Below are 52,316 nucleotides of genomic sequence, written 5' to 3' on the forward strand. Positions count from 1 at the left end.
TGTTCTTAAGGTTTCTAGGGGAAGCGTCATCCAGAAAACCTGATGTGATGCTTGCACAAAAATGTTATTGTTTTAGGTGGATGTAAAAGGAGTGTTGAATAAAGATGGTTAAGTTGATTTCAGCTCCTAAGTGATTGTTAGTATTTGCTTGCTCTTAGAAAATTCACACACAATTCACCTCTGCAATGCCTTTTGATTATTTTATCAAGACATTTCTCATGGTAGGCTACACTGATATACACAAACACATACAGGCCTATATATTATTATTATTTTTTCTGTGGGTGTTTTTAATGGAACGTGGACCTTTCAGATCAATTTGAGGAGTGTCTATGGTTTGCATGTTCCACATTTTATCGTAAGTGTGTCATGCCGTGTGGGACTCTCACTGGTTTGGTCTTGGTCTCAACCCCTCAATGTATTTATTGGTCTTTTCTCGGTATCGATACACTCCGGTCTTGACTTGGTCTCGGTTTAGGTGGTCTTGACTTCAACACTTCCATGCGCTTATCAACACGGGTACGTTTTCTATTTAGACATTTTGATTCAATAGTGAGTGACTGCACTTGAAGTGACAACAGCAAGGGGAAATGCCAGAATACTGTCCTCAGAATTTACGCAGTTGTCTTGCTTATGAAATATCTGATACTGCTGTATGGTCATGGTTGAACGGAAGGATACACTATGGTAACGTTGCCTAACTTCCTCCGCCAACAAACAATTGGATATTATTTGGTAAAGAGCTGCGTTTTGGATACGTGCATAACTGTTGGTGCATAAAAGTCCCTCTCTCCCTGTGCCTCAGTTTCAAACGAGATCAAACTGGACCAGGACTGGATGATCGATTATATTAGTGATGCACGCTGCTTTAATGAATTGCAAGACGCTGGACGTCACAGCGCATCTCTCCGTGCCACAGGTGCGCAGTAAACTTTTTTATTCATGATTGATTAACGTCGGAAAGAAAAGAAGGACGCGCAGGGGGCGGGGGGGGACAACTATTACTCGCACTATGGAGATCATGTCAAATCAAACTACAGCAGAAGCTGGAGGAGATCACACCGCTGCGGTCTCCATGTCTGCAGTCGTGGATATAGCCGATGTCGCCAGTCCGAGTCCTGTGACCAAACAGCGTTCCCTGAGGGCGGTTTATGTGCTAAATGATGGACTGAAGGCAGTGGCTGCCAACAGCCCAGAGTCCGGGGCGCTGCAATGTCTCCAGCGCGCCTGCGACGCAGAGAGTGCCATATTAACCACAGTGACTTTTGGACGCTTAGACTTTGGAGAGACATCGGTGCTTGATAGTTTTTATGACGCAGGTGAGTGGTCCCCAGGGCATGGGTGCGCAATCCTACATCATGTCTAACTGTTTTGGATGCATGGCACAGGTCAGGTTAGATTTACGGCATCAGTGCGCAATCCTGGATCATATTAAACTCTGCATGTTGATAGGTACCCTAACACCCATATTTTAGAGTAATATGACACCCAATTTAGGTCATGTAGCACTGTACTTATACTTATCCAAAGTACATGTGTTTTGAGCATTTTCGGGTTAATGTTAGGGGTTGGGTGTCACTGGGTATTCCCATGGGAAGATTGTTACTTTCCGTCTTGGAATTTAAGAGTGCAATTGGGAACCTTTGCCTCCAGCGCATTCCTTTCCTGTAAATTACTCGCCAAGTCACCTCCCTCTTGCAGGTGTGGCCGCACACTCTTTGTTGTCAAAACCCATAAGGTTTAACTTTGGCCTATGTTAGGGTGTAAAAGGGCTGTGGTTTTATATGGCATTTTTTCACTTTTTGCAGTAAGTGTGGAAAGGGTTATTAAGAAAAACTTTATTTTGTGTTTCATCCTGAATTTAACTTTATATTCTATAGTTTATTCCATTTAGGCAGAAGTAAAAAAAAAAAATAAATAAATATATATATATACAATATGAAATAGCCTATATATATATATATATATATATATATATATATATATATATATATATATATATATATATATATATAGGCTATTTCATATTGTATTGTGTAGCAAACTCCCCACTTCTGAGTCTTTAAGTTATACATGATGATCCTGGTTATATCAAGTCTGGTCTTGTATTTGGTGACTTCCACTATTGCAAAGCTTTCAACCACATTTTCAGTAGCTTGCATTGCAGTCCATTGGATGAATGTCAGTTTGTTTGACTAGAAAATAGCAAATATAACCACATTACATAGACTAAAGTTTATTTAAAGATTTTATTTTGTGTACAAAGGAAGCTCATGTGAATATGTACATATTTGACAAAAGAACAAACACAGGGTCTGTTATGGTCCTAATTTCCTGAAATGCATTAATTGTGCAAAACTTCATTTGTCTAAAAAGAAGTGGGTCAAGAAATCTTTCTAGATCATGTCATGAATCAATGTTAAAGAGAATTTTTTTTATAAAAAAAAAACTTTTGCAAATAAAGCATTCTGTATTGTATTTGGGGGATTTAACAGTATATGTTCCTCCAACTTGATCATTGTGTGCCTGACTGATTGCAGACATTGCTGTGGTGGACATGAGCGATGTGTTCAGACAGCCCTCACTGTTTTATCACCTTGGTGTGCGTGAGAGCTTTGACATGGCCAACAATGTCATCCTCTACCATGACACAGACCCTGACACAGCACAGTCCTTGAAGGTGAGAGTTCTGGTCTTAAAAACACACACCTTCACTCCCACAAACACATGCAGCCATACTGTATGTTTACATGGCTATCTAAAGTGCAACATGCCATAGACTTCCATTGCTTTTTAAATAAGTTACTTCTGGATTACAAATTACTATTCATATTCCCCTCAAAGACCCTCATTGAATAATCTGCACTCTTCCTTATTCTGAATAGCGTGGGGGGTGTGGGGGGTTACATTTGACCTCTATGTCGTCTGTACAAAGAGGCCGGACACTATCAGGGCCTGCTATTCTCAGCATATGAGGGTATTATGTTTTCTGGACACTGGACAGAAAACTGCTAGGACAACACGCTCTGTATTATGGCTCAGGCATGCAACCCCTTAGCAGTACCAGGACAGCTGCACACATTGCTAGGGAGACATTGGAAAAGCATGTGCTCTAGCATAGTGTGTATGATGACAATCATGGATGGGGAGTGGGGTCACGAGATCTGTTTGTGCAACTGTATTTGATCATGACCATGTGCTTCGCTTATGGCACTGATATATCCAACTCCTTCAGTCTAGTTTAATTCACTGTACCACACTGTCATTGGTCAGGAAATACATTTAAGAAGTGGCTTAATAGAAAAACTTTTTCCATGTGTTACTGAATGTACAACATACTAAGCAAGTGGTAAAATATTTTGAAATACAGTATGTGTGCCAAACATAATGTGCTAATCAAGGGAACTATGAAATCTGTGTTATTTTTACTTTTTCATTTTTCCCCAAATTCTGTTTTCCCATTTTTTTCTGAATTCCATTTTAAAGTTTAATAAAATGTTATTATCAAAAGGCTGTCTAATCAAATTAATTCATAAATCTTTTCAACATACCATTTATTTATTTATTTATTTTATTGTGTTAAATGCAGTGCTGCACAACAGAGCAACACAGTATTAATGCATTGATGAAAACTTAGTACAACAACTAAGTTGTGAGATATTGCTTAAATATAATGTAATTATTATTGATTTATAATTATTATGCAATTGCATGTATCTAATTAATTCTAGCTTTCATTTTGGTGGAAAACAGAGTTAAGCCCTTTGAGTTTGCATATTTTTGACAACAACTTTGCACCTCTGATAAAGCAGATCGCTATAATGCATAATGTGCTTAATAAACTGAAAAAGACTGTGATTTAATTATATAAATAAAGAATCTGCATGTGCTGCATGCTTCATGATGAATGATTGCTCTGCTCTCTGTCATCAATACACATGATGCTCATAATGTGGTGTTTTCAGTGTATGAGCAGCTGGTTTCACTCATTCTGAAGCATACAGCACATGCAGATTGTAGCATAGCAACCACCCAGAACACCCTAGCAACCACCCAGAACACCCTAACAACCAACTAGCAATGCCACCGTAGCAACTACTCAGAGCAGATTAGCAACCATATAGCACAGCCATGGTTACAACCCAAAACATCCTAAACTGTGGTGGTGATTTTTACCTAAGAAACACCTATTGCATTTTCATCAGACAATTGAAAAATCTACTTATTAAAAATCTGTCTTATAATACACTTAAGTATCATTTTGGTGATGAACAACATGCTTTAGTGGTGCAAAATAAAGTAATTTATTTCTGTAAGTGGCATAACATTTTATTTTTAAGTAATTCTTTCTTTTCTTTTTTATGTAGGACATGGTGGCACAGAAAAACACAGTAAGTATCAAATCACTACAGACTCAAAAGGACTAGTAATTTTATGACATTTGAGAACATTGCCGCTATTCTCATGTGTCAAGAGTTTTGTGTATGATATTTAAGCTTTTATGACATACTATGCTATGTTTTGCATGCTCTTCTGTGTCATGGTCCTAAAATACATCCTCCACATATTACATGTTGGCCCGATCCACATACACTAATCTTTTGTGAGTGGAAACATGGTTCTGATGGGTTGCCATGTCTTGGCTAAAAGACCATTTCTGATTCTGATAAACCCACAAGGGCTCTCAAGGTGTAATGATACTTTGGTCAGTCAGTGGGTGTTAGTGGTTTGTTTGTGAAAGGAGAGGGTCATGAGCCCTGTACACTTAGTGCTGGTCTTTAAATAGACCTCTTAAATGGAACGGGTGCAGAGAGGGAGCTGACCATGACATTGGCAGCAGTTTAGAACTAAATGATTCACTGAAATGACTCTGAAACACACAAAAGAGGCATCTATGTGTTCATAGATTTCCTCTGTGTCAGAACAATGATTCAGGATTGGTTTTTGATCGATTCAATAGCAGTCTTGCAAACAGTAAGGAAGCTATTCCTATGTTTGCTTTCATACACTGATATTCTTTAGGAATTTTGGCCTTGATGTTCAAGGGATAATTTACTCACAAATTACAATTCTGACACCAATTCAGTTCTAAGCCTCATGTCATTCCAGACCCAAATGACTTTCTCTTCCATGGAACAATTAAGAAGTTGTTAAGCAGAATGTCCAAGCTCCATTCAATGATATACGTGGAGGGTTTAATTTAAGTGCATGGGCTATCAGGGCTATCAAGCACCAAAAAGGACACACACACACACACACCTTTCAATTTCTTAATCACCTTATCATAGATCATCCTCTATATGTCTTTATCTTATAATTCCTCTGTAGTTTCTTCTATATTATAGTTTCTCTCTTCTGTATAGCTTCCTCATTCACCTTTATTGTGTAGTGCATATATTCTGTCACTCTATTTGCCTCCTTTTCTTTCCATTCCCTTTATTCTTTTGCTGTCCTTTTCTATCTTCTTATCTCACTTTGTATGTGTTACTTGGAGAAGACTGCAAGGCCAGTTAAAATAGGCTTCCCATGGGTCCAGTTGCCTCCTGAGTATAGGGGCTCCGGCCTAAGGAACAAAGTAGGTACTGCAAACATGCTGGTGCATGCTGTAAACATCCAAGAAATGGCTTCTCGTCCATATGTGTTGGAATGAGTGACCATTAATGTCACTGTCTATCTCAGATCCTCTCAGTCTGGCAGACACGTTGATTCTGGAATTTATTGCTTTGATTCACTCATCTCAGGCAAAGCCATTGGTTATTTTATAATGTTATTTTTCTGTGATGTTTTACATTGAACTTTTCAGTTATGATCAGAAGTCTCCTGTAATATTTTTTAAGGAGTTCTAAGAAATAACTGTAATCTATAATTAGAAAATAAGTCAGTCTCCTGTAATATTTTTTAAGGAGTTCTAAGAAATAAATGTAATCTATAATTAGAAAATAATTTAAATAACGTGAATGCATAATGGGCATTTGACTTGAAATAAGGTTTAGGTGACCTCTTACATTTGAAGTGTTGATGTGGCAGAGCACTATGATGTGCTGTGGCCACCTTCTACATTTCACTCTGTAATCCCAGGATAGTACATTATCACAGAGGTGTTAACAGGATTTTCTTGATTCTCAAGAGTTGTTGCCAGCTTGATGAGTACAGCATTATTAACACTGAGATTGTTATTTTACCCAGTGGTACAGTTCTAACTGTCATGAATTAATTGATTATATCACATCTTATTCAAGACAAACACATTCCTGTGGTCTCCTACAAGTCTGATCTGTTATTATACTGTAGGATCTTATACTGTTGTGCAGCAGTGCTTAATCTTGAGCTTGGAAATCTACTTTCCTGCATTTTAGTTCCAACCCGGTCTGGAATTTAAAGTAACATTTTCAAATAAACCAAAGACGTCAGTGTAAGGATTTGTCAGAGATGAGAGGCAAGGATCTATACGCAAGCTTCTTTATACCTACAACGAGGAGTGAAACCAGGAACAAAACAATGGCAAGAACACTATGATACGTACAAGGTTACAGACCAGCAAATCTACCAAAAAAAAAATAAAAAAATAAAAAAATAAAAAATAAAAAAATAAAAAATAAAAAATAAAAAATAAAAAAATAAAAAAATAAAAAAATAAAAAATAAAAAATAAAAAATAAAAAAATAAAAAAATAAAAACCCCACTCATTCACTGAAATACAAATAAGAACTGACAAACATGAATGAAACTACAAGGTATATATACAGACTGGGATAATAACCAAACACAGAACACCTGGGAGCAATGATGGGAAACAGATGGTAGCAATGAGTGCAGGGAATCATGGGAAATGTAGTACAAGGGAGACTAGAGACAGATGACAAGACCATATCAAAATACGAGTCCTGGTAACTTAAAGGTGACAAGGATGTGAAAAAACCATGACAGTAAAAAATAAATTCTGTAATTTGGTAGATCTCTTCAACAAACCATTTACCCAACAGCTATTCCAAAAATGAAAAGTATTTAATCATTTTCTCATCCTCATGCCATTCCAAACCTGTATGACGTGCTTTATTCTGTGAACACTAAAGGAGATGCTAGGCAGTATGCTAGCCACCTCAGTCACCATTTACTTTCATTGCACCTTTTTTAAACAATGCTGAGATTTTATTTCTGCCTAACATTTCATTTTGTGTTCTACGGAAGATAGAAAGTCAAATGGGTTTAAATCAACATGAGAGTGTGTAATTGATTACACAATATTAAAAAATAAAAAAATTAATTTTAAAAACCCCTACTGTAAATCACAGAAAAACTATATTTGTTCATAGATTTAGAGTTTGTTCCTGCCTCTCTTCCTCAGGCCTCCAGTGGGAACTACTATTTCATTCCATACGTGATGACACCCAACAATGAGTACATGTGCTGTGAGAATGTAGCCCAGCGTAGAGCGTCGGAATACATGCAACCCAATTGGGACAACCTCCTGGGGCCCCTCTGCGTCCCGTTGGTGGATCGCTTTGTCAGCTTGCTCAAAGACATTCACGTCACGGCTTGGTATGGCTGCTCACGTTATGATCAATTTTGACCACTCTGTGCTCTTGTCTTCTTTAGCTGATACTTTGCAGAGTTACATAATGACATCACACTATGTTTTGCTGAACACAATGCATGGACACTTCTTCCAAATGCTGTAAACAAATGTACATTGATAAAGAATAGCGGTTTTGTTTAGTTTAGTGTAATGATATAAGTTTGTAGTGGAATTCCCCTGTTGAAATGACCAGTATTGCTGGTCACCAACTTATAGTACAGTATGTTGTGATATGGATGCTGGTATGCTGGTGTCTCTTTAGGTTTGATGAATTATTTTAACCAGCAAGCCCCCATTGGCCTCCAAAACCATTTTTTTATTGTTTTAGCTGGTGAACAACATGGCTATGGTAGTCCTCCAGCTATACCAGCAATAAAGCAACATAAAACAGCTTGGACATGCATTGACTTTTTCAGCAAGGTCTGTAGCTTGTATTTTACATAGCATTAGAGACCTTAAATTAATTCAGACAGATTATAGCATCATGACAGACAAACACACAAGTGCACGCAAGATTTATTTCGAACTCCAGTATCTTCTAGCAAGTGTCATAGTGTCCTTTCACCTGGAGCTCAGATGTCATGACTGAAAAGTTTAGAACTCCTGCAGATTTGTTTTCCAAGATTCCTGCACCCATTCTTGCATAACCAGACTTTTGATTATCAGCATAAATTCTTGTCAACTATTTTATAAATCTTTATAGAAAACACTGAAGAAATTAGTGGAAATGTGTGTAGACCATGTGTGATCGGATTTTAGTCCATCCAACAGTAATAAATCCAGATTATGTCACAAGTAACTCAAGTAAAAAAGTTTGTAATTATCTAGGTCGCTTGCTACTCAAGTACCTCAAGCAACACTGTGAGTATCTTTTAAAGATTTCATGCCACTAATCTGGCAAACTTTGGCAAATCCAGTGATTCGTTCTTCCAAGAAAATGCTCATTGCATCAGACCAGTACCTTGTAAACACAACTTTGTTTACAGGTAGACTGGTCCACCCGACTCCCAAAAGTTGCGTAAAGCCTGCCAATCACACTGGAACTGACGAATTTTCACCAGCTCTTGCTATTTTCGTGTGCAATGTGCATCAGACGGTCAGTGATCCCCATTCTGTCACCGATTCTTCCTCCCTGCAGTGCTTCATACAAAGACACACTCCTGAATGACATTCGAAAAGCTCGAGATAAATACCAGGGAGAAGAGTTGGCCAAGGAGCTTACCCGTATCAAACTACGCATCGACAACACAGAGGTTTTGACTCAGGACATTGTGATGAACTTGCTCTTCTCCTACAGAGATATACAGGTATACATATCTAAAGCATGACAAAAATGTCAGCATCTTTTTGTTTGTTTTTAAAAAAAGACAGTACAACGTATTCTGTGTGGTACTGAAAAGCAAGCTTAAAGGGATATCTGAGTGGGATAGTACCCTCAAAAATGATTTACTCAACCTTATGTTGTTCCAAACTCATATGACTTTCAATCTTCTTTGGAACAAAAATGAGATGTAAATTAGGCAGAATGTTAGCCTCAGTCACCATTCACTTTTGTTATATGGAGAAAAGATTCACTGAAAGTGAATGGTGACTGAGGTTAACATTTTGCTTAACTTCTCCTTTTGTATTCCATGGAAGAAGAAAAAAATAAAGGCTTAAGGGTTTGGATAACACTATGGTGAGTATATGATGACAAAACTTTCATTTTGAGTGAATTATTATAATAATTATTCCTTAGTAACATGCTTAGTATTTAACCTGGAATATTCCTTGTCCAAATGTATTTGGTGTCTATTTCAGGACTACGATGCCATGGTGAAGCTGGTACAGACCATTGAGATGTTGCCCACCTGTGACTTGGCCAACCAGCCTATGATCCAGTTCCACTATGCTTTTGCTCTCAATAGGTAACCACAAATCTGCATTGTGTGGATTATTCTCCCATTCATATGCTTGGCAAACAAACATTGAACTTGGTGCTATTTCTAAAAAAGCAAATGGATTTATGTTTGTTTATGTGTTTATGTGCTCACAGACGGAACAGCCCTGGAGACAGAGAGCAGGCTTTACGTGTGATGCTGCAGGTTCTGCAGTCATGTGAGCATCCTGCACCTGACATGTTCTGTCTGTGTGGCCGCATCTATAAAGACATTTTCCTTGACTCTGACTGCAAGGACACCAAAAACAGAGACAATGCCATCCAGTGGTGAGCTAAATATGTTGCATGAAGCTATTTCCAGTTTTAGTTTACAGGTGAACATTTTAATGTGCATAGAGAACTGTGTATTTTAACTATACTAAGTATACTAACTATAAGTAACTATAATCCCAAAGACTTGCATTGAAGAAAGGACCAGAGCCATACTGTTTCTAGGGATTGTTGCCAATTTTTGTATGGGCAAACAACACTCACATTTTCTTCTGAAAATCTAGTTGTTTAATATTTATTGTGTGTTGCAGGTATAGAAAAGGCTTTGAGCTGCAACCCACTCTATATTCAGGCATTAATCTGGCAGTGTTGCTTATTGTATCTGGACAGCAGTTTGAGACTTCCATAGAACTCAGGAAAATCGGTAAAGGGGGAACACACTCTTCCTGTTTCCTGTTTCAGCTTGTCAATTCACTTCATGAAGGGAAAACAATAAAAACATGCTCTCAGTCTCTCTGTCTGTCTCTTTCTTACAGGTGTGAGGTTGAACAGTCTGCTGGGCCGTAAAGGCAGTCTGGAGAAGATGAATAACTATTGGGATGTGGGGCAGTTCTTTACTGTCAGTATGCTGGCAAATGACATTCCCAAAGCTGTACAGGCTGCAGAGAAACTCTTCAAACTCAAGCCACGCATATGGTAAACTTGCAGTGTACCTGTAGTATATTTATGTCATATTAACAAAAATAGAATAACTAGCATGAAAAAAGGAGAACATGTTCCTCTGCACTATTAAAAAATAAAGTTCAGTCATGACAACTCTCGGAAAGATTTAGCATGCTAATATGGGTATGACTATTGATAGGATATTGATCTTGGCAGAATTGCAGAGCAACAGAGACTTGCTACTGCTAGAAAATACACAGTCATACTGAGATAAAAGGTGCTGTATGTGATGTTTTTATGAAACCGTTTGCAGATAATGTTCCTAGTCTCTGAAAGATATCACAAAATATGTGTCCTGAGATATCTCATCGGTCTCTGTGTCTGTAAACGGTAAACAAAAATGTGTCCACGGGCCGCAGTCTTTGATACATTTGCTTGTCAATAATTTTGCTTATTCTCAAAGTGTAGTAGTTAAAGAGGACCTTAATGTGGCGTAATGCCATATTCAGATTCATAACAGTTGTCAGCTGAATGGTGCTATTTTGCTTCTTTTATGTTTGACACCATGGGAACTGCTCTAATTCTGCTCTTCTGCTCAGTGACGGTTTCAACTGTATCTTTGATGTGCAGGGTTTTTGAAAGTGGGGGTGTGGCTAATTCAACAACTCAGTCTCGTGGAAGTTAGAATGGCAAAAATCGGTTACAGCACATTTAAACATGGGAGCATGCTGCTTTCGCACATTTAGACACAATGCAAGACATGCTGCATCTGGAATATATGACATGCTGCGGCACAAATAGACATACAAACTATCCCCATGTAGCAGAATTGGACAAGTGAAGCTGGGGAGCGGCTGGTTTTTAAAGAAAAACTCGAAGATGTGCTGCAGTGAACTGACTTATTTGCAAAACTGTGCAATTTAAATGTAAGACAAAGAGACATAATTTGATTGGCTACCCGAAAACTTGTCAAAGGACCAATCAGCTTACACATACAAGCCAACTGGCTTAACTTGTCACTTGTGAGTGAGTCAATTGGCTAACAGATAGCAAGTTTGTGCCACTTAAAGTTTCATGTCTGAACTTTGGTCATTTCAATCATGACAACTCTTGAAAAATTGTTGCATTTTAATGTGGATATGACATGTTGATAGGTTATTGAACTTGGCTGACTTGATCTACTATGTTGCTGCTTCTGCTGCGGCTGCTTCTGCTGCGGCTGCTTCTGCTGCGGCTGCTGCAGAGGAAGCAGAGAGACTTGCGAATTCTAGAAAATACACAGACATAATTAAGCATTTGGACATGCTGATGCTGCTGCACAATTAGACAAAACACAAGATATGCTGCATCGATCATATATGAGATGCTGCTGCACAAATAGACATGCAAACAATCCCCCCAAAAAGCAGAGAAGCTACACAAACGCATCATACATAAACACAACTATCCCCCAGCCAAGCAGATCTATCGCAAAGACTTATGTACTGCTGCTGCTCCAAAGAGCCATGTGCACAGAGTGTAAGTTAGCTAGGTGTGCCTATTGCCACTGGCCAAATGGTGTTATGCTAATTGACAAAATTTCTATGTATGCCTGGGCCTGTTTGTCCGAATGGCTACCTGACTCATAATGTTTACCCGGTCCAGGAAAGCCCAGAGCTTATTGAACTAGTGACTTAGACTAGCTTTGTGTGGATTTGTTTAATATAATGACCTAAGAAAGTAATGTGTGCGAGGCCAGATTTCCCCAAAGTTGGATCTACACTAGCTGATCACAGCCTAATTTTCATTCCTGTCAAAAATCAAATATGGCACCACTCTGAATAATATACATAGTTTTGACTCTGACACAACAATTGATCATGACTGATTGAATATTCAATATTTTGGACATTCATTTTTACTGTCAGGTACCTACGATCAGTTGTCCAGAACCTTCAGCTGATTCAGCATTTTAAGAAGCAGAACACAGAGCATTCTCCTCAGAGAGAGAGACTCAACTTCTGGATGGACATTATCGTGGAGGCTACACAAGGATCAACCAATGGCCTCCGCTTTCCAGTACTACACTACCTTATTTTATTGTCTTATACAAGATCATACCTGTACTGACATGGCATTCATTGATGTAGAACAGTTCCTAATGGACCTGCCATTTATTCCATTGTGCAGGTGTTGATCCTCGAGCCGACTAAAGTGTACCAGCCCTCGTATGTGTCCATTAACAGTGAAGCTGAAGAAAAGAATGTTTCTATATGGCATGTGTCTCCTGCTGAGACGGTCAGTACCCTCAAAATGTCAAAATAGTGTTTTTTTTAAGGAGCCTCCTATCATTGTTTGCTATTCCTGATCTGTGCACAGAAGGGCATACATGAGTGGAATTTCACAGCGTCATCCATCAAAGGCATTAGGTAGGAGTCTTTCTCTCTCACTCTCTCTCAGTATCTCTTTTTTTCAGTTTCTCATTTTCTCAGTGTCTCGCTCTCTTTCCTTGACTGCACACTGTCATTTAACATGATGTAAATAAGTAAGACATGTTGATGATTTAGGAACTAGTCCTACTTTGGAGATAAAATATTCTCTTCACTATGTTTGTTAAGGGCATAGTTTACCCCCCAAAAATCTGTCAACATTTACTCACCCTCATGGTGTTCCAAACCTGTATTATTTCTTCTGTGGAACACAAAAGGAGATGTTAGGCAGAAGAATGATAGCCTCAGTAACAATTAAGACTTCTATGATCTTCTGGCTGTTCACATTACATATGCTGTTTCAACAGCACACCTTCCATGTAAATGTGATCTGTTCATAATCCTGCGGATGGGAAACAAACTCACTATCCTCTCTCTTTCCACTCTGTAGCATCTCAAAGTTTGATGAGCGCTGCTGTTTTTTATATGTCCACGATAACTCTGATGATTTCCAGATTTACTTCTCTACAGAGGAGCAGAGTGGCAGGTCGGTATGACTGTGTGAACATCGTCTTTATGTTTCAAACTGTACTTGCCTTCAAAGCCAAAACACAATAACCACACATTTGATGAAAATTGACTAAAATCTTGTATTTTAGACTACGAACTGTCCCGTGAGACTATTAGAGTTGTTTGGCTGAACTATGCTCGGATTCAGAGAAAGTGGAGTGTGAAATTTTGACAGTCCACATTTGGCTGGACAATCAAAAAACTTTGAAGCCATATTTCAAGTTTCACTGTTAGCATAGTTACTATGTTTTGGCTTTATAGGGTAGTGTAGCACTTGTTATGAAAATTACTAATTTGTCCCATTTACACAAGGTTTAGGCTCTATTTTGGGCAATCCAGTTGAAACGGGATGATGCTAAAGACAGGTGTAAACGGTGTCCAAAATGTTTTGTCCACTTCAACCACATTTGGAGGTGGTTGAAAGAGGTTGAAAAATTATGTGATCACTTTGGGATCGTAGTGTAAGTTTAATCTGTTCGAATGCATTGGAACAGCAGCAAAGCACCGCCCACTCAGGTGTCAATCAACCACTGAGCTAAACAAGATTTATAACTTAGCTTTAACTTAGTGGTTATGTGCAGTTTTGAAAAACATTTCTACCTTTAATCCCTCTGAAAAGTGGCCCTATTTACTTACATTGTAAGTGCCTCACATTAACCTTGATTTCTGCTTTTTTTAAAGCAAAGAAGTGGCGAGTTGAAATGTATTTAATAATTAAATTAAATAAATTTTTGTGGTAATCAACATTATGCCACAGATGCTGTTGACCGATGTTAACTTAAATTGAACCCAAAATATTCCTTTAATATATGTTATCATGAAATCAGAGACCCTTCCCTCATCAAAAGAGACACATATTACGACCAGGTTCAAACGGTAATGTGTCTTGCTTGTACACTTGTGAATTGATCGCACAAAACGCATCTTAATAATCAGGTGTAAACAGGGCGTATGTTGTGCATGGTTGTCACCAATATGTTATTTTAAGGTTCTGCTCCATGGTAAAGGAGTTGATCACAGATGGATCAGGAAATGCTGTTGAGCTGGAGGGAGAGGGAGATGGAGACACCCTGGAGGTGAGGACTTGCATGGATCACCTGAAGTTTTTCTGTTGTCTGTATTATATTTGTGTGGATTGTTGTACTGAAACCCTGCATCTTTCTGCAGTACGAGTACGACTATAATGAGAATGGAGACAGGGTGGTTCTCGGTAAGGGTACTTATGGAGTGGTCTACGCAGGGAGAGATCTGAGCAACCAGGTGCGCATTGCCATCAAAGAGATCCCAGAGAGGGACAGCAGGTAAGAACTGTAGGTTAATGTGATTAAATGGCTAAATATGTGCTGTATTAAAGGAATAAAAGGAAAATTCTGTCATGATTTACTTATACTCATGTTATTCCAAACCCTTAATCCTTTATTTCTTGTGCAGAACACAAAAAGAGAATTTTAATGAATATCACAGCCTGTATTGGCAGTGAATAGTGCTTCTTTTTTAAACATTAAAAAGGACCCAAAGATATTGTAAAATTAATCCATGTGACTGGTGCATCATATTCCAAGTCTTCTGAAGACATACAATTTAAGTAAATTTAAGTAATTTGTTTGTTTTTTTACATCTTTTTTGAAAATCTTGACATCTGTTGCACGTTCATGACATCCAGGAAGCTATGAGAGAAGCTCATTCACAGTGGCTCAAACTTGAACATGCTAGAACTTGAACTAGAACTTGAGTTATCTAATGCTAAAAACAACTCTCATATAAGGTGTGACAGAATTATAATTTTTGGGTAAATTATTCCTTTAACCTCCCATGCGTGACTGCTGTGTGAATTTTCCATTTCTCTTTTTGACTTGTAAATAGTAGCACCTAATAAACGAGCATAAAAAAAAATCCAGAGCAAACAGTTTTTCTAAAATATGTCCACATATGTGGACAGCGGGACTAATTTGTGAAATTTTAAGTAATACCAAGCTACAGAAAGTCAGATTTCTTTCATCAAATAGTTTGTTATATGTCCAGGATTGTTGCTTATTCATGTTATAGACATTAAATCTGATTTTCTATAAAGCTGAATAAATAATTCTGATAAAAGTCTATGTACTAGAATCTACAGTATGTACTAATTATCAATGTCCCATGTCTGCCAAAGATGTTGAGTGGTCCAAACATCATCTGCACCATGAAACTGAAATTTTGACCAGATGTTATAAGTGAATGCAATACACTGCATAGGAAAGCTATAGGGTGCTCCCTTGCTCCAATTAGTGAATTACATAACCTCTAGTGTGCTGTCTGTCTTCACTGGTCTCATAAAAGTTTGAAATGCACCTTATTTTCATCCTAACTCTGTATACAGCCTCTGAAAGTAATATAAGTCCATTGATTCTCAATGTGATAATGCACAATAAATGTAGGATTTTTATGGAAAGTTAGTCCTATTGTCCATGTATGCAGACATTGTGTTTAACAACATGCTGTTTCAAGATAAATCAATGCAATTTCTAAAATGGCATATTGGACTAAACTAAAGACTGCTCTTTTGACCCAAATAGGTTTTAATGTGAAAACTTAAGCTTGTTTCTTACCAGATGTAGTTGTTACCATTTCTCCAAAAGACTAACTTAGCTGAGATTGAAACCGTGTTTTTTTATCATTTGACACGATGTCCTGGAAGTTTAACCATTTAATGACAGCATAGAGTCTCCTGAACAGCTCAATTGGTTGAAAAAAAATTCAAGCATAGCCTATAGCGAGCCAAAACGTATTTTCCACACATGTGGACGCAGGGTCTCACGAGGTTAAATGTAGTTCTACAATACTAAACTTTATGGTATGCCATCTGCAGGTACTCTCAGCCTCTGCATGAGGAGATTGCCCTCCATAAGTACCTGAAACACAGGAACATTGTTCAGTACCTGGGCTCAGTTTCAGAAGATGGCTATATCAAGATTTTCATGGAACAAGTCCCTGGAGGTACGTGAGTGTTGTTTCTGAAAAATCTATTGTCTTAGGACTCAAATTTAACAATGAATTTGTTCATTAAATGTGATTTGTGACTAGTGCTGGGTAAATTACTTCTGAATTGTAATCTGGTATTGATTAAAATCTACATTCTACAAAATTGTAATCGGTAAAGCAATCTCTTGGATTGCATGTTTTAGGTAATCTAATTACTTTCAGATTACTTCAGAGCCAGACCTAACTCTTGTTTATTTGGAGTAGAATAGTCTTGTACCATTTTGATTAAAAATTTTAATGAGGAAGAATACAGCAAAAAGAAGACTGGAAGACTTACCAAACGAATATCAGTGTTAGGTTGATTTAAAATAAATAAATAAAAATAAATATGCTATGTTTTTTTTTTAAGTAATAAAAAATAAGAAAAATTAGGGGGATCATTAATATTATGACCAATGACAGTTCTGGACCCAAAAGCAGAACACAGACATGGAGAAGGAAGTTGGTTCAACAGGTTTATTACAGGCTGGCGAAGGCAGAGGTCTAGCCGGGCTGGCGGTGAGTGGCTAAGCGGAGCTGCATGCAGGCCAGGCTTGTCAGGATGGGCCCGATGGACATGCCTATTGAGCGAGGGGTCTAGCATGAAAGAGTGGGGCACCCAAGTCCACTCCTCAGGTCCGTATCCCTCCCAGTCCACAAAGTATTGCATGCCTTGTCCATGATGGTGCACGTCGAACAGTCTCTTGACGGTGTGAGGATTTCCCACGGGCGCACACTGAGCAGGCAGCGATGATGGCCCGAGTGTCTGCATCCATAGTAGGCCAGAGGTGTCGTTTCAGAAGGTCAAAGGTGTGACTGGACCCAGGGTGGCAAGCAAATTGGGAGGAGTGACCCCACTGGAGAACTTGGAAACACAGAGTCTGGAACATACAGTCAGTGGGAACATTACCGGGGTCGGGCTGGGTGCATTGGTCCTCCTTGACTACTGATTCAATCTCCCAAGTAATGGCTCGTATCATGCAGGAAGACAGGAGGATCCTGGCTAGGGGAGGTGTCCTCGGATAGTAACTGACAGGAGAGTGTGTTGGGCTTGCCATTCATAGATATAGGACGGTATGTTGGGGTGAAGTTGAAGTGACCAAAGAACAAGGCACAATGGGTCTGATGAGAATTCAGCCATTTGGCAGTTTGGAGTTAGGCTACATTTTTATGGTCAATCCACACAACGAATGGTTGTTCTGTACCCTCGAGCCAGTGTCTCCATTATCCTAGGGCCATCTTAACTGCCAACAACTCACGGTTCCCCACATCATAGTTGCACTCATCAGAGGTCAGGCGATGGGAGGAGGCACAAGGATGACATTTTTTGGTCTGGAGCTGTATGCTGGAACAAAATCGCTCCAGCACCAGAATCAGAGGCATCCAATTCAAAAATTTATTGCAGAGAGGGATCTGGTTGAATTAACACTGGGGCTGAGGTGAACAGTTCTTTGAGATTGGCAAAAGCATGATCTGTCACAGGGGTCCAAATGAAAGCAGAGGAGGAAGAGGCGAGTCTGGTGAGAGGAGCTACCACACGACTGTAATCCCTGATGAAATGATGGTAGAAATTTGAAAAGCCCAGGAATCATTGTATCTGTTTGAGAGTGGTTGGTTTAGGCCACTCAGCCACTGCCTGGATCTTTTCAGGATTTGTCCACACCTGCCCAGAATAAATTATGAAGCCCAGGAAGCTGACTCACACTTCTCTGCTTTTACAAATATTCTGTTCTCAAGAAGCCTTTGAAGGAGGATGTGACTGATGTGGTCCAAGGGGGTGCAAGAGAAGATGAGGATATTGTTTAAGTACACGAAGACAAAGCGGTTGAGGAAGTCTCATAGGATGTCATTCACAAGAGCCTGAAACACAGCTGGGATGCTGGAAAGTCCAAAAGGCATGACTAAGTACTCGAAGTGGCCACAAGGTGTATTGGAGGATGTTTTCCACTTATCTCCCTCTTATTCTTTTCAAGTGATAAGCATTTCTCAGGTCCAGATGGTGAAGTTTGTAGCTCTGTGAATAGGCTCTCGAGTTGATGAGAGTTAGGGGGTACATGCTTTTAAGGTTATGTTATTTAGGCCACAGAAATCAATACAGGGTCTGAGAGTGTGGTCTTTCTTGGCCACGAAGAAGCAGCCTGCGCCAAAGGGAGGGGAAGAGGGCCGGATAATTCCAGCGGGGGAGTCATTAATGTACTTCTCCATGGCCTCTCTCTCAGGATGTGAGAGGTTGTACAATCTACTGGAAGGCAGGGGAGCTCCGGGAATAGGTCTATAGCGCAATCATAAGGGCGATGAGGTGGTAAGGTGAGGGCCTGTTCTTTACTGAAGACCTCACACAGGTTGTGGTATACTGAGGGAACAGAAGACAGATCAGGGGGTTCCAGGGTAGGTGCTGCAACAACAGCTTCTGTAGATGGGAGAAAAGACCGCAAACAGGATGAATGACAGGGTAAGCTCCAATTGATTATCTTCAAAATGACCTGTCAATATGTGAGTTATGTAATTTCAACCATGTGTATCCTAGAAAGAGAGGAGACATAGGAGAGGAGATTAAGTTGAGTTGAATGTGCTCACAATGGTTACCAGAGAGCACCAGGAGTAATGAGGAGTGTAATGAGTAATACAAGCCATTAATCTTCTATCCAGATCATTCACTGTGATGGGAGAGGCCAGCGGTTCAACAGGAATTCCAATCTGGGAAGCTAGTTTGCTATCCAGTAAGCTAACATCAGCACCAGATTCAACCAGGGCTAGCAGAGGAAGGGGACATTGATTAGAACACAGGCTAGCTTGAATTTGTATGTGGAGAGGGGACACAGAAGAGGGAACCTGGCTCACCAGTAAATCCTCACCTACTGGTAAGCCCCCTCTTTTGGCCGGGAGGGGCAAGCAACCAGGAAATGACCAAGCCAGCTACAGTAGATTCACTCACACACTTTCAGTCTTCAAAGACGTTCAGCAGGAGTAAGCCGGGCCCGAGCCAATTGCATGGGCTCCTCCCCAGATGGAGTGGAATTAGAAGGGGCTTGTGGATTCGGAGGTGATCGGCGGCAGTATTTCAGGGGGCATGGGAGGCAAACATGAGGTGGGTGAAAAGTAAGAGCGACTGAACCTTTCTCTGAGCTGTTTTTGGCAAGGGAATCAAGTGAGTTAAAGGAGTCAGATTCATCCTTTACAGCAAGTTCATCCTTAACTTGATCATTGAGTCCTCTTAGAAACACCCCTGGAGAGCCTCATCTTTCCAGCCGGACACTGTGGAGGCCTGGACGAAAGGAGAGTAACTTGAGGAGTGGGATGTGACACAGCAGCAATGGGCAGGCTGGGCTGGTGACCAGTCGACAACTGAGCAAGTAGAGAGGAAATTGTGTTCAATTGATTACTGCTCTGAGAAATATGACCTGCCATGGTGTGGTTACTCTCAGCAAGATATTGTTCATGCTGTCCAAGGAGTACACCGTGGCTTGAGAGGGCTTTCTACATTTACATTTACATTTATGCATTTGGCAGACGCTTTTATCCAAAGCGACTTACAGTGCACTTATTACAGGGACAATCCCCCCGGAGCAACCTGGAGTTAAGTGCCTTGCTCAAGGGCCCAACAGTGGCATCTTGGTGGTGCTGGGGCTTGAACCCCCGACCTTCTGGTCAGTAACCCTGAGCCTCAACCACTGAGCCACCACTGCCCCTGCTTTCTAAACAGAATCTGATTCTGTGTGGTCCATATTGGCCAGATTGTTCTTTTATGACCAATGACAGTTCTGGACCCAAAAACAGAACACATACGCAGAAAAGGAAGTTAGTTCAACAGGTTTATTACAAGATGTTTGTAGACACAGGTAGCGGAAAACAGGCTGGTGAAGGCGGAGGCAGAGGACTAGCCGGGCTGGTGGTGAGTGGCTGAGCAGAGCCGCAGGCAGGCCAGGTGAGTTGTGGTCCTGGAATATAGGAGACTGGGGGCTACACACAAACTCTAGGTAGGTAGAGCTTAGCAAAAATATCTAGGAGGCCTAAACATTAGTAACTCTTTGGCTAACTGACCGATCTGGCAATGAGTGACTTGAGAACCAGGGTTTAAGTATTTACAGGCTGATGAGAATATGAGGAACAGGTGAGTTGGTTGATACAATCAGGAGGAGGAGGAGTCGTGTGTGTTGTTATGCCCGGAACAAACCACAATCACAAACAAATGGGGGGAATAACTTGAGACAAACAGAAAACACAAGGAAAGCGAAAACAAGGAAAAATCCTATCTTATTACAAGTACTAGAATTATGCAATCTGATTCATGTAATCCGTTTCTACACAGCACTGTTTGTGATATATTTGTCACCTTTATTCACAGGCAGTTTGTCAGCTTTGCTACGTTCAAAGTGGGGTCCCCTGAAAGAAGCTACCATAATCTTCTACACCCGACAGATCTTGGAAGGACTTCGTTATTTGCATGAGAACCAAATTGTTCATCGGGACATCAAGGTAACAACAACAGCTAAACTGTGACAAATCTTTTGGATCTACATTAAGATGACTATTTTTACCATGATCATTGCTGTCATTATTTATGTATTTTATTTATTTAATGTTCTTCAGTTTTACTTTTTAAAGCTTTCTTACAGTTGTAAAGCACTGTGGGTCAATGTCTCCTGTTTTTAAATGTGCTCTAAAATGTATTTGTCTATTACTTGAATTGGACAATCAGTGACCAAATACTTCTGTTCACAGGGGGATAATGTCCTGGTCAACACCTACAGCGGTGTGTTGAAAATCTCTGATTTTGGCACATCCAAGAGGCTGGCTGGAGTCAATCCCTGCACAGAAACATTTACTGGTATATTATTTATGTTTTACATTCATTGTCTTTTTAAAGAGAGAGCATTTCAAGTGACCCTTTTCCATCTGACATGTGTTGTGTGCCATATATCATACATCCTGGAGGTCTTGCAGGTCACAGGTTTGGTTTTAGTTAAAGTTTAGCCACTCATTAGCCCTACCAAATAGGATGCTCCTGTCTATGCCAGGGCACTTCCCCCATCACAACACTGTTGTGGTACCTTAAAGAGATAGTTCACCCAAAAATTAACTTAACTTAGTTCTACTGAGACCTGTAGACTAATACAAGCAAAACATTTAAATGTTTTATAAAACATGTATTTTAAACATTTAAATGTAGTTGCCTGCTTTTGCTGCACATCATTGTCTAGTTAAACCTCTTGTGTGTATTGGGACAAAATCCAGGGCTTAGATAACTCTTGTTACCTAACACAAAACAGACAGCACAGTGAGTGATTATGAGTCCCTGTCACTGGTAACATGAGAATGTCTCCTGAGGGAAAGTAATTAGATTAGCATAGCTTCTGAGATGGGAGTGTGTTTGTGTTTCTTTAGTGTCTGCTAAGGCATTAGAGCAGGTGCACTCATCCGTCCTTCCTCCGTCTCTTCCTCTCGCCTTCCTCCACTGCCGTCATCATCATTTCATCCTGCTCTCCTTTATTTATTTGAATTAATGTAACTTCTTGTAACAGCCCATTCTTTTCTAATTTAATTCTGTCCTTGGCAAACCACTGTCTAGGCACGTTGCAGTACATGGCCCCTGAAATCATCGACAAAGGCCCAAGAGGTTATGGGGCACCTGCAGATATTTGGTCTTTGGGGTGTACTATCATAGAGATGGCGACAGGCAAACCCCCTTTCCATGAGCTGGGAGAGCCACAAGCTGCCATGTTTAAGGTAAAGGGAGTTTTCTTTATCAATATTTATAAATTAAGGCCCTTTCACACCAGGTGGTGTGTTTGATGCTCTGAACAATAGGAAAGTAAAATATTCAGAAAAAAACACGCTGTAAAATGCTGAATATTTAGTTTATCAAAATACAAATAAAACTCTTTAAAAATTTAAATTAACCTAGCTCCAAATACAAAAAATGGGTCATTGCAGTCCGATATTTTGGACGCGAAGTGTGAAGAAGTTCTAAGAAATGCATTGTTTTGAAGTTTAATTGTGCATGTTTTTTGTGATGAAAAGGTGAATTTACCAAATGGATAACCATGCGTTCAGACAAGAGGAGAGGAGAGCATCAAAATTCGCTCTGGCTGCCCTGCCAACAATGCTATGGAAGATTCGTGGACACTGACGTAGTTGAAATTGGCGGCAACGTTCGTTCTGAATGCTTGGTTTTGTGAACTTTATATTTGATGACAGACATGTTGACCGGTATCTTTTTGCCGACCTATCACAAGTAGTGTATATCCTTATGAAATCTTTTAAATGTGAAAGTAAGAAATAGATCGATGGCAGAAAGTAATTAAAATTATGGTTGTTTGTTACCAAAATAAACTAAATAAAATACATATATCCCTGTAAGTAAACATGGACAGATCATATATTACGGGAAATCCAGCCACGGCAATAATTTGTTTCTGTTGTGTTCTCTAGACTTCACTAGAGCGGAGCACTTCTATATTCCAATAGGTTGGCGCCAAACCGCATCAAAGCTCATTACCATTGCCCGCACTTTCCTCTGACAACCCAAAACGCCCAATACGCTTCTCACCACCAAGAGATGCTGGCTACCATAGAAAACGAAAGACTTCTGGTCAATTTGACGCTCTCGACGCCTCTGGTCTGAACGCACCATTAGTATCATAAGATAATAAATCAAAGTTCAGAATGTGAACACCGATGAGAATTGCTTAAAAATAACATTATTACATGGATTGAGGACTATTTCTGTATGACCTTTTGAAATTAATTGGTTAAATGAAGATTTTATTTGAAATTATATCAATATTTCATATCAATGATTTCATAAATTAATACATGGGGAACGTTAAAACAAGAATGCTAAAAAATAAATCCTGTGTTTTTGATTTTTGAGTGTCAATAAATGATTTGATGATTGATGTGTGCTCATTTGTTTTTTTTAATATTATGTATATAATTATAATTATATTATATACACAGAATATTTATGTATATCAGAAAAAAAAATAGATGGCAAATTGCCAATTAAATATAATTCAGATTTGTCTAGCATTAAAAAAATTATCCTCAAAAATTTTACCAAGTCTTCAGTTCTTCGTTGCAATATTTTGTACAATATTTTCTTTTAAATGGAGCTGTAATTATTTTTTTTGTACTCTCCTCCACTCATGTCTATTCCGATTGTACTAGGTGGGCATGTTTAAAATCCACCCTGAGATCCCAGAGTCTCTTTCCTCAGAGGCCAAATCCTTTATCCTATCCTGCTTTGAGCCTGACCCCAATAAAAGAGCGATGGCCGGGGACCTGCTCAAAGATCTGTTTTTACGTCAACACATCAAAGGCAAAAAGAACAAGATTGCATTAAAACCCTCAGGTAACATCTCTGACCGAGTCTTATATGCTCTCCACAGCTGTGATAATAACGTAAACTTGGTTGACCCCTCTGGTCATATCCATGGTGTGTATGGCATTTTGGGTCTTGAGAGAGCACACATAGAACATTTCTCTCAGGCAAACACACAGAGATGCCAAACCACCCCCATAGCCCGGCATTCCTGCATCTCGCCGCTGTAACAGGTTCAAACTGCTCTCAGCCGGTCACTTGCAGTCCAAATTGGACTTACACAAGCAATGTCACCTACTTCTGTGCAGGGAAGGGGCCTGAGAAAAATCAGAACAATACGGACTCACTTTAACTTCACAAATGGCTTCCACTCGCGCGGCTCATTTCAGCTATCCTGCTGTCAATGAAAAGAATTCTCATGGTGTAGCGTTTCACACAAACACGCTCACTGCTTTCTCAGAAATCTCTCAAGATTTCTTGTTCACATGGCCAAAAGTATGACAAGAATGTTTGTTAGTGGCATAGCTGTCTATATCTTCATTTCTAACATTAAACATTACAGCCAACACAGTTCCACAGTTCCAAGATTCAAGAGTAAAAAGAGAGTGACACTGAAGTTAGATCAGAAGTATAAATGCAGTATATATATATATATATATATATATATATATATATATATATATATATATTAGTATATCATTGTAACAGTATAAGGATGGGCAAGGAGGAGGCATAAAGGAACAGTCAACATAAAGATTTAATTCAAAACAGCATAAAACAAACATAAACCATAACACAAACAGACACACACAACGCGGCCTTGTGCGTCTCTCTCTCTCCCGAACCGGCATCTCCGGCCGCCCTTTATATCGCTCTCCTGCTGATCAGTTGATTCAGCGCATGCCAGCCAAGCCCTCCTCATCGTCACAATCATATATAGATATCTTAAATCATATATCATCTATAAATGGGACATTCCATATTTTATTCCATAAGTACATTACAATTAAGCAGAATTATTATTCAGAAATATTTTTTACTGACTGTTGGCTGCAAAGTCAAACCACACCGGTGTTACTCGATGCCTTAGACCAGTGCATTTACTGGTTTTATTCACTTGTCTTTTTAATACCGGGCCAAATCTAACCACTAACAATGTCTCCTTCTCCCTTGATGGCATCCAATTGTCGAATTGGCTCGCTTGGACTTGGATTCTCCGTGTAACAGTGTGGCAAGGTTTGTGTCCACCATCTATGTCTTCTTGAGGGCCATCAGCTCATAGTCATTGCTGTTCTGCTGGTTTCTGGTGACTGTGTTTAGTGCATGATTTTGCTGTGCTCTGATTGGTCCTTTTGTGTCTGATGAAATTTGTTGTTCTTTTGCTTTACAAGTGTTTCATACTAATTTGGCTCAAGTGTTCTCCTTTTCAAAGTGGGTATTCAAAGTTTGAATACTATCATAATATGTTTTTGTGAATGTTCATCCTCAATATAAAGTATTTATCCCTGCTGAAAAGACCAGCTTAGACCTGCAAGAGAGGTTCTGACTGGTTTGTGCTGGTTTGCTGCTGGCCGAGTGGGTTGACCTGCATCGTCATGGTCGACCCGGTAAAAAAGACTTTTGGGGACACCACCTAACCAGCATATGCTGGTGAACTAGCTGGTCTTTCCAGCAAGAATGATAGCATGTTTCCCATTTTTCTGACTAATTGAATGTGAAAGAATGTGTATATGCATTTATAAATGTGACTCTGTGTTTGTGTTTTACTCCTTGTAGACTACATCCGTAGTGTTTCATTACCAGTACAGCTGCAGGCAGAGGCCACAGGGAGCAGCAGCAGTGAACCCGGCTCTGTATCACCAGACTGTGATTCCAAACAAGACATGTTCTTTGAGAAGAAAAAACACTCAAGCTCTGAGAACCTCAATAAACCACCCAACTCAAACTCCCTTAGGTGAGCTCAGAAGATTTCAGTCCAACTTGTGCTGCTCACCAGAGCTCTCATTGTCAAGAGAATGTTTTATCCCCAAAGTGCGGGAGGTCTTTAATCTGGGGCCTCATGCATCAAATTTAATTTAATTTAATTTGGCACTTCAGACAAACAGCCAGATGAGTTGTGGCTGGAAATCCAAGCCACGATTATCGAAGAAGGGCAGAAACGCATACCATACAAGAAATGTAAGATCAAAGAAGAGCAGCCAAAGCTGCCGGGGACCGAGACGAGGCTAGGAGGCTAAACGTGAAGTTTCAAAGGGCAGCAAGGAAGGATAAAGAAGCATACTGGGATCAGCGATGCAAGCAAATGGAGGAGGACTGTCGAAAAGATGTAGTTCTGCCTAAAATCATTTATGCAGAACTACACTCCCGCCAAAAGCCTGCGGTCGGCTAAGGAACATCACCTTGTTGTACCAAAACAAAGAGGCACCAAAACACTTTCCCGGACTTTCAGCTTCATCATACCACATTTGTGGAATGACCTTCCCAACTCCATCCGTGAAGCTTACTCACTCTCTGTCTTCAAATAACGGCTAAATACACATCTTTTCCAAGACCACTTAACCAGTCACAAAAAATAAATAAGTATATATATATATATATATATATATATATATATATATATACATACAGCTATATCTAGCATCAGAATAGTATTCAAAACAGATTTAAGTGCAACAAGAATTCTTGTTGCACTTAAATCTGTTTTTAATACTATTCTGATGCTAGTGAAACTTTGTAATATGGCACTTTTCGTACCAATGTCTCCTTGAGATGATTTGCTTATGTTTTCCCCTTTTGTAAGTCGCTTTGGATAAAAGCATCTGCCAAATGAATAAATGTAAATGTAAGGTCATACCAGAGATCTTTTTGTGCAGGCCAAGAAAATTAGAACTCACAGAGAATACACAAAGAGCTGGATACAAGCACAAAACTACCGTACTATAGCCCTGATTCCTCATGCGAGCAAAGTCCTTATGAAGATCATACAGCAGCATCTACGTCCAATCATCGAAGCAGAATTACTTGACTTGCAAGCTGGGTTCCAGCGAGATCATGGTACAGGTGACCATATCACAAATCTGCGGTGGATTATGGAGAAATGTTATGAACATCAGAAAAACATCTACATGTGCTTCATCAATTACAGCAAGGCATTCGATTGCATATAATACGATAAGCTATGAAAGGCCCTGCAAGTACTCAGAGTGTCAGCACACTTGATCCAGTTGATAAGATCCATTTATACAGACCAAGAAGCAACTGTCCGAACACAGCATGGAGACACCGAGTGGTTCAAGATTGGGAAAGGGATGCGACAAGGTTGTATTCTGTCCCCTTTTCTTTTCAATCTTTACCAGAAATGATCGTGAGAAAATGAGATCAGGAAGAATGTGAAGATTGGCGGTAGAAATATCAACAATCTCCGCTATGCAGATGATACAACATTACTGGCGGAAACGGAAGATGGTCTAAAACACCTCATACTAAGAATCAAAAAGGAAAGTGAAAAGATGGGCCTCCACCTCAACATCAAAAAGACGAAGATCATGACAACAGCTGGAAATGGAGCAGTCAAAATAACCATCAATAGTAAATAGATTGAATGCATCAAGGATTTCTGCTTGCTGGGATACATGATCGACTGGACTGGAGATTGCAGCCCTGAAATCAAGAGACAAATTCGATAGGTCATAGTGCGATGCTGAGCATGCACCTAATCTGGAGGAGCAAAGACATCAGCCTCACAACCAAATGCAAACTGGTCCATGCTATTGTGTTCCCCATATCAATGTATGGTGTGAAAGCTGGACCCTGAAAAAAGCTGACCGAAGGAGGATTAATGCTTTCGAGCTATGGTGCTGGAGAAGACTGTTACGGATACCATGAACAGCAAGGGTCACCAACAAAGAGGTTCTGGAGCGCATCAAGCCAGAAATGTTGCTTGAGGGAAAGATCACCCAGACTCCGGCTCACTTACTTTGGCCACATTATGCGATCAGTTTCATTGGAGAAAGCAATGATGCATGGAATGGTCAGTGGAAAAAGAAGATGAGGCCACCAAAGAACGCGCTGTATCGATACCATCAAAACGGACACTGGCCTAGGCGTAGAACAGCTAAAAGGGTGTGGAAAGCGTGGCGAGATATGGCCCATAGAATCGCAGAGTCGGGTCTGACTGAACGGATAACACACAATTGAATTTGATTAAATTTGATGCAATTTATTTTAGATTAAATCCCTTGGGCCCACCACCCATTGGAGGAACCGCAGGAGTCGGGTGCGCTGCCATATGGGCGGCAGTGAAGGCCGTGGGCCTCGACGGACCAGACCCGGGCAGCAAAGGCTTGCTCTGGGGACGTGGAATGTCACCTCACTGGGGGGGAAGGAGCCGGAACTAGTGAGGGAGGTGGAGTGTTACCAGTTGGATCTGGTGGGGCTTACATCGACGCACAGTTTTGGCTCTGGATCCGTACTCCTGGATAGGGGATGGACTCTATTCTTCTCTGGAGTTTCCCAGGGTGTGAGGCGACGGGCGGGTGTGGGGATACTCACGAGTCCCGGCTGAGCGCCACTACGTTGGAGTTTACCCGGTGGACGAGAGGGTCGCCTCCCTACGCCTACGGGTTGTGGGGAAAACTCTGACTGTTGTCTGTGCATATGCACCGAACAGCAGTTCAGAGTATTCGGCCTTCTTGGAGACCCTGAATGGAGTCCTGAATAGGGCCCCAGTAGGGGACTCCATAGTGATGCTGGGTGACTTCAACGCACACGTGGGAAATGACAGGTACACCTGGAAAGGCGTGATTGGGAGGAACGGCCTCCCTGATCTGAACTCAAGTGGATGTTTGTTATTGGATTTCTGTGCTAGTCATGGATTATCTATAACAAACACCATGTTCGAACATAAGGATGCTCATAAGTGTACGTGGTACCAGAGCACCCTAGGCCGAAGGTCGATGATCGATTTTGTAATCGTGTCGTCGGATCTGAGGCCATATGTTTTGGACACTCGGGTAAAGAGAGGGGCAGAGCTGTCAACCGATCACCATCTGGTGGTGAGTTGGGTCAGGGGTGGGGAAAGACTCTGGACAGACCTGGGAAGCCCAAGCGAGTAGTGCTGGGTGAACTTGGAACGTTTGGAGGAGGTCCCTGTCCGCGAGATCTTCAACTCACACCTCCGGCGGAGCTTTTCAGGCATCCCTGCGGAGGTTGGGGACATTGAACCGGAGTGGGCAATGTTCAAAGCTTCCATTGCCGAAGCCGCGGTGGAGAGCTGCGGCCTCAAGGTTTTAGGTGCCGCAAGGGGTGGTAACCCTCGAACACCGTGGTGGACACTGGTGGTCAGGGAAGCCGTCCGACTGAAGAAAGAGGCCTTCTGGGATTTGTTGTCCCGGAGGTCTCCGGAGGCAGTTGCAAGGTACCGACAGGCCCGAAGGGCTGCGGCCTCGGCCGTGAGGGAGGCAAAGCAGTGGGTGTGGGAAAAGTTCGGAGAAGCCATGAAGAAGGACTTTCGGTCCGCACCAAAGTGCTTCTGGAAAACCGTCCGCCACCTTAGGAGGGGAAGCGGGGAACCATTCAAGCTGTATACAGCAAAGATGGGACGCTGTTGACCTCAACCGAGGAGGTTATTGAGCGGTGGAAGGAACACTTTGAAGAACTCCTAAATCCCAACACGCCCTCTATGGTAGAGGCAGAGCCAGAGGATGATGGGGGATCAGATTCTATTTCCCTGGGGAGGTCACTGAGGTAGTCAAACAACTCCGCAGTGGCAAAGCCCGGAGATTGATGAGATCCGACCAGAAATGCTGAAAGCTCTGGATGTGGAGGGGTGTCATGGATGACACGCCTCTTCAACATTGCGTGGAAATCTGGGACAGTGCCTAAGGAGTGGCAGAGCGGGGTGGTGGTTCCCCTCTTCAAAAGGGGGATCAGAGAGTGTGTGCCAACTACAGGGGTATCACACTTCTCAGCCTCCCTGGTAAAGTTTACTCCAAGGTGCTGGAGAGGAGGGTTCGGCTGATTGTCGAACCTCAAATTGAAGAGGAACAATGCGGTTTTCGGTCCTGGCCGTGGAACGACGGACCAGATCTTTACTCGCAAGGATCCTGGAGGGGGCCTGGGAGTATGCCCATCCGGTCTACATGTGTTTTGTGGATCTGGAGAAGGCGTATGACCGGGTCCCCGGGAGAGACTGTGGGAGGTGCTGCTGGAGTACGGGGTGGGGGGTCCCTTCTTAGGGCTGATCCAATCCCTGTACGTCCAAAGCGAGGGCTGTGTCCGGGTCCTCGGCACAAAGTCGAGTTCATTCCATGTGGGGGTTGGTCTCCGCCAAGGCTGCGCTTTGTCACCAATCCTGTTTGTGATATTCATGGACAGGATATCGAGGTGTAGTCGGGGTGGGGAAGGTGTGCGGTTCGGTGGGCTGGGGATCTCATCGCTGCTTTTTGCAGATGATGTTGTCTTCATGTCATCATCGGTCCGTGACCTTCAGCTCTCACTGGATCGCTTGGCAGTCGAGTGTGAAGCAGCTGGGATGAGGATTAGCACCTCTAAATCTGAGGCCATGGTTCTCAGCAGGAAACCGATGGAGTGCGTACTCCAGGTAGGGAATGAGGTTTTGCCCCAAGTGAAGGACAAGTACCTTGGGGTCTTGTTCACGAGTGATGGGACAATGGAGCGGGAGGTTGGCCGGAGAGTCGGGGCAGCAGGGGCGGTATTGCACTCGCTCTATCGCACCGCTGTCACGAAAAGAGAGCTGAGGCGAAAGGCAAAGCTCTCGATCTACCGGTCAATTTTTGTTCCTACCCTCACCTATGGTCATGAAGGTTGGGTCATGACCGAAAGAACTAGGTCGCGAGTACAAGCGGCCGAAATGGGCTTCCTCAGAAGGGTGACGGGCTTCTCCCTTAGAGATAGGGTGAGGAGCTCAGTCATCCGTGAGGAGCTCGGAGTAGAGCCGCTGCTCCTTTGCGTTGAAAGGAGTCAGTTGAGGTGGTTTGGGCATCTGGTAAGGATGCCCCTGGCCGCCTCCCTAGGGAGGTGTTTCAGGCACGTCCAGCTGGGAGGAGGCCTCGGGAAGACCCAGGACTAGGTGGAGAGATTACATCTCCACACTGGCCTGGGAACGCCTCGGGGTCGCCCAGTCAGAGCTGGTTAATGTGGCTCGGGATAGGGAAGTTTGGGGCCCCCTGCTGGAGCAGCTGCCCCCGCGACCCGACTTCGGATAAGCGGTTGAAGATGGATGGATGGATGGATGGATGGATAGATTTATTTATTTCTTTGGGTGGAGACCCAGTAGCAGTCCTGGTTCACTTAGGGCCTTAGGTGTGAATTGACATAAAAGAAAATATAAAAAAAACAACACTTTCTAACAACTTAATAGTTCTTTATCTAAATGTATGATGGAATAGGCAAGTGGTGCAGTTTTGGTCTAGTGTAAAAGGTGCAAATTTATAGAACTGACCAGATTTAGACCTGTGATGCCTCATTTTTGCCACACCATTTTAGAGAAGCCTATTTTCTTTATCAATAATAATTGTGCAACTTAATGTTCAAAAATAGTTAAAAAAAAATTAGCCACATTATGCATTTGTGTGAGTGGTAGATTAGAGTCTGGAATGTTAATGGAGTGACTGTGTTTACGGAGCTTGAGTACCCGTGGTCAGTACGGCACTCATTCCAACTCTAAATCAACCTGGGTATGAAGCGCTGAGGTCCGTCCTGATGGCTGCTCGACTCCATGGAAACGCTATTTAATTAACATGGAGGAATGAGGAGACAGGTGTGCTGTGCAGGTGTATGTATGTGTGTAATGAGATAATGCCTTTTACAGCAGCTCCTCTCTGGCTGCTAATAAATATAATCCCCTAAACAGTTTACTTAGAACTTCTCCTCGGTTTCAGTGCAAACATCGAATCATAGAGCTGTCAGAGCCAAGAAACACATATATGCAGCATCAGGATTTTCACTCTCATTTTCACATTCACCTTCTTGAATTAAATCTTTAAAGTCATGTTTTTCGCTAATCAACAATTACATATACATTGGCTGGTAAATGTTATGTCAATAAAAATATTTAAACATCTAAAATTAATCTTAAAAGATAATGGGCCTTATTCACGAAACACAAGTGGAAAGGTGTTTTATGCAAATCCATTCTTACATAAAATTATTATACAAGTACTATCTATTTTCAGATCAATTTGTCACATAAACATGTTTCTTGAATGAGATCAAGTAAATGTTTAAATATATTTAATTTATTTAACACAGTTAATGCATTTACCTAATTTGACATTATAAGGACAATAAGTATAAAGTATAATACATCATTAATAAGACCACCAAAGGACTGCTGTAGACTTTTACTGGCAAAAATACGTATTACATATAATTTTGTTGCAAATTCAACATTTTAGAATGTTAATAAAAACAGTATTCATTTATATTATTTTAATTTATTGATAACTATACAAAACATTATATTGGGTCTGTAGCGATGGTATCGGATGATAATACCATTGTACTGAACGATTATCATATTCTTATACCATGGTATTAACGTGGTACTCCAAAATATTTCAAGAACACCATGTAAATATCTAAAAACATACCATATTGTCATGCCACTATGCAAAGAAAAAAACATGTTAATCCTATTGTATTTTTGCTAATATAGACAATGCACATCTACAACGTTTTGTAAAGTGTGTGTGTGTGTGTGTGTTCTATTAGTGTTCCAGATGAGAGTCCTACAGTAGAGGACCGCAGCTCTCCTGCCTCATCTGAGAACAGTGACTCTGGTCTCTTCCTCCTGAAGAAAGACAGTGAGCGACGGGCCATACTCTACAAGGTTCTTAATGAGGACCAGGATAAAGTGACTTCCAACCTAATGGAAAACCACATCCAGGTGTGCAAGTGTATATATGTGCATTGTTTGCATATGTTTGTGTGTGCATGTCTGAATCTTAAACAGAGGATTGTCTCTCTATATTTTAGGGTCAAGAAGAGCTAAAGTTGTCAGTGGACCACATCAAACAGATCATCTGCATCTTGCGAGACTTTATACGTTGCCCCGAACGACGCGTCATGGCAACCACCATCTCAAAACTCAAACTGGACCTGGACTTTGACAGCACGTCCATCAACCAGATCCAGCTGGTTCTATTTGGTTTCCAGGATTCTGTGAGTAGATATAAAACTATACTATACTACAATACACTTTACTATACTGTGCTATACAGTATTATATTATACTATATTATACTTAACTGTACTATACTACTATACATTGCTATACTCTAACACTGTGTCCTAACTAGATATGCATTAATGCATGTAAATCGAATTTATCCTAAGCAAACATGATATAGATACCATATTAAACTATACTGTACTGCACAACACTACACTACACTATACTTAAACACTGTGTCCTAACGAGACATGATGCATCTTAATCTGAATTTGTCCAAAACACACATGATAAAGAGATCATGTGATAATATACTGTACTGTTCTACAATATACTATACTATATTATACTTAACTGTACTATATAATACTATTCCATACTATAATCTAACACTGTGTCCTAACTAGACATGACATAATTCATGTTAATAGAATTTGTTCTAAACAGACACAATAGGTACCATTTTATACTATACAGTATTGTACAATTATACAATACTACACTACACTATACTGTACTATATTATATCATACTATAACACTTTGTCCTATATAGATGTGACGTGATGCATTTTAAATCAGAATTTGTCCTAAACAGACACAATAGGTACCATTTTATACTATACAGTATTGTACAATTATAAAATACTACACTACACTACACTATACTGTACTATGTTGTATCATAATATAACACTCTGTCCTATATAGATGTGACGTGATGCATTTAAATCAGAATTTGTTCTTAACAGGTGCAATATAGATACCATATTATACTATACCAGATACCATACTATACTGTACTATACTATTACTATATTGGTTGTTTGTGATTATGTAGTAGCACAATTTCATTGTGGACAGTCAAATTACTTGATGCTTTAAAGTTATTATGACTTTTTAGGTGTAATAGTGTACTAAACTTTAAGAAAAGTATTTGAACTATCTTAGAGCAGTTCTTGTCCTTAAACATTCAAGGCCTGTTCTCCTCAGATGAGGAGTTTAAGCTAAGGAGACAAACATATTTTCATTGTATTTCCCTAGAGCTTTCATTTAATGTATCTCTGAGCACACAGTGATGAGTCTTTTTACATTAAATCAAGGTGCAGAGGACTTTATCGTTACATTAAAGTGCCTTTTTCTCCCTGTAGCCTTTAGTTTCTCAGTGTCTCCCTCTTGTGTTTGGTTTCTTGATGATAATTCCTGTCTCTTGTCACATTTGTGTTTCAGGTGAATAAAGTGTTGAGGAACCATCACATTAAACCTCACTGGATGTTTGCCATGGACAACATCATCAGACGGGCTGTGCAGGCAGCTGTTACCATTTTAATTCCAGGTGTGTGTGAAAGAAAGAGAAAAGCAAACCAGAGCACATGTTTTATTCTGATATTTTCTGACAGTTTTCATATGACTCTTATGTGGAGACAGACTGATATTGTTTTTAAGACCAATACCGATACCAATGAATTGGATATATTACCAGATTATTTAAATTTTTAAGTGTCTAATAACCTATATGCAGAACAATGTTTTTATTTATTATTGTTCTATTTCTGCCATTTGACAGAATTATGGCTAAATAATCATTATACTACAACAATAACATCACACATATTTGAATAATATTAATTATAATAAAAATAATAATTATTATTTTTATTGTTACTTACCCATTTTTAGAGCTGCAGACGCATTTCGGCCCAGCATCTGAAAGTGAGGGTGCCGATAAGGATGCAGATGAAGTAGACGATGAGGATGATGCGGAGTTCAGTTCAGTGGCTCGTGTGACGCAGGAAGATCAAGCACTCACATCTGGAGTCAGCACCATCAGCTCAGTCATATCCCATGAGGCTCAGCAGCCACAGCACCCACTGGGAGCTCTGATCGGACGCCTCAAACAGGAAACAAGCAGGTAGACACCACGCTTTCTCTAAAACACTCTCCATCAATCTGTTGTATGCGGTTAAATGTAGAAAGCGGCCAAAATAGAATGTGAATTTAATTGAACTTTATAGACTATGAAGCTATTTTGACTAAGACTATTTTGCATTATAATTTTTTAAGCAATTTATTACAAATATATTTTGGAATATGCAAAAATCATATATATTTGTAATAAATTGCTTTATCTGTGGCCTTTGTGTCACTCACAGTAATACGTACAAGAGGAGTCTCTAGTGAAACTTTCCATTGCAGAACAATGTCAAGACACTTTGTTTTTGTTCCTTATATTTTAATTTTTGTTGTGAGGAATATGCCACATGTGTCGTGACAGAAAAAAAAATGGACATTCTAAACTGTGAATTTGCGCATGAGTTTTTTTGGTAGACGGTTTGCATGTCTTTATTTGAATCATGCACATCACTTACATTAGTGATGATCAGACTATCACTCTTTAAATTCGATTTGCGTAAAGATGGACTCTCAATGTGGCGTCCACCATGACGTGACCTGCTACATGTAAAATAAAACATGTTTTATTAGACTACAGATATCACAGGAGTCTTCATCTGTGAATTATTTTTGACATTAAAAAAATAAAGTACTATTAATTTCTTTGTGTAAAACGACTTTTTTTGTTGTTGTTGAGAAATTAGTTTTTTTTATTGCACTTTTTAAACAAACATGTTATGTACTGCCCACCAAAGCCCATTTTTACTCCCATTTGGCATGCATGTTAATTTTGCAACCTAAATGTAGATTTTAATGGTTTGATAGTTTTAAATATGTTTGTTTTGTGCAATATTGCTGGATTTAAAAAAGTATGTCATGATTATATAACACTAGAAATTGTTCATAATGCGTGAAGGGGTTGAGGGAAAGTGTTTCAGTGTTGTATTACTCTCTGTAGGCTGCTTGAAGAACTGGTGCAAAAGGAGAGAGAGTATCAGCAGCTACTGAGACAAACTCTCCAGCAGCGGGCACATGACATTGAGCTTATCAGGATCAGACAGCAGCCTGTTGCAGGTTAGTATGTGTTAAATATTAAATAATTTCTGTTATTGATTTTGAATCACCTATTCAACCATAATTTTAACAATTATTAAGGACTTGATGTGACTAATTCATTTTAAATCTGTGACACCTTTAATCACCTCTACCAAATTTAAATTGCCTTTACCGACCTGTTTCAGTTTCTCTAATCTGAGCTTGAAAGTAGTACCTAAATGTGAAATCCATGCGTCCTTGTTATCATATATAATGAAGAAATACAGAAATAAACAAATGAAGAAATTAAAAATAAAGAAGAAAACTATGAAAATAAATTAGGTAAAATATTATACAGAAATAAACAAATTAAGATTGTATTGTTAGTATGAAAATAAATGCATTTAAATAGTATTAACATATATTTTTATTGTGTGAGTGTGTGAGTGAGTGAGTCATTTACGACCACTGGGATGTTGTTGGGGCCTAGGTGGGATTGGGGTTTGTGAGGGGGAAGGGTAATAGTGGGGGTTAATATCGATTCTGTGTACATATGTTTTGTTTTTCTATGTTAATTTTTGTGAATCAATAAAAAAAAGTGTTAAACTGAAAAATAAAAAAATGAAATATCACATTGGCATAAGTATTCAGACCCTTTGCTATGACACTTGAAATTTAGCTCAGGTGAATCCCATTTCCCTGGATCATCTTTGAGATGTTTCTGCACTTTGACTGGAGTCCACCTGTGGCAAATTCAATTGATTGGACATGATTTGTAAAAGAGCCTTGATTTGAACCCAATCGAACATCTCTGGAGAGACCTGAAAATGGCTGTCCACTGACAGTTCCCATTAACTTGAGAGGATCAGCAGAGAATAAAATCCCCAAATCCAAGTGTGCAAAGCTTGTTGCATCATACTCAAAAAGAATTGAGGCTGCAATCGCTGCCAAAGATGCTTCAACTAAGTACTTAGTTAAGGTTCTGAATACTTATGTCAATGTGATATTTAAGTTTTTTCTTTTTAATAAATTTGCAAAGTTATCAAAAATATTTTTTATGCTTTGTCATTATGGGGTGTGGAGTGTAGATTGTTGTGAAAAAATAAATAATTTAATTTTTTTTAGCACAAGTCCGCATAATAAAATGTGAAAACAAAAGGGTCTGAATACATTATGAATGCACTGTATATGCACAGATCAGCCACAACATTAAACCCACCTGCCTAATATTGTGTAGGTCCCCCCTCGTGCCACTAAAACAGCACCAACCCACATTTTATGGTATTCTAGATGATATTCTTCTGATTTGCCGTAGACATTGTCCGTTCAAAACCAATTCTGGCACCAACACTCATCCATGCGATTATCTAATCAGCAAATCATGTGGCAGCAGTGCTGTGCATAATATCATGCAGATATGGGTCAGGAGCTTCAGTTAATGATCATCAACCATCAGAATGGGGAAAAAAATTTGATCTCAGTGATTTGGCCTGGCAAAAAGTTTAAATTGGACCTTCAAAAAAGGTGAAATCTGTTTTAATAAAAATCAACCCCTGGGACCTGAATATGCTCAGAGTTGAAGAACAACATGTTGTGTTTCCATGTTTTATGGGGACTTTCCATAGACACAATGGTTTTTATACTGTACCAACTTTATATTCTATCCCCTAACCCTACCCCTAAACCTGACCCTCACAGAGAATGCTCACACACACACACACACACACACACACACACACACACACACACACACACACACACACACACACACACATATGCACACTACTAGTAGCCAAAAGTTATCTGGAATAATGTACAGATTTTGCTGTTTTGGAATGAAATGGGTAGTTTAATTCATCAAAGTGGCATTCAGCTGATCACAAAGTATAGTCAAGACATTACTGATGTAAAAACAGCACATCACCATTTGAAAAAAAAGTAATTTTTTATCAAATCTAGATATGCTCCATTTTCAGCAACCATCACTCCAACACCTTATCCTTGAGTAATCATGTTAAATTGCTATTAGCAGTTTAAGTGCTATTTCTTTGGTACTAGAAAATCACTTGCCAATATATCAAACACAGCTGAAAGCTATTTGGTTTGTTAAATGAAGCTTAACATTGTCTTAACCTTATGTTTGTTTTTGAGTTGCCACAGTATGCAATACACTGGCATGTCTTAAGGTCAATAGTAGGTCAAACATGGCAAAAATTAAACCGCTTTCTCTAGAAACTCATCAGTCAATCATTGTTTTGAGGAATGAAGGCTATACAATGCTTGAAATTGCCAAAAAACTGAAGATGTCATACAAAGGTGTACACTACAGTCTTCAAAGACAAAGGACAACTGGCTCTAACAAGGACAGAAATAGATGTGGAAGGCCAGATGTACAACTAATCAAGAGGATAAGAACATCAGAGACTCTAGTTTGAGAAATAGACTCCTCACATGTCCTCAGCTGACAGCTTCATTGAATTCTACCTGCTCAATACCAGTTTCATGTACAACAGTAAAGAGAAGACTCAGGGGTGAAGGCCTTATGGGAAGAATTGCAAAGAAAAAGACACTTTTGAAACAGAAAAACAAAAAGAAAAGGTTAAAGTGGGCAAAGAAATACAGACATTGGATAACAGATAATTGGATGATTTACCCCATCCATGTTATGTTATGGATCTTAAACCCATTGAGCTTTTGTGGCATCAGCTAGACTGTAAGGTGCGTGAGAAGTGCCCGACAAGACAGCAACATCTATGCCAAGTGCTACAGGAAGTGTGGGTTGAAATGTCACCTGAGTATCTGGACAAACTGGCAGTTAGAATGTCAAGGATCTGCAAAGCTGTCATTGTTGCACAAGGATTTCTTAAGTTCTGAAGTTTTTTTTCAAATTGTAATTTTTCACGATATTAATGTCCTGACTTTACATTTTGATCAGTTGAATGCCACTTTGGTGAATAAAAGTACCAATTTCTTTCCATAAGAGCAAAATCTGTACATTATTCCAAACTTTTGGCCGCCAGTGTATATATTAGGGCTGTCAAACGATTAAAATATGTAATTGTGATTAATCTCACAATTTGTTGTAGTTAATTGCGATTAATCACAATATCTTTATAAACATGAGTGCACAAAATATGCTTTATCCATATTCATGTGCTTTATATGTATTTTTCAGTCATCCACACAAAACCTACCCCATCAACAGAGTTGAACAATGGAAAATGAACACACAACTCAAATTATGTACAAAATATGGTAGTTGTAAGTGTATTATGACAGAATTTATTTGCTTCTTTTTATGGAGTTTTGACAGACATGCCAAAAAGTCTGCACTGACTACTCTGTGCAAAATACATCAAAAACTCTTTTAGACTCACAATAGTAACTGGGGTTAAACGGGTTAATGACAGTGTAGATTACCTGCAGGGTTGCAGCAATGTCTCCAACATCTGCAAGCAGAGACACTGTGACAGAACGTTTGAGACAGCAGGGTTTCCATTAGCCAGTAATCAGTGGCGACGGTCAGTATATGTATATTATGCAGTCTGTGTAGGGCACCAACTCCCTGGGGGGGGCACCAGAAACTCCACTGGCTGCCCTTACTCGTATGTTATTAAATGACCCGGTAGCAGTCGCGGAACACAGGCGATTGCCTCGCGCCTCGCAGTGCAAGGAAGGTGTTCAAATGGCAGCTGTCTTACCGCTGCAATTATGTTACAATGTTAGGAGCTCTATCTGTGTTTTGCGGGCATGTTCTACTGCTATGCTACATTGATAAAATGCTTGGCACAGGTATCAGCATGTCTTTCACCATCTGTTTTCCCGACGGTCAATGCATGAGACATTATGCATTTACTCGCTTCTCATGAACTATGGTTTATTCAAAGGGTCATATTACGCGTTAACATCATTAAAAAAATAATAATTTGTGGCATTAAACAAATTTTGTATTAACTTCGACAGCACTAAGTTGGCAGCACTATTCATACATTTTTCAAATATGGTAAAACAGCAACCTTCTTGGGTGTGGAAGAAAGTAAAACGTCATCATTCATAAGGTTTACTCTGCGGTAGCCTAATATTGGCATCACATACTCAAATTTTTTATATGTTTATTTAAAATAATGCTTTATACCAGTGCTTGTTAGATGATGAGTATTCATAAAATATTTCTGTTATTCTGATTAATTTGTTATTCATTTTGAAATCATTATTCGTGCCTTTCTGAATAATTCAGCTTCAGGCACATCACTACTATAGTTGTAACATCTTTCCTTTTGCCCTCACACCAGAGATGCCCACCCCCTCCATATTTAACATGGCCGCTCAGCCTGAGCCTGACAAGAAGCTTATTGATTGGCTGAAGGTGCAGGGTGCTGACTCAGAGACCATAGACAAGGTGAAACATATTTCACATGGCCTTCACAGTGTCTTTCCCACAACATGAAAAATAGGTCAGGTATGAGGTTTCTTTTACATAATAGATGAAAAGGAGAATCATCCCAAGTTCTTGTGGTTTCTGTCCCAACCAGTTTGCTTTTGAAGACTATACGCTTAACGACATTCTCTGTGATGTGACTAAAGAAGACATTCGGTGCCTGAGGCTTAGGTGAGAGTTTTAAGTTTTAGTTCCCCTTCTGTCACTCACTCGACGTTGTGTCGAATGTAGTAACACAAGGGGTCTTCCTTTGGAGCCTCATATACCTCTGAACTTGAGAAAAGGCCAATGTGAAATTGGCAGACAGAATTTGCCGGACATACGGGTATAAAGGTAAGCGGGCGTGTGTCTGTCAGTCAGATTTCTTCTTCGGAGCCTCTACTGGTGAGAAGTATGACCGTTGACGCCATCTTGCTGGCCTACCAGACCCAGGCCGTGCCTGCCCCCTTGTGGGTCCGAGCACACTCGACAAGAAGTGTGGCATCCTCGTGGGCACTTGCACAATCTCAGGGTTGAGTCGGTCTCGTCCCGCTTTTTGTCAGGTCCGAGGCAGTAGAACTCTGTAACACGGCACAACCGACCGGGTGTTCCACATACACGCAGCGCCCTTCACCAAGTTGATACAGTGCACCTTCTGTACCAGGTTAGCCACTAAGCATCGCTTCCTGGATGTTCTCCTCCTTGCCTTCTGGCCTGCGAATTCAGCGGAGCAATTCGCTTCCAGACCCACTACGAGCCACAGGTGCTCTGTACTGGGATAGGGCTCCACAGGCTTAGTTCCCTCCTCAGGCAACTCCCTGTGATGTATTTTCCACAGTACGGTCCCCCTGTCGGCGGACACGTGTCTCCCTTGCGGTCACCGTACTTGTAGAGCTCCCCCCTCATTAGGCAGGACCTACCACCGCGCCGCTCCCACGTACGGCTTCACAACCCTCGTGGTGTATTTGCCAAATGTTACCTCCCTAACTAGGGCAGGATGTGGCCTCTGCAGGGTCTTTTACCCCTGAAAGAATAGGACCGGGAAAGACCTGCTTCCCCAATGCATTTCATAGTGCTAAGATAGCCCCAGCCGCTTCACACCTTATACAAGAGACATAGAGAGAGAAAAGGCCGCGGCTGCCGGGCTTGCTCCCATGCTAGTCATGTAGCACCTGTTCCACCCTCAGGGGTGCCGGGAACCTACGGTCTGTATATGACATCTCTTTTTGGGGGCGTTGGGGAGGGTTACGAGCAGCCGACACAGTTGCCTCTAGCATGCAGCAGCCTGCTTGGACCTGTCTCGACAGTCCATGTAACACGGACTAGTGCGTGCCGTTTTTGAGTTGGACACCTTGTCACTTCATTTGACACAACGTTGAGTGAGTGACAGAAGGGGATCATCATGATTACTGTAGTAACCTCCGTTCCCTGAGGGAGGGAATGAGACATTGTGTCCCTCCTGCCACAGCACTAGACCTACCACTGTAAACGGCCGTGCCTTATACTCGGCTCCACAGTGCAAAAAGCTGACTGACAGACGCACGCCCACTTCCTTTTATACCTGTATATACGGGGGCGGGGCATGCAAATTCTGTCTACAATTTCACATTGGCCTTTTCTGAAGTTCAGAGGTATGCAAGGCTCCCAAGTAAGACCACTTGTGTCACATCATTCGACACATCTTGTTCCCTCCCTCAAGAAATGGAGGTTATGACAGTACCATGACGTTTTAAGTGTACATTCAGTAAAAGTGTACAAGTATGTAATTCTGTACATTGTGTCTTTGTATATAGTGGCCCCAAAATGTATTTGAAGACTTAAGCCACATATCAATTGCAAACAATGCAGCTTTTAGATGTTTTTAACATATAACAATAGATTTATTTTATAAATATACATTATATAATTATACATAATCTTGACATTTAACTGTATTAACTTAAGCTTAGAAAGTTGTCAAATTTAAGGTGCAATCACACTAACTTTAAGGATGCAAAATTACTGAAGACCCCACAACGAAGATAGGAAACAGGATTTGATGTCACACTTTAGGACTTATGTTTTGAATAAATTATATGTTACAAGTAATAATACATTCAAAATGTTTAAATATAGCTACTATCTAGAGGCTGACCAATAGTTATCAAATATCTGTAAAATCTATGCTGATAGTTGCCATAGTTTTTTATTATTTATTTATTATTATTATTATCATGAAAAACAAAACCCTGTTAATAATATGTTTTGTTTATATTAAAATAGTCAGGGGTAGGCTATTTAATTAATATTTTTTAAGGTCTGGACATAAATCTGTCTAAAAATCTAACTTAACTAACCTCAAATAACCATTTGGTTTTGGTTTTAGCATTACTTTGAAAATAAAAACGCAAAATGTAGGGTTATTGATTATGAAACCAGAGGAAGAACGTTTAGATCTGCTACAGGTTGTATATCTTTGACAATATTAACCCACATAAGAAAACGATGACAAACTCAGTCTTTTTAGATAAAAAAAAAATGCAATGCATGTGCTTCCTTTTTCTTTATTATCCTCCCATTCAGGAGGGGAAAATGAGCCTTTCTTATCCTGCACATATGCTGAATTTGTGTAGATAATCTTTGGTAAGCGGAAAACAAACCGATTTGATGATGTTTGAGATTCAAAACTCTGACACACGTCTGATTACAGAACCAAACACAATCAGGATATACTGTATGCATGTATGCAGGTTTAATGGCACTTAACGTTTTCAATTTTAATGAGCTTGACTGACAATGAACAGATGAGACACAACTGTTTAACACTTGAAGAATGGAGAATAAAAGCAAACGTTTATGTGTATTTTCTTTAAAGGTTTGGTTTTCATCATTGATTTATCTTTTGTTGAAAAACATTTGTGCATATGAGCTGACATCAATTCACAACAGCTGTGAAGTATTTTTTTTTAATTTATTTGTTTTATTTTAAGTCTGTAGTTTTGACTGCACCTGCTAGCTAAGCAATTTGCATAAATAGCCTACATTTTGATTTAATAAGACAAAATGTGATAAAATGTGCTTACCTAAAGTTGCAGGTTCATGTTTTAAAGAGCAGTGTGACTGAACTAAGCCTAAGCTTAAACATGCTTGCTCCGGTCCGGTGCCATGATGAATTGTGTCCGCCCGTAAAATAGAGTCTGCATCTGATGCCATAGTGATTCCAATTGCTCATAGGACTTGTAATGAGTACTATGTTCACTACCTGAGAAAAAATCCTATAAAATCATTTTATGATGTTTTCAATCTAAATGTATATATACAACATTTTATTGAATTTGTTACACATATTACCACAGCTATAGATTGTGAAATGAATGTGTGTTTTTCAGTTATCTTCCATTTGGCAAGTTATCTGGTACAGAATTACAAAACCACAATATTACTGTCATGATTCACTGTTGTCTTGCCTTGTGTTTTGCCCCTGTCACCTGTTTCCCCTGGACTACATTTCCCAAAATTCCCTGCCCTCATCACTGCCAGCTGTTCCCTTTTTGTTCTCACCTGTGTTTCATTCACTCATTAACCCCTGTATATATAATGTCCTGATTCCCACGGCTCTGCCATCCATGGCTTCGCCCCTCGCGCCTCATGATTCACTGTAGTTTTGCCCGTCATCTGTTTCCCCCGGACCCTTCCTATAATTCCCTGCCCTCCCCACTGCCAGCTGTTTCCTATGTATTCTCTCCTGTGTTTCATTCACTCACTAACCCCTGTGTATATAATGCCCTGATTTCTACCCAATCGTTGTCAGTTGTTATGCGTTTCTCTCCTGTTCATATGTATCGAGTTCCCATCGTGGTTCTTTTTTTATTTTTTATTCCCTAGTTCTTAGTTCTGCCATGTTCCAGAGTTTTCTATGTTAATTTGTACAACACTTTGTTTCTTTATTAAACTTCTTAAGCCGCACCTAGATCCTGCTCTTGTGATTTCCTTCGAAACGTTACGATTACAAAATAGTTTACATATTTACACACCTTACAATCTTATGACCACCAACAATTATGATGGAAAACCCATTGTGTCCTGAGCGGTTACCCCCTGGGGACACTATTTCACATCCGGACATAGTTTATCATGGCAACGGTACTCTGTGGACTAAATTAGAAAAGTGCAAGTACTGCATACCTGTAAGTACCCATCAACTTCAAGTACTGTTCCTCTGTGTTCCTCTGTGGCATGTGAATTTTCACTGAGCATTTTGTGAAAGTGCTTTTTACATTGTCTTGCGTGCAAGTGATTATATGACAACAGCAAGAGAGGAGCAGGCTATTTTATTTATATGACATATTTTGCACCTGCATTCCAATTTGCGCATCACAATCCGATCAACTATTTAGCCCTTTTTGGTGAATCACACCTGCAAAATCATAACATTTTCAATAGACTCAGATTTTTGAACCCATGATGTGGGTTTATGTTTTCTCTTTTAATCATTAAATCGTAATTTTGAGTGTGACTGTGGTTTAAGGAGGATGTACCTGCATGCTGGGTTTGAAATCTCAAGGATTAATAGTGTTTTTTTTCCTTATTACATCACGTGTAAAAGCAGGTATGTTTACTTGTGCGATTAACTGAAAATGAAGTGCTACTGGCTCGTGATGCGTGAATGGCTTGCACGCTCTTTTGGGTGGCCTATACTGCAGTCTTGTCACATTTTAACTTTCTGTTTAGCCTCCCATTCAGCTCATGAAAACATGCTGCATGATCATGAGGAAGGATTACATCAAGATTGGAATGCATGTGCAGAATTTATATAAATAAAATAGTCTGCTCCTCTCTCGCCATTGCTGGAGTGCCAGTAATTACCCCTCCATAGGTTGCCAACCCCTGTTCTACAGTATAGGCTAACAGTGGCTTCTAGAGTTAAAACAGAAATAATCACGTTCACCTCGTAGGAATTTGCATATTTTAGCATTGACATTATTCATCCATATTTTTTATCCTCATTTCAATGCATATTTTCTTATTTTGATTAGATAAACAAGTATTTTAAATTGAAGCAAGGGCACGAAAAGAAAAATGCACCTATATGGGAACGTGCGTATCAACGCATGCATCGAGTCATCAAACTTATCCTGTGAATAATAATAAACCTCATCTAGTGATATGCAAAACCCTTACTCCGGTAATTTTATAGGCTAGAAAAAGATGAATTTGGTCAATATTTAATATTGAGTATTGTAACTTAGCCAAATCTCCATAATTTTAAATAAGTGTCCCTGGTGTGTTTCAGGCTTGTTTATAGTTATAAGTCAACATTCTGCACCAAATCTTTTTTTTCCCTGATTATTATTGAGATTTGTTGAACAATAAACTACATCTGGGATTTTATTACATTTGGACTCTTGTAGCCACTATGTCTGTTCCCTTATATTAAGGAAAGACTAAGAAAATGTTTTCCAATTATATAAATCCATTTTTAAAACTATCAGCCAATTAATTGTTTATTGGCCATTTCCACCAAAATAGTTATCGGTGCCTTAATATGTTCCACTTTACAACTGGACTGCAAACCATGCAGCTTTGAAGTTTGAATGGATTGAGCAAAGATGTCAATTTGTGACCTTTATTTTACCTCTACTGGTTAAATGTCATAAATTGTCATAGTTCACCAAACTTGAACTTTGGTGTCTGTATAAATAAAACGGAACACAAAGGCTAAATTTGGAATCGTATGCAACGATACTACACTTACTATTTCTGAATTGTAAATATGAAATGTGTAATGTAGTATGTGAGGATGCCATTCCAAATTTAGCCCATATTGAGGGTGACCACACTTTTTAAGGAAACGTTTTGAGATTAAATACACCTGTTGTAACTGTGCTAGTTAATTGGAGGAGAACTGACATCATACATCCACTAAATACAAAATTGGGACCAGTTTGTTAAAAGTAATTGCAAAAATGTCTAAGAAAAGTGAATCTAGCTCTGAATTAAAGTCATTTGTTTTCAGATGCCAACTGGTTTGATATTTTATGCAATGCAGTGAAATTCATAAATTTTTATAGTGGCTTCAGTGACCAAACACTTTTTGGGGCCGCAGTTCCTCACACTGTATATTAATTGGAATTGTTTTTGAATATTTCTTGTGTGTGCTCATGACAGGGGTGGTGTGCTGTGTCGTATCTGGAAAGCCATTCAGAAACATCGCAATACAGGGCTTACAAAGGTCAAGAATGACGTGGGAAATTCAGAAGGATGAAAGCTGCACACATTTCCTATTAACGGAGTCAACATACACGCACAGTCCTATAACGAGAGACTGTTTATGAAAACCTTTGTAGTACAAAAGTTGTAATTCTTTCTGACTGACGCCCTCTGCCCAACATGCCATGCTTACCTGTTTCTAAGGTTGTAGTCTATTGCTTTTGTGATATTTTTAGTATGTGACCTCACACATTTTCCATCTTATTTACATTCAGTTTCAATAGAAAACCCCACAGGGATATAAACAGCTCTATTCAGGAAAGACTATTAACTGGTACTCAGGAGATGTTGGCTGACACAGAGTGGCTATCCAAATGACATGGGAATGGGCCCAGAACGGCACACAAACAGTATTGTAGGACATGTAATCATGCCATTTTAAATGGTTTTAGGTTTACAATTCTCTACCGTGTTTTGATTTAATTCCAAAATTGTGTGTAATATTTGTGTAAGAAATATTGTGCAATGCATTTTGAGGGACTGTCTGGTCGAAATAACCACAGACATTTCGGACCAGGGCTAAGGAGCCTCTTCTTAATATATATTTGCTAACTTTGTTTGTGATTGCCCAAGGCATCAGTTGTTAAATTCAACAGCAGATAAATATGAGTCCATGTTCAGTATTTCCCACAGGAGTTTGTGAGAATGGGGGTTGGACCTTCGAACCACTAGGGGGGTCCGGGGGCATGGTCCCCTGTAAGAAAATGTTGTACATTTTAAAGTTAAATACTTCCATCTGGTGGAAGTATCCACTAGCCTTCCATCTGGAGGATAGTGTTGTACTCTTGTAAAAAATGTTGTGCCCTTAAAGCTGCAGTAGGCAACTTTGAAATAATTAGAATTGTAAGAAACAGCGCGCCCTATTTTTCTCCATTTACATGATGCTCTTCACCCCCAGCCAGGGTTTAATTGACAGCTGTTTACAAACAGAGCCAAGGCCTGCCTCGCCAAAAGCGATTGGCTAAAATCTCACCTGGGCTTTGACGTCTCTTAAAATATTTTTGTATGCTCATTCTGAAAAGCAGGGTACAAACTAGGGATGTGAGTTTCAGGTTTTTATCTTTTAAAGTTACCTCAGACTGCTAACGATTGCTAGCTAGAGAAGCTGTAAGCAGTGTAACATTATGCCAATTAACCTAGTATCACTAACGTTAATTTAAGTTAATCATCATGATTCTAACATCGGCAGTAATATTATCTGTTTGCTCTTGTACACTGATGGTGATAAATTGTGTGTGGATTAGTGTATAAATGCAGTGTAAACATTTAATGTTAGTTAACGTTACTTACCTCAAAGATTTGACATCCTCCTCAACCAAATAACATTAGACAGATCCAGGAGTACTACAGTGCATATATCTGCAAGTGTGTGTGTGTGTGTGTGTGTGTGTGTGTGTGTGTGTGAGCAGGTGAGTTTACAGCAGCGGGTGAGTAGCTGACTGAACTGACTGGCATGCGAGAGAGAGCGCAAAACACAACCTTTTATTTTATGTTATTATGAGACTGAGAAGTGCAAAAATATTTCAGATGAGAAGTGTAAAAATGTTTTTGGTTCATTATGAGACCATAGCGGGGAAAATTAGACTGTGGTGGTCCGCCAGAGTCTAGTCAGTTAATGGGGAACACTGAACATGTTAGTTGTTTTATACTTAACTGTACTTTTACTGTCTTATGTCATTCTCTATTTCCATAGAAATATGTACAAGACTAGTCTTGCCGACAGCAAATCGAGGTGGTTTATTTTACACCCAGCCTGTGTTCCTCAGGCACGTATCCTCTTTCTTAAAAACGAAGTGCCTATTTTGTCGTTAGCTGTTAATCAAAGTCATTTGATCTTGTTACAAGTTAATACAGGCCTTAACTGCGTGAATGGAAAACGGAATAGACCAAAGCACCTAAGTTGCTTGATCCATTTGTGTTTGATGTTTATATTGCGTATCTTGTGTTTGAACGTTAAAGCACTGTGACTGTTGATTTGTTTTGATTGTGCTTAGAGCTCCAGTTTTGGCTTCTAAGCTAATTAAATGATTCTTCTAATGTATGTGTCTCAAGGAAAAGACAATGAAATATTTATTTCTCTGACTGACTTTTGAAATAATCTTAACTGCATGATAAACTGGATATTCAGGCTAGGTGAGACAAAATGCCAACTTGATTTTCTGAATTGCAAAACGCTTTAGGTGAATTAAGTTCAAACTTGCTATAGGCATTCACACCCAAGCAGACAAAAATGTCTGAAAACATGCAAACAAATTGTTAATCCATTGTAACATAGCTGCTGGGTAAAAAGTAAATTTCACTGCCATCAAATGCTTGGCATAGTTTCCAGTTATGGAACATTTTGCAAATGCTGGAAACATCGTCAAAATGGAAACCAGCATTAGTTTTAACTGAGACATGGAATGAAGCGTGGATTTTTATTGACCTGGGCAGTTTGAACTTAACGACAGAGGGGTTGATGATTTTTTCAATCGTAAAGGGACCAAGGTAACAGGAAGACTGTTCTTTTCTCAATGGTATGTTCCTTGATGATAACCATACCTTCTGACCTTGCTGGTAATTGGGTGTATGAGTCCGATGGTGGTCAGCCAAACGGTGGAGTGCTGAGCAAATATCTCTCCAAATCTTATGGCAGCGATTGAGGTGAACTTAGACAGATGGGATTGCAATGTCATTCTCCTGGACCAGAAACAACAGAGGCTGATATCCCAAGGAACACTCAAAAGGAGGCATGCCCATGGCTGAGCTGAGGAGGGAGTTGTGAGCGTATTCATTCCAAGCAAGTGGGCACTCCTGATGCCCTATGCTCAACATTTCATTTTTAGCTGTTTCTCAGTTCTAGTCTATTGCTTTTGAGATATTTTTAGTATGTGACCTCACACTCTCCAGGTTTTCCATCTAATTTACATCCGATTTCAATAGAAAACCCCACAGGGATATAAACAGCTCTATTCAGGAAAGACTATTAACTGGTGCTCAAGAGATGTTGGCTATCCAAATGACATGGGAATGGGCCCAGAACGGCACACAAACAGTGTTGTAGGACATGTAATCATGCCATTTAAATGTTAGATATATTTCAATGGCTTTGTGTTTAAAATTCTCTACCGTGCTTTGATTTCATTCTAAAATTTGTGTAAGAAATATTGTGCAACACATTTTGAGGGACTGTCTGGTCGAAATAACCACAGACCTCTTCTTCTTAATATATTTTGATATCTTTGCTTGTGATTGCCCAAGGCATCAGTTGTTAAATTCATCAGCAGATAAGTATGAGCACATGTTAGTTTGTTTTATACTTAACCGTACTTTAACCATCTTATGTCATGAATTTCTATAAAAATACAGTTGAAGTCAGAAGTTTACATACACTTAGGTTGAAGTCATTAAAACTTTATACAACTCCACAGATTTCATATTAGCAAACTATAATTTTGGCAAGTCATTAAGGACATCTACTTTGTGCATGACATAAGTAATTTTTCCAACAATTGTTTACAGCCAGATTGTTTCACTTTTAATGGACTATATCATAATTCCAGTGGGTCAGAATTTTACATACACTGTTAACTGTGCCTTTAAGCAGCTTGGAAACTTCCATAAAATTATGTCAAGCCTTTAGGCAATTAGCCAATTAGCTTCTGAAAAGCTAATTGGCGGTGTACCTGTGGATGTATTTTAAGGCCTACCTTCAATCTCAGTGCTTATTTGCTTGACATCATGTGAAAATAAAACAAAAATCAGCCAAGACCTCAGAAAAACAATTGTGGGGCTCCACAAGTCTGGTTTATCTTTGGGAGCAATTTCCATACACCTGAAGGTACCACATTCATCTGTACAAACAATAGTACGCAAGTATAAACACCATGGACCACGCAACCATCATACCGATCAGGAAGGTGATGCATTCTGTCTCCAAGAGATGAACGTAGTTTTGTGCAAAAAGTGCAAATCAATCCCAGAACAACAACAAAGGACCTTGTTAAGATGCTGAGGAAACAGGTAGACAAATTTCTATATCCACAGTAAAACAAGTCCTCATAACTGTCGACATAACCTGAAAGTCTGCTCAGCAAGGAAGAAGCCACTGCTCCAAAACTGCCATAAAAAGCCAGACAACAGCTTGCAAGTGCACTTGGGGATAAAGATCTTGGAGAAATGTCCTCTGGTTTGATGAAACACAAATTTAACCATTTGGCCATAATGACCATCGCTATGTTCTGAGGAAAAAGGGTGAGGCTTGCAGGAGGAACTGGTGCACTTAAAAAAAAAATGATGGCATCATGAGGAAGGAAAATTATGTGGATATATTGAAGCAACATCTAAAGACATCGGCCAGGAAGTTAAAGCTCGGTCGCAAATGGGTCTTCCAAATGGACAATGACCCCAAGCATACCTCCAAATTTGTGGCAAAATGGCTTAAGGACAATAAAGTCAAGGTATTGGAGTGGCCATTACAAAGCCTTGACCTCAATCTGATAGAAGATTTGTGAGCAGAACTGAAAAAGCATGTGTGAGCAAGGATGCCTACAAACCAGTCTCAGTTACACCAGTTCTGTCTGGAGGAATGGGCCAAAATTCCAGCAACTTTTTGTGAGAAGCTTGTGGAAGGCTACCCAAAACATTTGATCAAAGTTAAACAATTTAAAAGCAATGCTACCAAATACTAACAAATTATGCAAACTTCTGACCCACTGGGAATGTAATAAAATATAATCTGAAATAAATAATTATCTCTATTTTAAGAATGTGAAACTTCAGAATAATAGTAAAGTAGTGATACTAACTGACCTAATACAGGGAATGTTTTCTATGAATAAATGTCAGGAATTGTGAAAACCTTTAAATGTATTTGGCTAGGTAAACTTCTGACTTCAACTGTATGTGCAAGACCAGTCTTGCAGACAGCAAATCACTGCCTCAGGCATGTATCCTCTTTTTCAAGAAGGAAGTGCCTATTGTGTAGTTAGCTGATAAACATAGTGAAAAGTCATTTGACCTTGTTATAAGTTAATAAAGGCCTTAACTGCATGAATGGAAAACAGAATATACCAAAGCACCAAAGGTACTTGATCCATTTGTGTTTGATGTTTATATTTTGTTTCTTGTGTTTGTATGTTAAAGCACTGTGTCTTTTGATTTGTTCTGATTTGCACTTATAGCTCTAGTTTGGCTTCTAAGCTATTTAAATGATTTTTCTAATGTAAGTGCCTCAAGTAAAAGACAATGAAAGATTTCTTTCTCTGATTGGCTTTTGACTTAAGAAAATAATCTTAACTGATTGATCAACTGGATATTCAGGCTATGTCCAACTCTGTTCTTTGGATTGCAAAACACTTTAGGTGAATTAAGATAAAACTTGCTATAGGCATTCACACCCATGCTGATATAAATATCTGAAAACATCCAAGGAAATTGTTAATCCAATGCCACATAGATGCTGGGTAAAAAGTTTATTTCACTTCCATCAAATGCTTGGCATAGTTTTCAGTCATGGAACATTTAGCAAATGTTGTAAACATTGTTTCTGCCTACCTGCCTTGAGACGTGACACAGGTCACATAAACTACAACACATAGAGACAGTATCACCTAGATATCATATAGAAGCTGTTTCTGTTCCCCAAACTACTAAACACGAAACCCTCACTAAATCATTTAGAGAAAATTTGATTAAGGTCAAAATTGAACAAAACAAACAAATTCATGATAAACATCATATAAAGATAGGGCTACTAAACATTAGCTCTCTTTCTACCAAAGGCATAATTGTAAATGAAACTACTACAGATCATAGTTTGGATGTGCTCTGTTTGACTGAAACCTGGCTTAAACCGGATG

The 52,316-nt window shown here is 39.6% G+C and overlaps 1 protein-coding gene across 4 annotated transcripts; it reads left to right on the top strand.

Moving 5' to 3' along the window:
- Positions 1-555: 555 nt before the first annotated feature.
- LOC127634880 (mitogen-activated protein kinase kinase kinase 15-like) lies at positions 556-52,012 on the top strand. 4 transcript variants are annotated; one of them, XM_052114611.1, is made up of 30 exons: positions 559-1,319; positions 2,541-2,680; positions 4,368-4,391; positions 5,495-5,575; positions 7,346-7,539; positions 8,715-8,883; positions 9,377-9,483; positions 9,612-9,782; positions 10,037-10,149; positions 10,262-10,421; positions 12,296-12,446; positions 12,558-12,665; positions 12,747-12,796; positions 13,248-13,343; positions 14,355-14,442; positions 14,534-14,667; positions 16,215-16,342; positions 20,712-20,842; positions 21,089-21,194; positions 21,936-22,093; positions 23,537-23,720; positions 25,467-25,644; positions 32,424-32,598; positions 32,688-32,873; positions 34,113-34,218; positions 34,563-34,794; positions 35,734-35,849; positions 40,103-40,209; positions 40,343-40,419; positions 46,375-52,011. In XM_052114611.1, the coding sequence occupies exons 1-30, from the start codon at positions 1,013-1,015 to the stop codon at positions 46,469-46,471; spliced, it is 4,074 nt and encodes a 1,357-aa protein (XP_051970571.1). In that variant the 5' UTR covers positions 559-1,012; the 3' UTR covers positions 46,472-52,011. The 4 variants fall into 4 exon arrangements, with proteins under 4 accessions (XP_051970574.1, XP_051970571.1, XP_051970572.1 ...); XM_052114612.1 differs by having other exon boundaries at positions 5,498-5,575; XM_052114613.1 differs by lacking the exon at positions 5,495-5,575 and having other exon boundaries at positions 561-1,319.
- The last annotated feature ends 304 nt before the right edge of the window (positions 52,013-52,316 follow it).

Source organism: Xyrauchen texanus, chromosome 42, assembly GCF_025860055.1.
Source record: "Xyrauchen texanus isolate HMW12.3.18 chromosome 42, RBS_HiC_50CHRs, whole genome shotgun sequence".
NCBI classification, from domain to species: Eukaryota; Metazoa; Chordata; class Actinopteri; order Cypriniformes; family Catostomidae; genus Xyrauchen; species Xyrauchen texanus.

What these genes read in the sequence shown, in the direction of transcription:
- LOC127634880 (XM_052114611.1), top strand. Translation starts at nt 1,013, where the DNA reads ATGGAGATCATGTCAAATCAAACTACAGCAGAAGCTGGAGGAGATCAC. An exon ending in TCTCCTACAGAGATATACAG is followed by an intron (nt 8,884 to 9,376) that starts GTATACATATCT and finishes TGTCTATTTCAG; the next exon opens with GACTACGATGCCATGGTGAA. An exon ending in CCCAACTCAAACTCCCTTAG is followed by an intron (nt 25,645 to 32,423) that starts GTGAGCTCAGAA and finishes GTGTTCTATTAG; the next exon opens with TGTTCCAGATGAGAGTCCTA.